This window comes from Rutidosis leptorrhynchoides, chromosome 1 (assembly GCF_046630445.1).
Source record: "Rutidosis leptorrhynchoides isolate AG116_Rl617_1_P2 chromosome 1, CSIRO_AGI_Rlap_v1, whole genome shotgun sequence".
NCBI classification, from domain to species: domain Eukaryota; kingdom Viridiplantae; phylum Streptophyta; class Magnoliopsida; order Asterales; family Asteraceae; genus Rutidosis; species Rutidosis leptorrhynchoides.
Window position 1 is genome coordinate 91472402 of NC_092333.1, and position 72089 is coordinate 91544490.

General features: G+C 33.5%; 3 protein-coding genes across 3 annotated transcripts; 2 read left to right on the forward strand and 1 right to left on the reverse strand.

The window, feature by feature from the left end:
• Nucleotides 1-28510: 28510 nt before the first annotated feature.
• On the forward strand, nt 28511-33950 carry LOC139886709 (protein TPX2). Its single transcript, XM_071870619.1, has 16 exons — nt 28511-28691; nt 30709-30858; nt 31015-31237; nt 31406-31487; nt 31754-31804; nt 31887-31984; nt 32109-32184; nt 32268-32327; nt 32446-32523; nt 32656-32722; nt 32764-32858; nt 32972-33037; nt 33109-33171; nt 33268-33339; nt 33452-33579; nt 33643-33950. The coding sequence occupies exons 1-16, from the start codon at nt 28511-28513 to the stop codon at nt 33659-33661; spliced, it is 1509 nt and encodes a 502-aa protein (XP_071726720.1). The 3' UTR covers nt 33662-33950.
• A 1090-nt stretch (nt 33951-35040) lies between these two features.
• On the forward strand, nt 35041-37969 carry LOC139862886 (protein STAY-GREEN 1, chloroplastic-like). Its single transcript, XM_071851519.1, has 4 exons — nt 35041-35285; nt 35398-35571; nt 37094-37261; nt 37361-37969. Exons 1-4 carry the CDS (start codon nt 35166-35168, stop codon nt 37667-37669), a joined length of 771 nt encoding a protein of 256 aa, XP_071707620.1. The 5' UTR covers nt 35041-35165; the 3' UTR covers nt 37670-37969.
• A 651-nt stretch (nt 37970-38620) lies between these two features.
• LOC139862896 (expansin-A18-like) lies at nt 38621-40533 on the reverse strand. The gene is made up of 3 exons (XM_071851527.1): nt 40338-40533; nt 39901-40210; nt 38621-38955 (listed from the first exon to the last, which is right to left on the reverse strand). The coding sequence occupies exons 1-3, from the start codon at nt 40507-40509 to the stop codon at nt 38643-38645; spliced, it is 795 nt and encodes a 264-aa protein (XP_071707628.1). The 5' UTR covers nt 40510-40533; the 3' UTR covers nt 38621-38642.
• Nucleotides 40534-72089: the final 31556 nt, after the last annotated feature.

Consider the following 72089-nt stretch of genomic DNA (forward strand, 5'->3'; position numbering starts at 1 on the left):
TTACGGTAGGAAAGTCATTTTACTGTAGCAAATAGTGTTTTACGGTAGGAAAGTCGTTTTTACTTGTACATATATATATATATATATATACATACATATAATTGTTCATGAATCGTCGAGAGCAGTCAAATGTAATTTAATACATGAAACAGTTCTAAAATTTTAAGATTCAACTTCATAGACTTTGCTTATCGTGTCGGAAACATTAAATCACTTAAAGATAAAGTTTAAATTTGGTCAGAAATTTCCGGGTCATCACACATTTCTTTTACACTTGTTGCAAAATTTGGTGCAGAACCCCGAGTGATACTTTTCACACCTTTGGCATAGCTGCTTCTGATTGTTGTTGTTGTTGCGGTTGTTATTGTAGTTGGGATGATTGTTGTAGTTGCTGTTGTTGTTGTTGTTGTTGTTGGGCCGTTTGTTGTAGTTGCGATTGATGTTGCGATTGTTGGGATAATTGTTGCGATTATTATTGTAATTGCTGTTGTTGTTATATTGGTGATTCTTATCACCGTTTTCCTCCCACTTTCTTTTGACTTGCTTCACATTGGCCTCTTCAGCCGTCTGTTCTTTAATTCTTTCCTCAATCTGGTTCACTAGTTTGTGAGCCATTCTACATGCCTGTTGTATGGAGGCGGGCTCGTGTGAACTTATATCTTCTTGGATTCTTTCCAATAATCCTTTCACAAACGCGTCGATCTTCTCTTGCTCATCTTCGAACGCTCCCGGACACAATAGGCACAATTCTGTGAATCGTCTTTCGTACGTGGTAATATCAAATCCTTGGGTTCGTAACCCTCTAAGTTCTGTCTTGAGCTTATTGACCTCGGTTCTGGGACGGTACTTCTCGTTCATCAAGTGCTTGAATGCTGACCACGGTAGTGCGTACTCATCATCTTGTCCCACTTGCTCTAGATAGGTATTCCACCATGTTAACGCAGAACCTGTGAAGGTATGCGTAGCGTACTTCACTTTGTCCTCTTCAGTACACTTACTTATGACAAACACCGATTCGACCTTCTCGGTCCACCGTTTCAATCCGATCGGTCCTTCAGTTCCATCAAATTCCAAAGGTTTGCAGGCAGTGAATTCTTTGTAGGTGCATCCTACACGATTTCCTGTACTGCTAGATCCAAGGTTATTGTTGGTATGTAGCACAGCCTGTACTGCGGCTATGTTTGAAGCTAGAAAAGTACGGAATTCCTCTTCATTCATATTCACGGTGTGTCGAGTAGTCGGTGCCATTTCCTTCAAAATAGTCAAATGGAACAAGTTAATCATACAGAATATTAAGAGTAGTTAATAGTATTTCGTAGCATAATATGAACTCATTTATAAAAGCTTTTTCTTCATATTAGCGTTTTATAAGTTTAAATTCGGGTAGTACCTACCCGTTAAGTTCATAATTAGTAGCTAATATACAATTCAACTACTACAATTCTATATGAAAAACTGATTATAATAATATTTCGCGTTCAAACTTTTATACAATATTTTACAAACTTATAATACCGCTTATTTTACATAAAGCATGAAATATAGCACACAATAACTTTGATACAAGATAGTTGTGAAGATAATTCTAGCTACTACACAAGTCGTTCAGCAAAGGCAATAAAGACACGTAATTCATACGTCCAAAAACAAGTCATGCATTCTGGTTTTACTAGGACTACTTCCCATCCTTGGTCTTGTGGAACATAACCGTTATGGCCGTTGATAAGACAGCGTGTTGTAACGTCGTCAAAGGGACGAGGGTTACGTAATAACCAACAGTCTCGTAATAACCTAAAAACCTCATTTCTTACCCCAATTACCGACTCCGTCACTTGTGGGAACGTTTTGTTTAATAGTTGTAGCCCGATGTTCTTTTTCTCACTTTGGTGAGAAGCGAACATTACTAACCCGTAAGCATAGCATGATTCTTTATGTTGCATGTTAGCCGCTTTTTCTAAATCATGAAGTCCTATATTCGGATACATTGAGTCAAAATAATTTCTTAACCCGTTGCGTAAAATAGCATTTGGGTTCCCCGCAATATATTCGTCAAAGTAAACACATCGTAACTTATGGGTTTCCCAATGTGATATCCCCCATCTTTCAAACGAAAGTCTCTTATAAACCAAGACATTCTTGGAACGTTCTTCGAATGTCTTACAAACTGATTTTGTAGCGACCCCGACAAATCGTCAAGTGACGGCGTCGGCTACGTGGGTCCCATTACCTGATTATAAGTCTTTAAGATAACGTTTGACCAAAATATGTCGCCTTCATTTCAAAATAAAGATTGTTTCAAAGTTTACAAGAATTGTTCAACCAAAAGTTAAGTTACAACGTTATAGATACGATTGAAATCTAGGCGACACGGTTTAAAGTAAAGTCAAAAGACGCTCCATGAAATGCATGTATACTCGACATCGGATGCAAGTATCAAATAGTAAGCGGAAGCATGTTTCACATATCGTGCAAGACCTGAGAAAAACATAGAAATCTGTCAACGAAAACGTTGGTGAAATCATAGGTTTAAGTAAGTAAGTACAAGTGAACCACAAGATTTGCATCAATGAAATAATAGTAATACATTCCAAAAGTTTGTTTCACGAGCACCCAATTATCAATGCTTAACATTTCCTTCCATTGAACCCCATCACTTAGTGCTAGAACATACACTGTTTCTCGAAAATATATTTCATTCGTAAACGGTAGCGAACCGTTTGAATGAGGGTTTGTCAAACCCATATGGATCCATACAACATAAGTTCTCGCTTACACCCGGCAAGTGTAACTAATGATAATCGAATTGAGGATTTTGTTCTAAACTCGTATGTAGAATGTTTGTTTTCCTGTACTTGTGTTCACTTAGTAAAGAAATGTTTATGTTTTCTCATCCCAAATGTAAGTTCAAAAAGAGTAAAAGTGGGACTATGATCTCACCTTTGATTGCAAGTGTAAATAGGTACTTCAACAAGTAATGTGCGCAAAGGACAACGCTAGTCTCGACCTAAACAAAGGTTGTATCAATAACGATAGTCACGAAGGGTCAAAGTTGTTCAATTAGTCATATGGCTCGACACGACTCGATTATGTAGCATGTGAAGCAAATTGTCAAGTTTCATGCAAGATACAAGTATAAAAGCATGTTAGGAAGATTGCATAAAAGTTTGGTTAAGTTTGACTAAAAGTCAAACTTGGTCAAAGTCAACGAAAAAGTCAACACGTTCGGGTCGGGTCTCGGACAAATTTTCTATGCTAGTTATTCATATATAAGCATGTTAAAACAAGTTGCATGTGAATTGGAGGTCTAGAACATGGCAAACATTTTTGATAAAATGGAAAAGTTGGACAGAATCTGGACAAGGCAAATGTCGCGCCGCGGCAAGGGGTGTCGCGCCGCGACATAACACATGGTCTGGTGTCAGGTCGTTTTCAAGGTTCAAGTCTTGGTCAAAACTTCAAACAAACGCAAAACGCAAACCGCAAACAATTAGAAGACGTATCTTATACCGTTGGAAAGCTCTTTTGACAAGGATCACAACTAAACACAAATCCTCAAACAAAAACATCATTTACAACAATCGAATTCTCGTCATGTGATCAATAAACGTTCATTTCAAAGCCTCAAGTTCATCAATATGCATTTTAAGTTCCGGGAATCCAATTTACACATATGATATGCCGTTTTGAAGGTAATGAAGCATACATTACAACTAATCACTAACAATTAACATTCCATGGCATTCAAGCATCCAAAAATTCATTTCAAGAACTAGCAAACCCTAGTCAAGCAACACCAAAATCAATAATCACGTTTTTGAAGTTTCTTTGATCAATCTATATATCAACATGAAGCTAATGATGCTAGTAACACTTTTAAAACATGAACTTTAACAATCTAACAACCTTTAATCATCCAAATCAAAGATTAAGCATACAATTTTCATTTTCAAGCTAGTTACACTAAAATCAACAAATCAAGCAAACAAATCATATATTCATGTTATACACGAGCCATAGTCACTAACTAACAACATTTCAAGTAATTAAAACGAATTTAGAGAAATTTAGTGTTTTAGAAATGTTACCCAAAATCAATGAGGTTGGTATCAAATCGAAGAGGATGAAACGAGGATTCCAAAAGTACAATTTATTTTGATGTTTGATTCCTTGCTTGAATTTGGATGATGATTGAAGATGATGAAGAATTTAAGGTTTGAGTTTTTGGTTGAGAGAAAAGAAGAAAGAAAAGAAATTAAAAATGTGGGGAATGGTGGAGAAGTAGTTGACTTAGTCAACTACTAGTGATTAGTTTGGCCATATGGCAAAAATGGTCCCTCGAGTTTGTAGTCGGGTGCGGGAATTAACCAAACGAATATTTTAAAAACGCTCGAGTAAACGGGTGACGTTATATTTAAATAACGAGGATATTATGAACGTTAGTTAATGAAGATACAATTTAAATCGCGAAAGATATTATTTAAAAAAAAAGACGGTGTTAAAATAAATTTAACGGAAAAACGCTGGATGTTACATTATCCACACCTCAAAAGAAATTTCGTCCCGAAATTTAGTTGGAAGTAGTATTTGTTGAATCTTCCTCCAGATCTCGTGTTGCCAATTCTACGAATAAGTGAAGGTACGTCCTTGGACATTTCAGCGAACTTGACGGTCGGGATCATATGTTGTTTTAAGGTTTGGTTTCACGATCCCTGGTTTTAACTGGTTTTCCCATGAAGAGAAGTTTGTCATCAATAGTTGGTGTATCTGGCAGGATTGCACGTTCCTGTTCCGCAGGACACGTTTCCAAATTTGTTACACGAAATGTAGGGTAAACGGAAACTTAATTTAGTCGAAAGTTCTAAGCGGTAGGAAGCGGTCCCAATACGCCCCAAGGTTTCAAAAGGTTCGATATTGCGGCTAGCCTTTCTCGATTTCCCCAAAATGGATTACACCTTTCCAAGGTGCGGTTTCTCAACATTATGCGGCTACACACTGGGATTTGTGAGGTTTTCATCTAAGTTTGGTATAACTCTTCTGGCGACCATGGGTTGTCTCGAGCCCTTCTCGGACTTGAAAGATCTCAATTGTTGTTTCTTGATGGAGTTCAGATTCGGTGATTTGCTTTGATTGAATGAACAGGGGTATGACGTTAGCAGTCATATGGGGTTTCGGAAAGTGCGTGCGAACACACGAGTGGTAACTACTGTTGTAAGAGTGATCTACTAAAGGTGACAATACGAGTTCGTGACATGTCTTTTCAAGACGTAAATCGTTCGTTTGCTTGGTTCATCGGTTTGTGGGTGGTACGCGGTACTCATGTCTAAGCGGGTCTCCAAGGTTTCTTGTAAAACTAGAAGTGAAACGAGTATTTCGATACGGGATAATTGACAAGGATACACCGTGTTGGAATAGAATCTCTTAAGATATGTTTGAACAAGTCAGTTAGGGTTCGAAAAATGTTCGTTAGGACTATTCACCCTCGTGGCGAATACTAATGTAATATGAGGAGTTTCTCTATCCATAGAGAAATGTTACAAGGAGTTTCCTTAAACGGAAATGTGAGCGATAAAGATAGGAGTGAAATGAGGACTTAGAATAGGATGAGCTTACATCTCGAGGTTGCCATATCGTGCCTCTAGTTGTCAAAAGTTGAAGTCTGAAAGAGAAACGAGATCGTACACGTAGTTGTATAGTTCGGGGTTGAATAATAGTTGGCCGATTATCAGGAACACAATGACATTAAGTCAAAGAAGAGTGAAGTATCGTTGGATTGTGTGTTATCTTAATTTCCAGTAATATCAGACGGTAACTATAACGACCCGTTCCTAATCCATCCGGACAACGTCCATATCGATTACAAACGAATTATAATAGTTGATAACATCGCGAGGTATTTGACCTCTATATGATACATTTTACAAACGTTGCATTTATTCTTAAAAAGGCAAACTATCATTACATCAAAATTGATATGCTCGTCTAACATTTTTCAATATCCAAATGGCTTAATATTAGCCCTTAATGATCTTCAATGACTCGAATGCAACGTTCGTGTATCATGGCTTAAATGGTCCCAACTAGTATCCTTTATATGAGCTAATGCACAGCGGAAGACTTAATTCGTACCTGAGAATAAACATGCTTAAAAGTGTCAACCAAAAGGTTGGTGAGTTCATAAGTTTATCGTATCAACAGTTATCAAAAGTTTCAATAGACCACAAGATTTCATAGTTATAAATATCTGTACACTCGCAAGTGTATAAAAGCATTCTAAGTGGTTGAGCACTTGGTAACCATACTTAACATTTAATCACGTCGCATATTCCCTTTAATATGAAATCTTACTACACCGTACCAAGGTGTAGTCGCAAAACGAAGTACTGTGCAACCGTTGAATACTGGTCGTCCAGTCCGGTTGGGGTTGTCAGGCCCGATAGATCTATCAACAAGATTCGCGTTTACAATACCGCTGTAAATATTAGTTACCAAGCTACAGGGAAGTATGCCAGTGGTACAACTCAACGTAGAATGTGTTTTTAGTACTTGTGTCTATTTCGTAAACATTTATAAAAGCTTCGCATGTATTCTCAGTCCCAAAAATATATATATATTGCAAAAGCAATTAAAAAGGGAGCAAATGAAACTCACCAATTGTATTTTGTAGTAAAAATACATATAACATCATTGATAACTTATAAGGTTGGCCTTCGATTCACGAACCTAATTAATTATATAATTATATATCGATTAATATCTAAATAACAATTTAAGTCAATTTATAGTGTACCAACCCTAATGCTCGAGACTAATATGTAAAAGTTAACAGAAATTTGTTTGACTCAAAAAGATTTCCAAAAAATACAGTTATATATCACTGTTTTATATTCTCAAATATTTTGACAATACTTATTAAAGTAAATAATAATGTAATTCTTTTATGATATCTTAAAATTATACTAACTTTTGATATAAAGATACTTTTCACTTTTAGATAATATTTTTAAATAATAATTTTAATATTAATAATATTGATAATTGAAATTTTTATAGTTTTAACATAATTAATATTTTTAATTACAACAAAAATAATAAGTTTATAGTTTTGATAAAAATATTAGTTTCTTTAAAATATTAATAACAACAAACATAATAATCGTAAAAATAATATTTTTAGTAAAATGATATTTAGTAGTTTTAATAATAACAACTAAAATAAAAATTTTATAGTTGTTAATAAAATTATTAGTTTTCCCATAAAATTATAATATCAATAATAATAGAAATTTATAACAACAACGTAATGTTAAAATATTCATTTTTGGTAATTTGTACAAAGTTCAATTGATTATAACTTCAAATTCATCCGCCGAATCCATTCGACATCTAAATGAAAAGTTTATAGTTTTTCGCCACCTTTCCAAAAACATATTATTCATATACCTTATCTTAACCGCAGAGGTAACTAATTCAGATTCTATTCTAAAATATAATTTGTTAAAAATAAATAAAATAACAGGTACGATCCTAATTTCTCGAGCACTAGTCAGGGATACACTAAAAGTAAATAAAAGTTAAGTTTAGAGTGCTCACGTATCAATATTGAGATTCAATATTGCAGGATAATATTTAGACGCAACGGAGATGACAAACACTAGTTTGTCTCATAAGCAAAACCCCCGATCCATACCCATAACCTCCATAGCTATAACCCATAATCTAGCTCAATCACTCCCACTCATGAAACCATTTTTGGAAACATTTGGGCAGAACCTTGTCGTAGTATTTTATGTATAAGCTGATAATATCACTCCTAATACTACTAATAATACTTGTTTATGCTACTAATAATAATACTTGAATTAATAATATTAGTAGATAAGTAAATAAATAAAATAAATAAATAAATCTTACGGAGTAATATAGAGAGAAAGAGAAGTTTAGAAAAAAAATAAGTGTAAATGACCAAATCCAGCGAATTTATGGTGTCCACTTTTTTTATGTCGGCAAACATTACACGATTCGTGTAGATGGGTACACGATTCGTGTAAGGTGTCTTCACGAAAGTTGTAGATTTTTGAGTTACGGTCGTCTGGACACCAAGATCACCCTTTTTCGAGTCCGAATGAATTAGTTATGATTTTTCTCGTGCAAGTGCGCAGGTTTAGTGATTTCCAAAGTTTTAACTTAAAATCATGTGATGAAATGTTGTAGTCTTTTGGTGCTTATTAAAAATCTTTATTTTATTAAAATGACTCGTTAATAATTTGACCAAGACAGTTTCAGATATTTATAAAATTTATATTATCTTTTACACTTGTCGATAATTATAGTAATCTTATATCGAAACCAAATATTACATATCTAATACCTTGTTAACGTTATCAATTAATAAATATATATCATATATACACATAAAAGTTCGTAAATCGTTAGGCTTGGTCAATGGGTAACTAATCATTCAAATATAGATTTCAGACTTTCTAGACTCAACATTAAGGTTTTTGCTTATCGTGTCGGAAATATATAGAGTTTAAGGTTTAAATTTGGTCGGAAATTTCCGGGTCGTTACAGTACCCACCCGTTAAAGAAATTTCGTCCCCGAAATTTGGTAGAGGTTGTCATAATAACATATAGGAATGTTTTCATGACGAATATGTAGTGATAACAAAGTTTTATCATTATTAGATATAGATAAAACATTTCGATTATGTGAAGCGTACTAGCGAAGCTAAAAGGGAGTGAAATGAGTAAATATAGAATTGTTGTAACCGATGACATGATTATGATTGATTTCCGGAATTTAAGGGTTTCGAGAAAAATCTTATGTAATAAGATTTGGCTTTGCGGCGATCAGGATCTTCTTTGATTTAACGCAGCAATCTGTTTTGATTTCTTTGTCGAACATCTCACTATAAATTTACCTCCTTCTTTTCCTTACTGCCCACACCTTCTATTCTTTCTCTTTAGTTTCTACTTTAAGACATTCACTAAAAATGCTCCATCCCATTCTAATCCTTGTTATATTTCTAACTTTCATATCTTTCATTCTTCTTTTTCATCTATCACTAGAAGAATCTATTTTCTTTTATCCTTTCCTTGGAATTATAATGTCTTTAATTCTCCCGTGCCTTTACGTTGCCATACGTATTGATATGCACGGTTTGTAGTTTCAAGGTTGTGGTTAGGTTTTATATCTTCCCGTCCTCGAACCAAGCGAATAATGATCCGAATTTCGTAGGTATGAGATTCAGAATGAACATAGATATTGCTCTTAGAAAGAAATGGTAATGGTATGATTTTGATTAGTAAAAATTACCAGAATATTTTGGGAAATTAGAACTATCAGGGTGATACGTTCTAATATGTTTGAAGATTGTATAGAATGTAAGAGCCGCGTAACATGGCACATGAGGATGGTACTGTGAATCATCACATTTCATTAAAAACTTATCATAACTTAATGTAATATAATGAAGTTGATCAAGTTTCATTATATTATACTAATTTATGCATCAGTTCTCAACACTGCTTCAGAACATTCTTATTTTAACCTGAAGGTTTCAGAATTTAGAAACTAACACAGTTTCTTTTACGTTGTAACGTAGATATTACGGAGGAATGAATGATTTCAAATAAGGATAGCTTCGAAAACATCTTCAGAAATATTGAGGATATTTATAATGAATGATATGATAATGTTTTAGAATTTCTAATGTCGAAGGATGATGATGAAGATTGACCCGTAAGGGTTTAGATTCGGAAGCAAGGTGTTTGCTATGGAATTGTCATGATTCTTTTATGTACAAGTTTAGTCCTTGTAATTTGTTCAGAGTCTCCTTCACGATTTGCTCAATCCGGTTTTCAGTACCAAATTTTCTATCGAGCATTCCTAACACTTCCTCTTTTTATCATCAAGTTTTGGTCATTATGACTGTCTTACAACATGTTGCTTCGTCGGTATTTCAAGAACTACTTCATAGTTCAAGACGTTCTTCAGAAACTTCACATTCGGGGTATGAAGTTCTTAGAGATAATATCATAAGTATAGATGAAGAAATTCTGCAAGATTTTCAAAATACGACTTGCGGATTCCGTCCTAGGAATGTCAAGCTGCTGGTACATCTGCTGATAACGTTGTGAATTATAAAAGATTCTTCGGTGGTAACGGCGAAAGAACAAGGTATAGATTTCGAGATTATAGTAGGAGTAGTCTTACTGAGAAGCCGAAGTGGAGCTGTGACAAAATTAGCTTCTTGAAAAGGAATTGTAGGGTTGTTTTGCTAATGAATGACGGAGGATTCAACACAGTATGTGTTAAACTTATGAATTTGGTTTCGAGAGTTTTCCGGCGTATAAATCTTTGCTTCGGTAGACGAGGCGCGGCGGTTTCGACTTCTCGATCGAAATGTTTTCAAGAATCATGAAAGGATTTGAATACGAATTGTAATCGTCAAGATACGAATGAGGTTTGAGATAAAATCAAGTGGCGAACTTGAAGAATTGTTTAGTTTCATATGTTATATTCTATATTTTAATTCATTTTACTTGTCCATAGTTAGCAGTCTGTTAGTTCGATTGTCCAATAATACAATAGTTAAATAATATATATATATTATAATATTCGAATTAAATAATACATATCGTGACCCGTGTACCGGTCTCGGTATTGATCACAACTCAAACTATATATATAGATGGGTCGATATGATAAATCGAAACCTTGTATACGTGTCCCGTTATATAAAGTGCGTAAAATAAATAAATGTATATCATGACCCATGCACCGGTGTTGTCTCAGAATTAATCCGACGTGTTGCGTACATGTGTCCCGACAGTAGTACAGTGCGGAAATTAAATTTGCGGGAATGTAAATTGCGGAAATGTAAATTGCGAGAATGTAAATTGCGAGAATATAAATTGCGATAAATTAAATGTTAATCAGTTAGCTGGGAACAGTTAGCCGGAACAGTTAGCGTGAAATCCTTAATAGATTTTCAATTAGTTAAATCGTGTGTTTCTAACAATTTTAATATATCCAATGTTTTCTTCATTATGCCACTTGTTGGATTCTGATAAGTCAAAATCCGAATATGAAATGAGAATGGTTATTCTGGGATGAGCGGATACGAATACCGGTGGTTGCGAGTAAAATAATAGATGACCGTTGAATCAGATTCAAAGAATGTACAGTGTACTTATTAATGTGAATTCTAAATATTCCTCGGGTGCTACCCACCCGTTAAAATATTTTCATCATTAACAGTTTGTACGAAAGAAATTTTTAATTACAATCTTTATGAAAATATACTTGCATATATATTTTCATCGGATGTAATTATGGATTTAATGAGTAAAGAAAATATTATACTCATTTGATTTACTGTTGGCACTTGATTTCATGATCTCTGAACATTAGAGATTACGTAGTTGTCATGTTAAACGGAAGTAAATGAGGTAGGACGTAAGGCGAAGGTAATCGATGTCGAACGAAAATTTAGTAGATGGAACGATACGTAGAACGGTGACTATACTCATGGTATAGTTTATGACGTTGAGGTTTATGACGCGACTGTGGCTGCTGCTGGTGTTTGTAACCGTAACACCATATTTTCCATTGCTGTCACACAAACGCGAAGTTTATTAACTTATACTTGTACACCGGATTGATTGGCGATTGAAGCGAGCGGATGTATAAAATTCGGAATATGAGATGGTATATAATTATGATGAGATATCCGTAAAAAGGAGAAAAGAAATGGTTTCTCGAACAGGTTCGTCGGTAAGTGTTTCAGGTTTATCGCCAAAAGAGTAATTTAGTGGATGGAAAGGTTCTTCAATGTGAAATGATTTCCGGATGTCGTATGATATTCTAACTATATAGAATATCTATATATATTACCAAAGATTTCGTAGTCTTCAAAGAAATTTACGGCGTGTATCAGGCAAATCTAGGATGCGCTAAGATATGAATTTCGTCTATACACTATCGATGCACTAAATGCAGTAAGACGTGTCTAGGCTTAAGAATGCTAAGCAGGCAATTCCCTAAAGATGATAAGCAGATGATTTCCGACTAATGTGATAAGCAAAACTTTTTGACAAGCAGACACGGTCAAAGTCCAGTCTCACTAATGTATCCTAACAACCACCAGTTAGACACACTAATGGGTGACCTGGTTCGCTAAGACCAACGCTCTGATACCACCTATAACGACCCGTTCCTAATCCATCCGGACAACGTCCATATCGATTACAAACGAATTATAATAGTTGATAACATCGCGAGGTATTTGACCTCTATATGATACATTTTACAAACGTTGCATTTATTCTTAAAAAGGCAAACTATCATTACATCAAAATTGATATGCTCGTCTAACATTTTTCAATATCCAAATGGCTTAATATTAGCCCTTAATGATCTTCAATGACTCGAATGCAACGTTCGTGTATCATGGCTTAAATGGTCCCAACTAGTATCCTTTATATGAGCTAATGCACAGCGGAAGACTTAATTCGTACCTGAGAATAAACATGCTTAAAAGTGTCAACCAAAAGGTTGGTGAGTTCATAAGTTTATCGTATCAACAGTTATCAAAAGTTTCAATAGACCACAAGATTTCATAGTTATAAATATCTGTACACTCGCAAGTGTATAAAAGCATTCTAAGTGGTTGAGCACTTGGTAACCATACTTAACATTTAATCACGTCGCATATTCCCTTTAATATGAAATCTTACTACACCGTACCAAGGTGTAGTCGCAAAACGAAGTACTGTGCAACCGTTGAATACTGGTCGTCCAGTCCGGTTGGGGTTGTCAGGCCCGATAGATCTATCAACAAGATTCGCGTTTACAATACCGCTGTAAATATTAGTTACCAAGCTACAGGGAAGTATGCCAGTGGTACAACTCAACGTAGAATGTGTTTTTAGTACTTGTGTCTATTTCGTAAACATTTATAAAAGCTTCGCATGTATTCTCAGTCCCAAAAATATATATATATTGCAAAAGCAATTAAAAAGGGAGCAAATGAAACTCACCAATTGTATTTTGTAGTAAAAATACATATAACATCATTGATAACTTATAAGGTTGGCCTTCGATTCACGAACCTAATTAATTATATAATTATATATCGATTAATATCTAAATAACAATTTAAGTCAATTTATAGTGTACCAACCCTAATGCTCGAGACTAATATGTAAAAGTTAACAGAAATTTGTTTGACTCAAAAAGATTTCCAAAAAATACAGTTATATATCACTGTTTTATATTCTCAAATATTTTGACAATACTTATTAAAGTAAATAATAATGTAATTCTTTTATGATATCTTAAAATTATACTAACTTTTGATATAAAGATACTTTTCCCTTTTAGATAATATTTTTAAATAATAATTTTAATATTAATAATATTGATAATTGAAATTTTTATAGTTTTAACATAATTAATATTTTTAATTACAACAAAAATAATAAGTTTATAGTTTTGATAAAAATATTAGTTTCTTTGAAATATTAATAACAACAAACATAATAATCGTAAAAATAATATTTTTAGTAAAATGATATTTAGTAGTTTTAATAATAACAACTAAAATAAAAATTTTATAGTTGTTAATAAAATTATTAGTTTTCCCATAAAATTATAATATCAATAATAATAGAAATTTATAACAACAACGTAATGTTAAAATATTCATTTTTGGTAATTTGTACAAAGTTCAATTGATTATAACTTCAAATTCATCCGCCGAATCCATTCGACATCTAAATGAAAAGTTTATAGTTTTTCGCCACCTTTCCAAAAACATATTATTCATATACCTTATCTTAACCGCAGAGGTAACTAATTCAGATTCTATTCTAAAATATAATTTGTTAAAAATAAATAAAATAACAGGTACGATCCTAATTTCTCGAGCACTAGTCAGGGATACACTAAAAGTAAATAAAAGTTAAGTTTAGAGTGCTCACGTATCAATATTGAGATTCAATATTGCAGGATAATATTTAGACGCAACGGAGATGACAAACACTAGTTTGTCTCATAAGCAAAACCCCCGATCCATACCCATAACCTCCATAGCTATAACCCATAATCTAGCTCAATCACTCCCACTCATGAAACCATTTTTGGAAACATTTGGGCAGAACCTTGTCGTAGTATTTTATGTATAAGCTGATAATATCACTCCTAATACTACTAATAATACTTGTTTATGCTACTAATAATAATACTTGAATTAATAATATTAGTAGATAAGTAAATAAATAAAATAAATAAATAAATCTTACGGAGTAATATAGAGAGAAAGAGAAGTTTAGAAAAAAAATAAGTGTAAATGACCAAATCCAGCGAATTTATGGTGTCCACTTTTTTTATGTCGGCAAACATTACACGATTCGTGTAGATGGGTACACGATTCGTGTAAGGTGTCTTCACGAAAGTTGTAGATTTTTGAGTTACGGTCGTCTGGACACCAAGATCACCCTTTTTCGAGTCCGAATGAATTAGTTATGATTTTTCTCGTGCAAGTGCGCAGGTTTAGTGATTTCCAAAGTTTTAACTTAAAATCATGTGATGAAATGTTGTAGTCTTTTGGTGCTTATTAAAAATCTTTATTTTATTAAAATGACTCGTTAATAATTTGACCAAGACAGTTTCAGATATTTATAAAATTTATATTATCTTTTACACTTGTCGATAATTATAGTAATCTTATATCGAAACCAAATATTACATATCTAATACCTTGTTAACGTTATCAATTAATAAATATATATCATATATACACATAAAAGTTCGTAAATCGTTAGGCTTGGTCAATGGGTAACTAATCATTCAAATATAGATTTCAGACTTTCTAGACTCAACATTAAGGTTTTTGCTTATCGTGTCGGAAATATATAGAGTTTAAGGTTTAAATTTGGTCGGAAATTTCCGGGTCGTTACAGTAACGGTGAAATAACAGAGGTATGTAGTGTGGTACGTGATGACAAGAATATTGATCGGATCCACAATTTAGTATTCGAATTCTTCGTGCAAAATAACGAATTTCCGTCCTGTTGATTTCGAGTCGAGGGAGTATGCCTTTCGGCGTCCAAGTAGAAATATTTCCATATTTGAGTCCCATCTGGTGTTGTAAGAATTTAGCTAGAAATGTTGGTGTGAAGAATCACGCTCAAGGTTCGATCGCGGAGAGATTAAAGTCGTGTAATACGAGAAAAGTCAGAAATGAATCTTTGGTAACAACCGGTGAGATCTAAGATTTTTACGAATACAAGTCTGAGTTGGGAGAGTTTCCTGATTACATGTGGCTTGATTTCGAGATTGATTGTAACGCTTTGACCATTAACTTCATGGTCTAGAAAATTGGACTTCGTTCAACAGAAATTCTCACTCGGAGAATTTGGTATAAAGTTGCTCTTTTCTCAAAAGTTCGAGCGTAAGATGGTGATGTTGTTCGTTTTCCTTCTTTACTTGAATAAGTTAAGATGTCATCTATAAATGTGATAACAGATTTGTCTAGATAAGTTGCATACGTGGTTTAGGAGGTTCATGAATACGGACGAGCCTTGGATAAATCGAATGGTACTAAGAGGGATTTACAACTAACGTTGCGAGTTCGGAAAAGACTCAGGAGACATCGTCTCACTTAACCCCCAATTGATGATAACCGGAACGGAGGTCGATTTGGAACATACGGGATTCGTGCAAATAATCATGAGGTCATGGATGCGAGGGAGAGGGTATCGGTTTCCAACCGAAAATTACTCAGTTCACGATAATCTATACAAGATGATGGGGAAACTTTTTTTTTTTTTTTTTTTTTTTTAACGAAAAGGTTCCGAGCTCCCTAGTTCTATAGGTGTCAAGTCAAAAGTCTTAACGTATATCCTCCAATAAAATTTATCGATACGCAATGGTTTTCCGTTGGTCACTTGAATGGCGTAAGTAATATCTAGGGGGAGGGGTGGAGTGCAAGGAGTAGGCTCCAAAGCCTTGGATACAAAACATTTATCGATACCCGAATCGGATAAACATGAAACATAAGAGTCGTTGAGAAGAAACGTACCCGTAACTAATTGTCGTTCCGGGAATCCTATGTGTTAAGGTTGAAAGCTCATTCGCGTACATTAGGGTGGGCGTTCTTCTTGGGACATGCATTCTTAAAATGACCCAGTTGTCCACATTCAAAACAAGCACCCCTTCTGCGTGCACTGGGCACCTTTTTAGCGACGGGGGCGACACCCTTACAACTATGGGCCACATGGCCACTTCTTTGACACTTGATGCAAAATGGTCCGCCACATTTTCCATAATGATGTTTGTGGCACGTGTTGCAAAAAGGTCGTGTTCCAGCATAATTTTTCCTGCCGCCGGGGGTGAAAGGCTTCTTGGTGGAGTCGTTGTGGTTGTGGTTGCTTGATGAAGAGGCTTCCTGTTTTCTTTTGTTGTTAACTGGTTGGGCCTCGGCCGTTGGTGCCAGCGCTTCAATTTCATCCACCGTTTTTATAAATCGGCGGGCTATCATCACAGCCTCTTGTAGGTCGGCGGGTCTTAATGGCATTACCCCGTGTGGAATGCTCTTAGGGAGGCCATCCATGTAAAACTCAACTCCTTGGGGCCCGGGAGCCCGGAGGTTTGGACAAATTGAGGTTAGTTCGGCAAACCGTTGATTATAAGCTTCGAGGTCATCTCGGGCTATTTTTAAATTTCTTGGCCCCTGTTCGAGCCTTCGAGTCTCTTCGCGCGGGAAGTATTCGGTGGTCATTCTTTCTCTTAATTCGGTCCAAGAGAGTGTAAGGGCTTCATCGATACCCACCGATTGTACATACGTGTTCCACCATGAGAGAGCAATACCGGTGAGAGTGGGGGTGGAAAACTTGACCTTATCTTGGTCCCGACAACCGCTTATGCTAAAAACGGCTTCTGTTTGTTCGAACCATCGGGTGAGAGCAACCGGTCCTTCGGTTCCATTGAAAGTGGGAGGATTGTACTTCATGAAGTTCTTGTAGGAGCAACCTTCGCTTGAATTACCGGCTCCATGATTGTTGTTGTTAGAAAAGTGATCGGCCACGGCCGTACCCACGGCGGTGGTTATCATTCGTTGAAGAGCTTGTTCAAGAGTTTCGAGAGGAGTGTTGTGTTGACCTTGGTGAGCCATTGTTCCTTCATGACACAAGAATATCATTGGTTAGTATTTTCAACAATACTAACCACAGTATGGAATAAGGATAGAGAGAAAATTTTTCCTTGACTCGCCTTAAATTCTTTACGTCATAATGTCGGAACGTCCATGTGAATCACCGTAATATAATCCCGGAAATTATATTACCCTGATTCTCATGTGCATTTAACATTACTTCATAAAGTCAAGGTGGCGCATCAACAAAATTTATCAACGTAAGATCAAGATCGAATACGAGTTAGATATGATAGAAGAGTTCGAGTATAAATGCACAATTTGTCAAATAATTCCTACTTCAGTCTATATGCCGGTTGTAGTCTAGATTCACCTATGTACCCTATGACTCGGGGTGGACACAAATGAACTCTAAATCCCTACAACCAAGGCTCTGATACCAACTGTAGCGACCCCGACAAATCGTCAAGTGACGGCGTCGGCTACGTGGGTCCCATTACCTGATTATAAGTCTTTAAGATAACGTTTGACCAAAATATGTCGCCTTCATTTCAAAATAAAGATTGTTTCAAAGTTTACAAGAATTGTTCAACCAAAAGTTAAGTTACAACGTTATAGATACGATTGAAATCTAGGCGACACGGTTTAAAGTAAAGTCAAAAGACGCTCCATGAAATGCATGTATACTCGACATCGGATGCAAGTATCAAATAGTAAGCGGAAGCATGTTTCACATATCGTGCAAGACCTGAGAAAAACATAGAAATCTGTCAACGAAAACGTTGGTGAAATCATAGGTTTAAGTAAGTAAGTACAAGTGAACCACAAGATTTGCATCAATGAAATAATAGTAATACATTCCAAAAGTTTGTTTCACGAGCACCCAATTATCAATGCTTAACATTTCCTTCCATTGAACCCCATCACTTAGTGCTAGAACATACACTGTTTCTCGAAAATATATTTCATTCGTAAACGGTAGCGAACCGTTTGAATGAGGGTTTGTCAAACCCATATGGATCCATACAACATAAGTTCTCGCTTACACCCGGCAAGTGTAACTAATGATAATCGAATTGAGGATTTTGTTCTAAACTCGTATGTAGAATGTTTGTTTTCCTGTACTTGTGTTCACTTAGTAAAGAAATGTTTATGTTTTCTCATCCCAAATGTAAGTTCAAAAAGAGTAAAAGTGGGACTATGATCTCACCTTTGATTGCAAGTGTAAATAGGTACTTCAACAAGTAATGTGCGCAAAGGACAACGCTAGTCTCGACCTAAACAAAGGTTGTATCAATAACGATAGTCACGAAGGGTCAAAGTTGTTCAATTAGTCATATGGCTCGACACGACTCGATTATGTAGCATGTGAAGCAAATTGTCAAGTTTCATGCAAGATACAAGTATAAAAGCATGTTAGGAAGATTGCATAAAAGTTTGGTTAAGTTTGACTAAAAGTCAAACTTGGTCAAAGTCAACGAAAAAGTCAACACGTTCGGGTCGGGTCTCGGACAAATTTTCTATGCTAGTTATTCATATATAAGCATGTTAAAACAAGTTGCATGTGAATTGGAGGTCTAGAACATGGCAAACATTTTTGATAAAATGGAAAAGTTGGACAGAATCTGGACAAGGCAAATGTCGCGCCGCGGCAAGGGGTGTCGCGCCGCGACATAACACATGGTCTGGTGTCAGGTCGTTTTCAAGGTTCAAGTCTTGGTCAAAACTTCAAACAAACGCAAAACGCAAACCGCAAACAATTAGAAGACGTATCTTATACCGTTGGAAAGCTCTTTTGACAAGGATCACAACTAAACACAAATCCTCAAACAAAAACATCATTTACAACAATCGAATTCTCGTCATGTGATCAATAAACGTTCATTTCAAAGCCTCAAGTTCATCAATATGCATTTTAAGTTCCGGGAATCCAATTTACACATATGATATGCCGTTTTGAAGGTAATGAAGCATACATTACAACTAATCACTAACAATTAACATTCCATGGCATTCAAGCATCCAAAAATTCATTTCAAGAACTAGCAAACCCTAGTCAAGCAACACCAAAATCAATAATCACGTTTTTGAAGTTTCTTTGATCAATCTATATATCAACATGAAGCTAATGATGCTAGTAACACTTTTAAAACATGAACTTTAACAATCTAACAACCTTTAATCATCCAAATCAAAGATTAAGCATACAATTTTCATTTTCAAGCTAGTTACACTAAAATCAACAAATCAAGCAAACAAATCATATATTCATGTTATACACGAGCCATAGTCACTAACTAACAACATTTCAAGTAATTAAAACGAATTTAGAGAAATTTAGTGTTTTAGAAATGTTACCCAAAATCAATGAGGTTGGTATCAAATCGAAGAGGATGAAACGAGGATTCCAAAAGTACAATTTATTTTGATGTTTGATTCCTTGCTTGAATTTGGATGATGATTGAAGATGATGAAGAATTTAAGGTTTGAGTTTTTGGTTGAGAGAAAAGAAGAAAGAAAAGAAATTAAAAATGTGGGGAATGGTGGAGAAGTAGTTGACTTAGTCAACTACTAGTGATTAGTTTGGCCATATGGCAAAAATGGTCCCTCGAGTTTGTAGTCGGGTGCGGGAATTAACCAAACGAATATTTTAAAAACGCTCGAGTAAACGGGTGACGTTATATTTAAATAACGAGGATATTATGAACGTTAGTTAATGAAGATACAATTTAAATCGCGAAAGATATTATTTAAAAAAAAAGACGGTGTTAAAATAAATTTAACGGAAAAACGCGGGATGTTACAGATTTCGCCGTAAATAGTTGTGTCGAAGAATTCTGACCGACTCTAGACAAGATTTCATCAATCATGTCTTCGGGTAGGTCTCTTAAAATATTAGGTTGTCTATCCATTTTGTGTTTTTATACTGTAAAATAGACAAGAGTTAGATTCATAAAAAAAATACTTATTAATACAAGCAATTTTTACATATATCATAAAGCATAAGCACACTATATTACATATATTACACCACACGAATACAACTATCTTATTCTGACTCGCTCGTTTCTTCTTCTTCGGTTTTGGTTCGTTTTGCCAAGTTTCTAGGGATATATGATGTTCCCCTAATACGAGCTGTCGTTTTCCACAACGGTTTAGAAAAACCTGGTGGTTTAGAGGTTCCCGGGTCATTGTTACAACTTAAGGGCTTCGGGGGTTGACGATACATATAAAGTTCATCGGGGTTGGAATTAGATTTCTCTATTTTTATGCCCTTTCTCTTATTATTTTCTTTTACCTTTTTAAATTCAGTTGGGGTAATTTCTATAACATCATCGGAATTCTCGTCGGAATCCGATTCATCGGAGAATTGGTAATCCTCCCAATATTTTGCTTCCTTGGCGGAAACACCATTGACCATAATTAACCTTGGTCGGTTGGTTGAGGATTTTCTTTTACTTAACCGTTTTATTATTTCCCCCACCGGTTCTATTTCCTCCTCCGGTTCCTCCTCTTCCGGTTCTGATTCTTTTTCTGGTTCTGATTCTTCTTCCGGTTCTTCTTCAGGAACTTGTGAATCAGTCCAATATATATTCGACTCTTCGTTATTATTAGGTGAGTCAATGGGATTTGTGCTAGAGGTAGACATCTATCACACAATATCAAACATGTTAAGAGATTAATATATCACATAATATATACATGTTAATAATATATAGTTTCCAACAAAAATGTTAAGCAATCATTTTTAAAGAAAACACGGTCGAAGTCCAGACTCACTAATGCATCCTAACAAACTCGATAAGACACACTAATGCAAATTTTCTGGTTCTCTAAGACCAACGCTCGGATGCCAACTGTAATGTCCCGTTCTTATTGATTAAAAACGTTCCATATTAATTGATTTCGTTGCGAGGTTTTGACCTCTATATGAGACATTTTTCAAAGACTGCATTCATTTTTAAAACAAACCATAACCTTTATTTCATAAATAAAGGTTTAAAAAGCTTTACGTAGATTATCAAATAATGATAATCTAAAATATCCTGTTTACACACGACCATTACATAATGGTTTACAATACAAATATGTTACATCGAAATCAGTTTCTTGAATGCAGTTTTTACACAATATCATACAAACATGGACTCCAAATCTTGTCCTTATTTTAGTATGCAACAGCGGAAGCTCTTAGTATTCACCTGAGAATAAACATGCTTTAAACGTCAACAAAAATGTTGGTGAGTTATAGGTTTAACCTATATATATCAAATCGTAACAATAGACCACAAGATTTCATATTTCAATACACATCCCATACATAGAGATAAAAATCATTCATATGGTGAACACCTGGTAACCGACATTAACAAGATGCATATATAAGAATATCCCCATCATTCCGGGACACCCTTCGGATATGATATAAATTTCGAAGTACTAAAGCATCCGGTACTTTGGATGGGGTTTGTTAGGCCCAATAGATCTATCTTTAGGATTCGCGTCAATTAGGGTGTCTGTTCCCTAATTCTTAGATTACCAGACTTAATAAAAAGGGGCATATTCGATTTCGATAATTCAACCATAGAATGTAGTTTCACGTACTTGTGTCTATTTTGTAAATCATTTATAAAACCTGCATGTATTCTCATCCCAAAAATATTAGATTTTAAAAGTGGGACTATAACTCACTTTCACAGATTTTTACTTCGTCGGGAAGTAAGACTTGGCCACTGGTTGATTCACGAACCTATAACAATATATACATATATATCAAAGTATGTTCAAAATATATTTACAACACTTTTAATATATTTTGATGTTTTAAGTTTATTAAGTCAGCTGTCCTCGTTAGTAACCTAAAACTAGTTGTCCACAGTTAGATGTACAGAAATAAATCGATAAATATTATCTTGAATCAATCCACGACCCAGTGTATACGTATCTCAGTATTGATCACAACTCAAACTATATATATTTTGGAATCAACCTCAACCCTGTATAGCTAACTCCAACATTCACATATAGAGTGTCTATGGTTGTTCTGAAATATATATAGATGTGTCGACATGATAGGTCGAAACATTGTATACGTGTCTATGGTATCTCAAGATTACATAATATACAATACAAGTTGATTAAGTTATGGTTGGAATAGATTTGTTACCAATTTTCACGTAGCTAAAATGAGAAAAATTATCCAATCTTGTTTTACCCATAACTTCTTCATTTTAAATCCGTTTTGAGTGAATCAAATTGCTATGGTTTCATATTGAACTCTATTTTATGAATCTAAACAGAAAAAGTATAGGTTTATAGTCGGAAAAATAAGTTACAAGTCATTTTTGTAAAGGTAGTCATTTCAGTCGAAAGAACGACGTCTAGATGACCATTTTAGAAAACATACTTTAACTTTGAGTTTAACCATAATTTTTGGATATAGTTTCATGTTCATAATAAAAATCATTTTCCCAGAATAACAACTTTTAAATCAAAATTTATCATAGTTTTTAATTAACTAACCCAAAACAGCCCGCGGTGTTACTACGACGGCGTAAATCCGGTTTTACGGTGTTTTTCGTGTTTCCAGGTTTTAAATCATTAAGTTAGCATATCATATAGATATAGAACATGTGTTTAGTTAATTTTAAAAGTCAAGTTAGAAGGATTAACTTTTGTTTGCGAACAAGTTTAGAATTAACTAAACTATGTTCTAGTGATTTCAAGTTTAAACCTTCGAATAAGGTAGTTTTATATATATGAATTGAATGATGTTATGAACATTATTACTACCTCAGGTTTTGTGGATAAACCTACTGGAAATAAGAAAAATGAATCTAGCTTTAAAGGATCCTTGGATGGCTTGAAAGTTCTTGAAGCAGAATCATGACACGAAAACAATTTCAAGTAAGATTTCCACTCGAAATAAGATTGTTATAGTTATAGAAATTGAATTAAAGTTTGAATATGATTATTACCTTGTATTAGAAAGATAACCTACTGTAAGTAACAAAGATTTCTTGATCTTGGATGATTACTTGGAATGGATTTAGAAAACTTGGAAGTAAACTTGCAATCTTGGAAGTATTCTTGATTTTATGAAACTAGAACTTTTGGAATTTATGAAGAACACTTGGAACTTGAAGATAGAACTTGAGAGAGATCAATTAGATAAAGAAAATTGAAGAATGAAAGTGTTTGTAGGTGTTTTTGGTCGTTGGTGTATGGATTAGATATAAAGGATATGTAATTTTATTTTCATGTAAATAAGTCATGAATGATTACTCATATTTTTGTAATTTTATGAGATATTTCATGCTAGTTGCCAAATGATGGTTCTCACATGTGTTAGGTGACTCACATGGGCTGCTAAGAGCTGATCATTGAAGTGTATATACCAATAGTACATACATCTAAAAGCTGTGTATTGTACGAGTACGAATACGGGTGCATACGAGTAGAATTGTTGATGAAACTGAACGAGGATGTAATTGTAAGCATTTTTGTTAAGTAGAAGTATTTTGATAAGTGTCTTGAAGTCTTTCAAAAGTGTATGAATACATATTAAAACACTACATGTATATACATTTTAACTGAGTCGTTAAGTCATCGTTAGTCGTTACATGTAAATGTTGTTTTGAAACCTTTAGGTTAACGATCTTGTTGAATGTTGTTAACCCATTGTTTATTATAACAAATGAGATATTAAATTGTTATATTATCATGATATTATGATATATAATATATCTTAGTATGATATATATACAGTTAAATGTCGTTACAACGATAGTCGTTACATATATGTCTCGTTTCGAAATCATTAAGTTAGTAGTCTTATTTTTACATATGTATTTCATTGTTAATACACTTAATAATATATTTACTTATCATTTAACATAATTAACCAAGTGTATCAATATCTTAATATGATTCATATGTACATAGTAAGACGTTGTTATAACGATAATCGTTATATATATCGTTTTCGAGTTTCTTAAATTAATAGTCTCATTTTTATGTATATAAATCATTGTTAAAATACCTAAAGAGATACATACTTATAATAAAATCATGTTAACTATATATATAACCATATATATGTCATCGTATAGTTTTTACAAGTTTTAACATTCGTGAATCACCGGTCAACTTGGGTGGTCAATTGTCTAATCAAGTCTTAACAAGTTTGATTGCTTAACATGTTGGAAACACTTAATCATGTAAATAACAATTTCATTTAATATATATATAAACATGAAAAAGTTCGGGTCACTACAGAAAATATGTTCCATGACCCTTGTTACAAAACGCATCCAATTAACCGACTAAATAACTAATAAAATTCAATAAAAAATATTCGTTATTTCTACGAAATTATAAAAATAGGGGCACAAAAGTAAACTTACATATAAGCTCCGGAAGAGGATGCTACACTTCTCACTCAAGAACTTTCTCTCACAAGAACTTGGTGTGCTTGGTGAAGAATGAATCTGGAAATGAAGTCTCCAGATATAATTTGGGCCTAAAAACCCGCCTATGTAATATTTACAATTTAACCCCACGAGTTGCAAAAGTTACAAAACTGCACAATCTGTTAAGCACCTTATGTGTGACGCCCAGAATCTCAGCGTGGCGGGCCGTATAACTGAATTTGAAACCAGTGGGTGTTACAACTCTCCCTCACTTGGATAAGATTGCGTCTCCGCAGTCCAAGCCACATAACAAGACGGAAGATATACTTCTGCACAAATTCCTCTGATTCCCAAGTAAACTCTGACCCTTTTCGATGCCGCCATTGCACCTTAAAGGTATTTATTTGCTTATTCCTATTTTCTTTCACCTTCTCGTCCAAAATCATAATCGGTTCTTCAACATACTCTAACTTATCACTGAGAGCAATTTACCCACATCGAGTCATCCACAAGACACTTGTGGAGATGAGAAACATGAAAATGTGTTATGAATCCCTACAAGCTCTTGGGGTAACTCTAAATGATACGCAACTTCGCCAACTCGAGTCAAAATCTTAAATGGCCCAATGAACCGAGGACCAAGCTTACCTCGTTTCCGGAACCGTGTCACACCCTTCCATGGTGAGACTTTAAGCATCACCATATCACCTTCTTGGAATTTAATCGGTCGTCTTCGCTTGTCCGCCTACGACTTTTGTCTATCTTGCGCCGCCTTAAGTCATGCACGGATCATTTCAATCTTTTGATTAGTTTCCAAAACCAGATCGGTGCTCCCAATTTTCTTGTGCCCGACTTCACCCCAACAAATCGGAGTTTGACACTGTCTTCCATAAACCATCTCATACGATGGCATTCCAATACTAGCATGGTAACTATTATTGTACAATAATTTTACAAATGGTAGATGTTCATCCCAATTATGTCAAAATCAATTGCGCACACACGCAACATATCCTCCAAAGTTTGAATGATCCGTTCGCTTTGACCATCCGTTTAAAAATGATAAGCGGTGCTCAACTTCAATTGAGTTCCCATCTGTGTGGGCTAAAGATTAGAAAGCCCTAGTGGATTTACTAATCAGTATTGAGCTATATCTTGTCGTGTATCTGATACATCGTGAGATATAGTTATTGGAAATACACGATGAGAGGTAGCATCGATTGGGGTTTCCATTCATTCATAATATGATTTCAATTTCTCTCAATAATATTGATATCCCCTTTTGTATTCTGAGGATTAATACTTTTAATCTCTTATTGATTACTTTCTTTTGTAACGTTGATTAAATAAAAGAAAGATGTTGTTTACTTGTTTGATCGCAATATTCAGTCTTTATTATATATATTTCTTCACATATGCATATTCATGTTATTTGAAATCTACTCATACTATTAAGCTACTCATTAAAGTTTGAAAATAAGTTTTTGTCTTTGAGATTTTTTAAATTATATTTTTAGGATCCAGGAGAAATAGTGGTCTTGAAACAATTATGTTATTAAACTCGTGCTACTGTCGTTCCATACACTTCCCAATATATTAAATACGGTAAACATTGTTGTTCTAAGACCAATGCTACTAAAAAAAAGACTAAAGTGCATATTTTGTCTTTGTGCTTCTATGATCATATATTTTTTCCCGATACTTATGTAAAGAGCGCATAATAAATTTAGTTAAGAATATCTTTATAACAACGTAAATTGCCCAAATAATTCATAATCACTCGTTATGCTTAGACTTTGTTCCACAATTTTATTTTGCAAGAGAAAAAAGATAGCCGGAAAAAATGAAGTTATTTTAGTGTTCTTAAGTTTTAGTAGGAAAAAATGAAAGAGAGTGATTTGATAATTTAAGTCTACTTTTTCTTCAAATTTTTTCTTTCAATTAAAATATCTCACTTCATTCATTTTCAATCCTTTTACATTTTATTTCTTTTCTTTAATAAATAAACTAAGAACAAAGCCTTATTACGAGCATATCAGTATAGAGTAATGTGACAACATTTTTATTTTAAGAACAATAAAAAAAAATATGTTTTCACATTATCACTCATTTATTACATTATATACAACAATAAAAATAAAAATAGTACTGTATATTAAAAGATTTTAATTATTTCAACAGATATTAGTATTCCAGTGTTTTAAAATAGTAAAATATGTCAAAAAATATAATAGCAGTGGGTGACGGTTAATTATTAGTATGAAATATATAATATTATTTTGGCAGATGTCGTAATTTATAACAAATTATTTTTAAACAACATTATTTCGATAGAGTAGTAGGATCAATAGGGAAGTAACCATTCATGGGGAAGCGGGGGGAAGCAAAAACTCTTTTTTTTTTTTTTTTTCGTTTTTTGAAAAAACTTTGTTCACGAACATTATAGATGAGATGAAAATATGAACATTTAGTAGAGACACTTTGTGATAAATGTTTTTATTTTGGCGGGAAAACGCTCGAAGAAGTAATATATAACAATTATCGTGTTTTTCGAGCGTATTTTGAGGTTTTAGCTATTGGGGTTTAGATATTAGGGTTTAGATATTAGGGTTTAGATATTAGGGTTTATAGGGTTTAGATATTAGGGTTTAGAAATTTAGGGTTTAGGGTTTAGATTTAGGGTTTAGATTTAGGATTTAGATTGAGTTTTTAACACGAACGGTTTAGAGTTTAGGTCCATAAACCCAAAGCACCAAACCCTAAACCCTAAACCCTAAACTCTAAATCGGGCTAAATTTTACTTCACAAGACATGAAAAAAAAAAACGTTCATATTCTTCACGAACAATATTATCTTGAATGTTATTTTTGTCGATCGTTTTCCCGCCTAAATAATAACATTCATCACGAAGTATCTCTTTTAAATGTTCATATTTTCGTGTGAGCTTGATGCCGGAAAAAAAAATTCAAAAAAAAAAAACGGAAAAAAAAAGTTTTGCTTCCCCCGTTTCCCCCCGATTGGTTACTTCCCTATTGATCATGCCCCTTTCGATAGATTTCACTATTTTTATGTTTTCGGATATATATATGAATTCATAGACATTTCTAAATATGAATTTAATCTATCTTCGTTGTATGGGGCATAGCCCCTTTTTCGATTGATTCTCAATAAAAATTTAGCTGCTATAAAAATTTAGTTGATGTTCGAAAAGAAAAAAAAATGATGTTATTCTAACTTCATTATTAAAACTCCAAATTTTACGGGTCTTAAACTAATTAGTATATATATATATATATATATATATATATATATATATATATATATATATATATATATATATATATATATTAAAAAGTAAAAATGATATTTCTTATTTATTCAAATAGTAATAAATTGTAAATATACCTTTTATCTATTTAATTCACAATTAAAATTTTGTTGCATATTTAAAAATTGAAATTGAATAATGTGTAAATTATTATTATTTCAAATTTTGTTAAAATTCTCGTCACTCACATTTCAAGAACTAGACACATTTCTCAAAATTTGTTTATAAAACCCAAATCATCAAAAATAAAAAAAACAAACCCTTTCAAACAAACGAACAAAACCAAATAAGGAGGGGCAAATTCGTCATATTAAAAAATTATAACGTTATCTTCCTTTTAGAACCCCACATGTATTCAAATTCCAAATCACTTTTCAATACCCTTCTTGTCTCTTGCTACAGTCCCCCAATTTATACATACACAATTCTGTATCTATTTATGTTCCTATACATACACCTACACTAATTTCTATACCTACAGTAATCTGTATCAATACTGTACAGTTTTCTTCACTTCAACACATTCCCCAAAATACTCAGCTTTTTACGAAACCTAACGTCAAACTCGCAGGTTTTGTTGATAAAGAATTTTGAAAAAAATGGAGGTTGAAATGGAGGATGATAATAGTAGCGGTAACACCGCCGTTGAGTTTATGTTTACGGCGGTGGAAATTGATCTCGATTACGAGTTTGATACGCCTAGGTTTTTCGATTTTACGCGTGAAGAATCGGTTGATGAAGCTCGTGAAGCTGAAATGTGGTTTGATTCTGCTCAAAGCTGTCCGCCTTCTCGTAAGTTGTTGAAGTTTGTATGCATTATTGATTTAAGTTATTTTAGTTGATTTCCGTACTGATTGAGGTTATTATTTGCTGGATATTGTTTATGAAATGAAATAGGGGAAATTAGCGATGCAATTAGGTTTAATTTGATTTTATTTAGCTTTTGTAGTTTAAAATGTACTGTATATGATATATAATTTTGACTTTTGAGGTCAAACATCGATTTTTAGACTGGAAATTTATAAGTTTCTAGGATAATATCAGTGACTGATGCAATTCGGTTGAGTTACTTCTTATACATTAAAATTTATTATTTTTTATATAGTTTTATTTTGAAATTTATTTGATGTATAATTTTGACCTTTTAGGTCAAACATAGATGTTAGGAAAAGAATATATAAATTTCAAGAACGATATTGGTCGATAAATGCAAGGTATACATACACAAAATCTGGACTTTTAAGTGTATGAATGTTAGATGTACTCGCAGAAACTATTAAGGCCCCGTTTGGCTCACAGAATCTAATGGGATTCCGGCGGAATTTGAATTGAATTTAGACACGACGCATGTCTAAATTCAATTCCAATTCTGCCGAAATCCCATTGGATTCCGTGAGCCAAACTGAGCATAATAGAGGATAAATATAGTAGAACATTCATCAATTTTTGAATTTGAAATTCTAGGTTTGACTTTTAATGTATATGAATGTATTCAGTTTTTTCTGCACGTAAGTGGAGTTATGGTAGTACTTAGAACTGTTAGGTAATGATAGTTTTAAAGTGATATTACACGGTTATTGAATATATCTTGTGGATTTTTACGTTCTAATAATAGAAAATAGAAATCTATATGCTTATGTTAGGTGTGGGGTAAACTCTGGTTGCAGTTCAGGCTTATGCAGCTTAATGTTGATATATGTCTTACATATACGTGGTCCATGTCATGTTATGATTGTAGAAAATTTATATAATATCCATATTTACCAAGTGGTCCTGCTCATCAGTCATTATTTAGGTAGTCCATCATATATGAAATTACCATCCCGTAGCCAGTGGTGGAAGTAGGATTTTTTTTTCACCGGGGGAGAATTTTTTTTTAAAAGCGTAGCAACTTTTTTTGTGCAAAATTTGGAGGTCATGGGGCAATTTTTGGAGGTTTTGGGGCAAAATATGGAGGTTTTGGGGAAAAAAAATCCACTTGGGGCAAAATCGAAAAATCCAAAATTTTTGCACTAAAAATTGCAAATCCGGGCGGCTGCCACCCCTGCCCCTATATTATTTTCGCCCCTGCCCGTAGCGGTTTTGAGGTCTTTCCTGCTGCGGTTATTTCTTTGTTGTACTTACCATATGGTTTGCTATTTTGACCGCACCATTTTAGATTGTATTGTATTCATGCTAATAACAATTTGATTTGGGTATGGTTTAATAGTAAAGGACCGAATGTGTTTGGCATCATTTTGTTTGATTAGGTGATAAAGATTTGAAGCATATTTGCTAGCATTTATATCACATCTGTTAGATATTGGACAACCTGACGAATTTGGTAGTGATGTTATTTCGTGTATTATAAGACGTTATATTAAAAGTCCATGTACATACAATCTAATACCTCATGATGATAATGTGACTACTATCAATGAACATGGTACAGTGTCAGATTTTGATGACACTAAGAGTTTTTATAACTCAAACTTCCGTTTTCTGCTTTCTATTTTAGGAAAGGCAACCCTACAAGTTAACCTACCTCACATAATACATCACATGAGTAGATACATACATACCACGAATTTTAAACTGAAACCTCTTGGTTGAAGGGTTCCCCAAATAGTATTCAAATGCCCATAACTTAATCGAAAATTCAATTTTACTCGAGTTTTGAATAAAATATAAGTAGCATTTATAAAAGACCATTTTTTTTTTTCTGCTATTTGTACTTTATTTTTTATTTTTATTTGTATAAATAAAAGCTTATGCAAGTATACATTAAATGCATCTGTGTTGCTCACCTATGGATGATATTCAATTTCAGCGTTTGCAGTCAGATTACTCTCACGAGAACAAAACGAAAGTACCAACCCTTCTACCTCATCGGAAGGTTTTGGTAACTGTAATATGTTGGAAAGTGTCTCCAATGCCGTACAAGCTACAGAAGATTTCACAATGGATTTGAGCAAAACAGGCATCAATTAGACTGCTGATTTCATCTCTATATCCAATGTTATACTTGTTCACTAAAAACATAATGCAAATTATACAGGGATTATAATTTGTGTTGGATTAATGTAACCTTTATATATGTGTGATTAGCTAACTATCAGCATTAAATCTTTTTTAGATGCTGATGGGACAAATAGGGGAGTTCCGTTAGATGTGATGGGTTATCTGCATGCATTCCAGAAGCAAAATCCTACTAGTAGTATACAGAAAGATAGCACAAGAAATGGCATTTATAAATCTAAAACAAGAAAACCATCATGCCCTAGGGCTTCAACTTTGATGAAACCCACAGCAAGTCAATTGGCTAAACAAAATCCGGAACGTTTAATGGATAATTTCAGGTACTTACTGCTAACTTGTGTATTCTCAACACTACACGATATTATATCATTGTGCCCTTTTCTAGTACATTGGTATTGCTTAACTAGTTTAAGAAATTATGATAATACATACTTCGCTTGTCATCTCCTGTGCTTATTTTGAAAAGAACTGATATCATTGTGTGGTAGGCTCCAAAAAGTGGGGAACAATTCCGGTGTTGAAAGTCAAGCTGCTAAAAGACAAAAGCTTGAGGGAGGTCATTTGTGTAAGGTTAGAAATAAAAGATGATATTTTTAGTCCTCTGAGTTGATAATCTTGTTATGTCTCTGTATTGTTGTTCTCTTGGTTTTCGTTAGTCCCCTAAGTTGATAATCTTGTTATTGCACTGTATTGTTTTTGTTCTCTTGGCCATCGTACATAGGTTATGTAGGATTCTTTGTTTCGGGTCGTAGGTTTTTTTTAAATTTTTTTTTTTTTTTTTCATCGCTCTTTCTTTTTCTTTATGAATTATGAACATCTGAAATGTTACTTGACAGGTCACAGACACGAAGCAACAAGCTAGTTATGTTCACAAGGCACCAAAAAGGGTACATTGCATTCGGTACTATTAAGTGGTTCACTAAATCTTCTGAAACTTACGTTAGAATTTTGTTTTTTAATGGTTTATAGGAAGGCCGTGTCGAAGGTAGTTTAGGTCATGGCAGGCTGCGAATAACTGTTCCTATACCACCTGATCTTGCAACAGCTCAAAGGGCACAAAGAATAAGGTCGGATGAACACATTACTATATTACTATATGTTTCATAATTTATATCATCTGTATGATATGCACATCAAGTATGTTTCATAATTTATATCAACAGTTGGCTTAGTGTAATGTTTTGGTTTCAGGAAAAAAGATGAAAGCGGAAACGAACATGTGGTATCAAGAGCTCCTGGGTTTCGAGCTCGTCTACTCAACAGAAAAGTTTGTACTTAAATAAGTATCTTAAGTTATATTCCATCACTTTTTATTATTTGTTATCTATAGATCTTGTTTGTCCCATACAGATATTTGAAGCACCTTCATTGTTGCATCAAAAGAGCATTCCCCAGTTACCAGAGTTTCAGGTAAGCTGTTGCTTCATATTTTTTTCTTTTAATTTTTTGTGGCAATGACCAATCCTAAAACAAAAAATAAAAATAATAACAAGATTAAAAAATTAAAAATATTGATATTTCTTACCAGGAATTTCACTTGAAGACAACAGAGAGAGCTCTACAAAACACTACTGCAGTTCCCTCAACTTCACGACATTCCAGTAAGGTTAGAAATCAAATCCAAGAAACGTACCAAATTTGAAACTTTTAAATTGTGAATTATGAATATGAGTATGAATTATGATGTCCAAAAGATAATGATGATAATGTGATCTAAATGTAGTGTTTTCTTATACAGGTGCCACATAAGCCGAATTTTGCATTTTCCGCAGAAAGTAGCAGTAGAGAATCCAGAGGGTATATTTGTAACTTTACTACTTAGTTTGTGTATCTATGTGTCAATGATTTAACATTCTCTCTCTATCTCTCAGACCACATGTTCCAGATGCTGCAAAGCAAGAAACAGTTCACAAATTCAAAGCTCTACCATTGAACAAGAAGGTAATGGTTTAGCAGTGGTGTAAATATCACCTTAAATCAATCAATTTATAATTTATAACATGTTATAATATGAATAACTAAAGAACTCAAAAATGTGTTTTTACTAAATGCAGATATTTTCAAGCAAAGGAGATCTAGGAGTTTTTAGAAGTAGCAAGAGAGAGACTACAGTAACTACGGTATGTAACTACCCTTTTTGCTTCATTATTCCATGATGTCATAGATTTAATAATCTTCTGATTTTCTTAAGGCATTTAATTTTCAAACCGAGAAGCGAGGTCAGCATGTGCCGCCAGTTGATCTATTTAACAAGGTAAAATTTATCAATATTTTTGCAGTTCTCCTATCGGTCTGTTATACATTTATATCTAAAATGTCTATAATCCTTACTTTCTCTTTGTGATTTTAGCTCTCATTGGCATCAGAATCTGGTTCGCAGTTACATAGGCCTACGTCTAGACCACCTTCTATATTTACGAAGGTTATCCCTATTTCTTTTCATGGCGATAATTAATCTAGATTCTTGTTAGTAACATATTAATGATTGCATTTTTTTTAGCTTTTACTGAGTTGTCTGTTTATTTTGGTATAAGGGTTTAAAAGAAAACAGAGTATGCTCCGTTATACAACAAAGTGAGGTAAGCACACCAAAATTTGGATCAAAACAGTTTAACAACAATAAGGTGATCTCTGAAGGCCCTCCTTTGTCAACAATCAACAGGTAAACACTCTTCCAGTCCTTATTAAATTCTCATGTGCGTTTTCTCATTTATCTTTGCTACAGAAACTTGGGACTCCATTAACGCGATGAAAACGGTTTGATTTGGAGGGATTGATGGAGGAGTAAAGCAAGACGCCTAATACATTGGCATCCATGCGTTACGTCAAGATATTGATATCCAGTGATGCTGCCAGCTAGAACAAACAATCTTTTTTAACCAACATCATACGGATAAATGCTAAACTTGTTAACAAAGATGCTATAAAAACTAAAGTTTTACAGCTCCCAGTGGTTTGTTTCTACTCTCTTTTACGGTGTTTAGGAGCATTAGTATGTTCAGAAAGAGAGAAAAAAGTTTCAAGTCTAGTGACTTCACTGGTAATTGAATATAGTCTGTTAGCAATTTTTTTTTATGAAAAAGTTGATGCTAGTTGATGTTAGATGCATTTATAGTATATAAGGTAAAACTAACATATGTTGGACCTATCGTACATCTAACAAAAATTCATAAGAGAAATTTATTTCGGGACGAATATAGTACGGAGTAATACATTTGGGAGAGCAAGGGATGAATAGAGTAAAATACAATATTTTTACCAGTCATAAAGTGCAATTTTTTTTGAGGTGTTTTGTGGATCATGATTCATGAGTCGCTTCAAGTAGAGATATATTCGTCTAAATGTTGTGACCCGTTGGATCATTTGTTGGGTCTAAATGTCCACTTTTCTGATAAACATATGATAAACGAGTAGAATCTAGTTCAAAATCCACGTGATATGACACACACATGTTGGTGTAGGGACATTAAAGAACCTGCTGGTCGCTATTTCTCATGATTTGTGAGCTTATTGGTTTTTTTTTTTTTTTTTTTTTTTTTTTTTTTTTTTTTTTAATGAAGTCACCCAACTGGTTATAAAGTTTTCGTTTTGTCAGAAAAAAGAAAAATTAAGCAATGGTGATAAATTCAACAAATTTTTTGATAAATCTACTCATTTTATGGACAGACAGATTGTACTACAAACAACCGATGCATCATGTGAGTGGATTTATCAAAAAATCATTACCCAAATCATAAACTATTGTTGGCGAAATTGAACCGACAATTTCACATCATAGCCAAAAGAATAGGGACTCATAACGAAAAAAAAAAAAAAAAGGTGCTAAAATTGGAGAACACTTTGTTTCTAGCCGGCCAATAGGGTCCCATACTCTCGCGAACATGAAATATTCAACTTGAAACTTCTAATAAACTTCAATATCATTAATCAGCATTTTTCATTATGTGTTGTTTGGTGTTATATGCTAATTATATTAATATACTACGTACAAACAAAAAAATATATTGAAACGTGTTAGGCTTCACCTATAAGTTTGGACTTTAAAGCAACATCTTTTAAGTCCAACACGCCACTCCCTTTTACTTTCAAGATTCAATTTCATAACTTATAACTTATATTTGTAATACTTAGTCTTTCTCACTGTGTGTTCTTGGTGTTGTGTGTGAGATTAGACCATCTAACTTTCTATTATAGTCTCTATACTACTATATATAGAAAGTTCTTGAAACCAAACAGAAAAAATATCAAATGGCTTATTTGATCATCCCCTCAAAACTAAACAGTTCTTCATCTTCAATTCTTGATCAGAATCAGAGCTCCTTGTTCATTTTCAAGAACTCAAAAAAGATCAAGAAGACTCATTCCCCTGTAAATAAAAATCTAGCCTTTTTCTAATTTATTTTATTATTACTATTAATATATTTTGTCAAAAAGTTTGAATTTTTTTTAATGGGTATTTATATTCTTGTAAAATAATCAGGTTGCAAGATTATTTGGGCCATCTATATTTGAAGCATCAAAGTTGAAGGTGTTGTTTTTGGGAGTTGATGAAAAGAAGCATCCTGGGAATCTTCCAAGAACATACACACTTACACACAGTGATATTACTTCTAAGTTGACCCTTGCAATCTCTCAAAACATCAATAATTCTCAGGTATTTTGAATTTTTTTGTTTTTTTTGTGTGTGTGTGTGTGCATAGGTTGAGTTTTGATTTGATTAATATGAATCATGGGAGGGGATAGGTCAATTTGATCAACTAATCATATTAGTTTTATTATTAATAACTAGTTAATTATATTAATGTATTTAATTAGAATTAGAATAATCTATCTAATTTGTTCTCAAGGCATGTGTTAGGCCGCGTAAGTCAATTATATATCACAATCATAAATTTATAGTTAATAGACATCTATCATTCACAAATGAATTCAGAGAGTTCATTAAATCCATACTATACTAACTGTCAGGAATTTAGGACCAAACCAAGACATCACGAACCCACGAATGACAAACGAATTATAAACAATAAATAAAGCATAACGACACGGGTATTTAATGTGGTTATATCCCAACTCCAAACACGGAGAAGGGTTTACTCCACGGACGCAAACCAGAGAATTTTCTTTATTATTTTCGTGCACACCATACAATGAGATCATGGTTACAATATATAGGCAAAACAGAAAAAAGAAACAAATCAGCTCGACTTGCTGGCCAAGGTAGGGGTCGCGCTTCGCGAGGTCTTCCAAACACGAGAATCATCTCTCAAACGCGAAATTTCCAGCAGCACTTGATTCTTGTTTCTTTTTCATTCGTTACTTGTTCAATGTCTACATACTCAACACTAACTACTAATATTATTTAACTGGAAAGATGTACTCTATTTAATTAAGATTTCTAACTATACAAATGAAACAAACCTAACAGAGCTTTTAATAATGTTAAATTTTATTTATGTCCCATATTGCAGCATTCCTGTTTTGACAGTTTTATTTTGATACTACATACAGAGTATTTGTATACTAACTCATCTTACTTTGTATGTGATTAATATACTATAAATACATATAGAAGATTTAAATCGCACAAATTACAGTACAATACAAATTAAGGATCATAAAGATACCTATATATCATTGGTTCAAGCAAACTTGTTTGGTACTTGATTAGCATCAGTTAGAGACTCTTGATCAGATTAAACAGGTCAGGTCTGGATCAGATAATACGGGTCATGTTGAGGATAAACAGTTCCATATAACCTGATGGATCATGGGTTAAAACAGACCCAGATATAACCTGATGGGTCGGGTTCATAACAGACCCAAACCTGACCTGCTTCTTCCTTATGTTCATTTAGTTCCAACACCAAATACCTCACTTTAAAGCACAGTAGCTCATTCACGTACTACATAATTTTGGACACTATACCGTTACGAATCCCTTGTTAAAAGCCACATAAGCATATGAAATTTCACTTATAAATAACATTATATACATATAAATATACATATTTAGGTCAATTCCATATGTATTTAGTGTAATCTAACTTTTTGAACCGTTCTTGCTATAAATGAACAAATATATTCTCCTTACTCTACAACACCATTTTTCACATTCTCATTCGTGTTGCAACTTATGGACTGAAGTGTAACCGTGGTTAGTTGGGTAACTGCAGTTGCAAGGGTGGTCTAACAAAATATACAGAGACGAAGTGGTTGCAGAATGGAAAAAAGTGAAAGAAAACATGTCTCTTCATGTTCATTGTCACATAAGCGGCGGTCATTTTTTTCTCGACTTATTCGCTCGCCTCAGATTCTTCATTTTCACCAAAGAGCTACCCCTGGTACGTATGTACAACAATCAATGCATAAGTGTTTAATTTACATACCCTTTTCGTACAACGATCAATGCATAAAGGGGTTCAATACTTAAACTTGAACAGGTGTTGAAGGCATTTGCACATGGAGATGGTAATTTGTTAAGAAATTATCCAGATTTACAAGAAGCTTTGGTTTGGGTTTATTTTCACTCCAACATTCCAGAGTTTAATAGGGTGGAATGTTGGGGCCCACTTCAAGAAGCTGGTGGGTCCTCGTCTAGACGTGGACCCACCACGCCACTCGATCAAATTCCAAAACCATGCAAAGAGGTTTGCGCGTGTTGTTTCCCACCAATGACATCGATCCAGTGGTCTGAAGATCCGGCTAACGATCAACTAGGTGATGATCGAGGCTTAAATCAGCAAATTTGATAAGCTGATAGTGGTCCCTGATATGACATTTTTTGGGTCTTAAGATGATAAATTAGACCCAAACAAAAGATGAAATGAAATTATAAGGGATGGTGAAGTTGAAGCTAGGTGTTCATGATGTATTTGATATATTCATTGTAGCATGATTCAGTGTCCTCTATTTGAATTGTAGATAGATGTAGATATAATTGATTTGTATTACTTTTACCTTTTTTTTTTTTTTTTTAATGTGTTATAATTACTGTACAGTTAATTTATCTTTGGTCTGATTTCTGTATAGGACACCACACTTTATTTGCATTTCACATAAGACAAAAATATCACGGATGGTCCCTGTGGTTTGTATTAGAAATCATTGGTGGTCCACGTGCTTTTCTTTCGTCATGGATGGTCCCTCTAGTTTGCATTTTGAATCACCGATGGTCCCTGTGGTGCATATCGTCAGGGACCATCCTTGACGAAAAATGCAAACCACAAGGACCATCGGTGATCCAAATGCAAATCATAGGGACTGTCCTTGACGGGAAACAATACATAGATATGATTTCTGATACAAACCACATAGATCATTCGTGATTTTTTGTCTTCGGAGAAAGACTCCAAATTAATGAAGTCTTCGTTTTAAATTATTTTTCAACATAAACAGTTCTCAGATTTTGAAAAAAAGAAATGAACTTGGTCAAGGTTATCGAGACATCAAGTGTTAGAATAACCGGAATAGAGTACCTTGAATTCAGATTTTTGAAGGCTTTGAGATTCTTTTAGATTATTTGAAACTTATTTTCCCTTTTGTAGGTGAAAATTCCATAGATTTGATGTTATGTATCAGGTTTAAAATGAAATTCGGCTTAGAGTAACAAATAAAACCAATTAAATCAAATATGAAAATAAAAAACAGCTCGAAATAAAGGATCAAACTTATATCTTAACAAGCTGAAAAATTTGGTGCGTGTCAATGAAAAAACTAAGTACATTAATGAAAGTTAACATTTGCTTGATATGTCAATCCTAAGTTCCAATTAGCCGGAGCGACATTGTTAGCCACGATGGTCTGTTTGGTTGTGTAGGAGGTTATCCTGAACGAAAGTGCTTGACCTTTAAGAGTCGCAAATGCTTGGTACGAGGCTCCCCAATTGTGGCTCATTTTGATCCACGCGGTTTTGGTTCCTTTGACCCACATTTGGCTAATGTCACCAGCACCACCAACATTCATTACATACACCAGCAGCCAGTATCCATTTCCCTGAAAAGAGAACCTGATCCCACCTTTCCTAACACAAGATACCCTATATGAAAGCAACAATATCAAATCAACAAAGCTTCATTAATATTGTACTTTGTGCATAAATACTTGTATGACAAAAGGGCCTTTCGCCTAGCTAACAGTACGTGGGGAACTCATCAGCCAGAAGGTTGTGGGTTCAAGTCTTGTTAGAGATAATGTGGATATATGTGTGATTGTACATAATTTTTGAATTACAATATAAAATTCTATGTATTATACATGACAATTGAAACTCATACTTTCAAATTTGTGCCAATTGAGTCAAACTTTTGGATCAAGTGGGTCTTGAAAATATAAGAGGGGGTCAATATAGACCCATCTTAAGCCCATTAATATATTGCAGGGTCTATTTAAACCCATTAAAACCCATTTCAAACCCATTCCAATATTGACCAAATTTGCATTTTTGTCAGTTTTTATAGTTTCGTATTTCAGTTTAGCATTTCAGTTTCACGTTTAAGTTTAAATTTCGTGTCTGAGTTTCAATTTCGTGTTTAAGTTTCTATCTTGCGTTTCGCGTTTTGCATTTCACTTTCCAATTTTCATTTTCTTGTTTGTCAAAATAGTTTTCAGATTTCGCATACCAAAAAATTCATTTTTCAGTTTCGCGTTTCAATCCTGACCAGTTTGAATCATAAAAGAATCCAAAAAGTCCGAATAAAACTGAAAATACGTTTCACGTTTTAATTTCGCGTTTCAATGTGAATACTGAAAATTCCGAAAAAAAATCTGAACCATTTCACCCATATCCATTTCGACCCAAACTCATTCGGGTCTCGACCCAACCCATTTAGATTCGACCCGTTTGACTCATCTGTTAATCTGACCCATGACCCATTTTGACCCAAACTCGTTTGGGTCTCCTCAAGACCCGACCCGTTCGTTTGTATGTAAAAAAAGGGAAAAAGTTTTCTGTGGCTTGTAACGGGTATATATGGAAATCTACCTGCGGTACATGACAGGTACAATACCCGCCTTCCATTGCGCGATTTGTTCGAAGGCGGGTTTAGCCATGTCAAAATGGGTTCGTGGAGGATTGCACCATCCACCGTTATTTGAGTTTTGAGACCAATTAGGTGGGCAGAGGTTTGTAGCTGTGATGGTGGCTATACTTTTAGAACACCATGGTGATTGGACACACCGAATTTGAAAACATTGACCACATGCGAATCCATTGTTATAGATCGCCGAACTCAATGCTGCTGTATTCGTTCCATACCCGTTTGTCACCACGTTACCATATCCACAAGAGCCCCCTGCATAAAGCTTTAAAATAATTAATTACGGAGTACAATAATATACTCACCATTAACAAAGAAATTGCATGAGTCTAGCTTAATTCGGTTATTATAAAAGATAACACAATTGTATGTAACTATGTACCCATGGTTGAAGCGGCTGACTCGTCTCCATAAAATGTGGCATGGGCTAGAGTCCAAGGACTCGGCCGATAAACAGCTGGTGCGCGATATGCAACCGCTGTTACACAACCCAAATGAGAAATTGTCATTGTAATGAGTACACAGAGTCCCAATAAAGGATGAAATTGAGCCATTGTGTATCCTTAAGTTGGGCTGAAATTAATTTAATTATTAATAGCTTGTGTACAACTTAAGTAACTCACCGTTGTTGCATAGTGAAATTTGATTTTAATAGCAGGTTGCATTCTTTTATATATATATATATATATATATATATATATATATATATATATATATATATATATATATGGGTGTATGGGATAACAATAGGAATATAAAATGACAAGTCCTCACGAAGAGTTTTCAAATTTGCCTAGTTTTTCAATGTCAAATATGAAATAGGATATGATATTTGTGCCATGAAATAACTTGGAACGTGCAAGCAGGTTTTATCTCATTTAAATAATATTATTATTATTCACATTATCTTCAATTCAGTTAACGTTTTAGTTGAGCCTAAAACACACTGACACACATCATATCAAAAATTCAATGAGAACTAAGATTAATAGTAGAACATTCGAAATTTAAGTTCTAACTTCATATTGAAATGATCTAACTTCATATATTGTTTTTGGCGAAAAAGCAGAAATTTGAATTAATTTGATACGAAAATTTGAAAGAGATCTAACTAATAAGTGTCTAGTAAATCTGAGATCGTACGATTTATTTGAACTATGTAATATCGTAGATCAATAATTATTTACAATTAACAGTTTTGAAATCATCTTTAAGTTATCTTTAAATTCTTTTCAGATATCTTTTAGCCTTTTAGATATCTCAAATTTTCTTTTCCTATTTTAGTTAAGGAAATAATAACATCTCTAATCACATCAAGAACTTGTAAAAAGTAGGATAGAATTGAAGGATAAATTAAGAAGCCCGTTAGAAATAAACTAAATCGTTAGCTATGGCGCCTTTAGTGCAAAGTGACGATCTTGGTAGCGATTGCAATCCTTCTGACCTTGATCTTCCTGATTTGGGCTTGAAAACTAACCCAGTTGACTTTGTTTCAACCCATAAGGGGCCGGATTTGGGATGTTCAATTGATGGGCCTGTTGAGTTGATTGATTTGGGCTCAAAGCCCATATGGATGCTACTGCTTCAGGAGGTGGTTCCAGGAGTTCCCGGTCTTGATTCTCGGCAATCGTTAGCTAGTTGCGATACCCCTTCTTCTTCGACGATTTTACCTGTTGACGATTGTTGTGCTTCTTGGTCGACCAAATGTGCTAGTTTTTTCGAGGAGGCTACGAAAGAATTCAAAGATTGTTGGGTAGAGGAAAAGTGCTTAGCTCGATGGCGACCCCGAAGCAGAAGCAAAAACAAAAGAGAATTCCAAAGCCAAAAAAGGTTCATGATGAGGAATTGAGAAATTTCAATGTCGAGGGGATGTGAAGTTCGTGCTTTGCTCGTGTGGTTCTCTCATCGTTTGGCTTACTTCCATTTTCGTATTAGTGTTGTTAGAGTTTAGTTGTGTTAGCGACGTGAATGTTTCAAATCACCAAAGCTTCAACAATAATGTACTTTGTGCATAAATACTTGTATGACAAAATGACCTTTAGCCTAGCTAGCGGTACGTAGGGAATCCATTGGCTCAGTGGCGGTACCAGGAATTTTTTTCACCGGGGGCAAAAAAAAAATTCAAAACCGTAGCAAATTTTTTGGGCCAAAAATGGAGGTCTTGGGGCAAATAATGGAGGTTTTTAGCTAAATTATGGAGGTTTGGGGCAAAATTTGAAGGTTTTGGGGCAAAATATGTAGGTTTTGGGGCAAAAAAAAATCCACCAAGGGCAAAGTCGAAAAATTCAAAATTTTTACACTATCAATTGCAAATCCACTGGGGGCGGACGCCCCCGCTTGTCCCTTCATAAAATCGCCCCTGCATTGGCTTGTGGTTCAAGTCTTGTTAAAGATAATGTAAATATGTGTGATTTTACATACTTTTGAATTACAATATAGAACTGTATTATACATGACAATTTGTAAGTAACTAGAAAAAGGAGAGAGAGGGGGGGGGGGGGGGGGGGTTTGAATAGTTACTTAATACAATTTTTGAAACTTTTTTCGATGATCAATAAGATTTGAACAATACTTGATCACCTTAATCAACTCAAACAAATGTGTGGTGTGTTTATGTTTGTAATAGTGCGGAATATAAAGTAAAGAACATAAACATAAGGATTTATAGTGGTTCGGGTGGATGTTAACTAATCTACCTTAATCCACTTCCCGATTCACTATGTAACATCCCGTTTTTCCTCGATTATGACTTAAGGTGCGTATTTAACCTCGTGTACGATTAATATTGCATCTATGGTCGTTTGTTTATAGTTTAAATCTTGAAAATGCGGAAAAAATGGTTGAGCAGGCTCATCATCGCGTTTTGGTATGTCTCATCGCGTCCTGGCTCGTCGCGAAACGCGACAGAGCTGGCTGGGACGCGACAGCTTCTGAAAACCCAGTTCTGTACACCTTGTCGCGTTATGGTGGGTTTTGTCGCGTTTTGGGTGTCGCGTAACGCGACAGGTTGTCGCGAAACGCGACAGATGTCGCTGTTTTACATTTTTGTCCATTTTAAATGGAATCTTTTGGGGGTATTGTTGTCTTTTCACCTAGGGCCGGTTTTGGGAGACTAAAATCTGGTTCAAGCTTATCCTCTCCTCATTTATTTCATTTGCATTTAATTAAATCAAAGTTTAGAGAGAGAGTGAGATTGTAAGAGTGAGAAAGCCCATTTTGGTGAAGAAGAAGGTTGAATCTTGCCCAAACCCAAGTGTTAAAGTTGTTCCTTGCGCCTCTAGCTACACTTTGATAGTTGGTATGTCTTAACTCTATGATTTGAGTTTTATTTAGTTTAAGCTAGGGTTTGGTTCATGTGGAGCATTGTGTGACCCATTTGAGGGTTAAATGGGTGGGTTTTGGGTTATATTGATGAAAGAAAACCCTAATGACCATAATCTAGAGTTTTGGTCAAATGAAATGAGATTTGTAAGTGTAAATTGTGTTGTTAAGCATTAAAACACTTGATTAATGTTGAAGGAATTGTAAATGGGTCATGTTTGACTAAGTTTGAATGTGTAAATGTTAAAATGGGTCAAAAGAGTAATGTTGATCTAGTTTGGGTGAATTGGGTATGAAATTACCCTAAGTTACGTTAGTTGAGGTTAGTAGACTTTAATTCACTAGCTTTAGTGATTAAAGTTGAGTCTTGGCCAATTATGGACGGTTTTGTGGTAGTTGAGTCATTTAATGCAAATTGGGTCATTAAATGCTCAAGTAAGTGTAATGTGGTTAATTCCACTAGTTGGTGTATTGAATGTGTACTTAATGAATTAGGTACATTGCCTTGAAGTTCGGACGTGCATAATCATCATCCTTGTGTCAAGGTGAGTGGAATAAGTATACTTGCATGTATATGATGTGCTTATTTGTACGTAAGGATATGCGTTGTCCTAGTTAGCGATATATGTGTTGTACACTAACGAACTATGAACGGATATGTGTTGTCTAATTTAGCGATATATGTGTTGTACGCTAACGGTTTATTAAATGGATATGTGTTGTCCAAGTTGGTGTTATATGTGTTGTACACTAATGGTCTTATGAACGGATATGTGTTGTCCAAGGGTTGGTGATATATGTGTTGTGCACTAACGGTTGTTATGAACACCGATGGGAATTTTGAGTACCATTCCTTTTTGCTATTAGTTAACCATGGTTGTGTGAATGTGTATTTAGCATATTAAATTATGAACTATATGCTATTGTCGGTTGCTAGCTCCTTGTGAATTGTGGATTGTAGTTTATGCATGATGTTTGCATGTTTGTCGAATAGCTAGCTTGTATGCGGTATTGTGTAAGTGTTTGCAAGTAGATATATTATATATGTGTATGTATAATTATTGCATTCACTAAGCATTAGCTTACCCCTTTCGTTGTTTATCTTTTTAGATGAAGGTGTGGACAAGGGCAAGGGGGTTATTGGGCACTAGGTGTCCTTGTTGATGTTATGATGAAGCTTTGGAAGTTGACCTACGTTTTGGGTAGTTTAGTCCCAAACCATGCTCAAGGGGTCGTTTGGATTATAAACTATCATTTGTAGTTGGTCAAACTTGTATCACATTTGTTAATGGCCTTTGTGCCTTTTTGTAAACATTAAACTCGTTGTATGTTTTTAATGAAGCGTGTGGAATGGTTTACATATTTAATTGGCGCGTAAATGTGTATCATTTAAAAAAAAAAATATTTATCGTACGGAGTACGAGTTGGGTTGTTTCACACTAATCGGGATTTTTTGCTTCACTAAGCACATTTCTTCAAATCCGGTGGAGATCCGATTTACAAGCCTTGTACTTCTCCTTAGACAACAAATCTAATCCTTCTACCCCTTTGAAAGATTACCGCCAACTTAGATCAACTTGTCTTCAATTTGGACAAGTATTAATCTCTAATGAGATTAATCAACTCCCTAGTTCTCTATTGGTTGGTAAACATGTCATTGATGACACAAACCCACTTTAATCATGTAGTGACCCGAACTTTTCTATGTTTATATATATTAAATGAAATTGTTATTTACATGATTAAGTGTTTCCAACATGTTAAACAATCAAACTTGTTAAGACTCGATTAATTGAAATAGGTTTCATATAGACAATTGACCACCCAAGTTGACCGGTGATTCACGAACGTTAAAACTTGTAAAAACTATATGATGTCATATATATATATATATATATATATATATATATATATATATATATATATATATATATATATATATATATATATATATATATATATATATATATATATATATATATATATATATATATATATATATATATATATATATATATATATATATATTTAACATGGCATTATGATAAGTAAACATATCATTAAGTATATTAACAATGAACTACATATGTAAAAACAAGACTACTAACTTAAGGATTTCGAAACGAGGCATATATGTAACTACATTTAATTGTATATATATCATATTAAGATATATTAATACATCATAATATCATGATAATGTAATAATTTAACATCCCTTTAGATATAATAAACAATGGGTTAACAACATTTAACAAGATCGTTAACCTAAAGGTTTCAAAACAACACTTACATGTAACGACTAACGATGACTTAACGACTCAGTTAAAATGTATATACATGTAGTGTTTTAATATGTATTCATACACTTTTGAAAGACTTCAAGACACTTATCAAAGTACTTCTACTTAACAAAAATGCTTACAATTACATCCTCATTCATTTTCATCAACAATTCTACTCGTATGCACTCTTATTCGTACTCGTACAATACCCATCTTCTAAATGTATTTACTATTGGTATATACACTCCAATGATCAGCTCTTAGCAGCCCTTGTGAGTCACCTAACACATGTGGGAACCATAATTTGGCAACTAGTATGAAATATCTCATAAAATTACAAAAATATTAGTAATCATTCATGACTTATTTACAAGTAAACAAAATTACACATCCTTTATATCTAATCCATATACCAACGACCAAAAATACCTACAAATACTTTCATTCTTCAATTTTCTTCATCTAATTGATCTCTCTCAAGTTCTATCTTCAAGTTCTAAGTGTTCTTCATAAATTCTATAAGTTCTAGTTTCATAAAATCAAGAATACTTCCAAGTTTGCTAGCTTACTTCCAATCTTGTAAAGTGATCATCCAACCTCAAGAAATCTTTCTTATTTACATTAAGGTATCTTTCTAATACAAGGTAATACTCATATTCAAACTTTGATTCAATTTCTATAACTATAACAATCTTATTTCGAGTGGAAATCTTACTTGAACTTGTTTTCGTGTCATGATTCTGCTTCAAGAACTTTCAAGCCATCCAAGGATCCTTTGAAGCTAGATCTATTTTTCTTATTTCCAGTATGTTTACCTACTAAAATTAAGGTAGTAATGATGTTCATAACATCATTCGATTCATACATATAAAACTATCTTATTCGAATATTTAAACTTGTAATCACTAGAACATAGTTTAGTTAATTCTAAACTTGTTCGCAAATAAAGTTAATCCTTCTAACTTGACTTTTAAAATCAACTAAACACATGTTCTATATCTATACGATATGTTAACTTAATGATTTAAAACCTGGAAACACGAAAAACACTGTAAAACCGGATATACGCCGTCGTAGTAACACCGTGGGCTGTTTTGGGTTAGTTAATTAAAAACTATGATAAACTTTGATTTAAAAGTTGTTCTTCTGGGAAATTGATTTTTCTTATTAACATGAAACTATATCCAAAAATCATGATTAAACTCAAAGTGGAAGTATGTTTTCCAAAATGGTCATCTAGACGTCGTTCTTTCGACTGAAATGACTACCTTTACAAAAACGACTTGTAACCTGTATTTATGACTATAGAATTATACTTTTTCTGTTTAGATTCATAAATTTAAGTTCAATATGAAACCATAGCAACTTGAAACACTCAAAACGGATTTAAAACGAAGAAGTTATGGGTAAAACAAGATTGGATAATTTTTCTTGTTGTAGCTACGTGAAAATTGGTAACAAATCTATATTAATCATATCCTAGCTAACTCATATTGTATTATACATGTATTCTAATATATTATGTAATCTTGAGATACCATAGACACGAATACAATGTTTTGACATATCATATCGACCCATATATATATATATATATATATATATATATATATATATATATATATATATATATATATATATATATATATATTTCGGAACAACCATAGACACTCTATATGCAGTAATGTTGGAGTTAGCTATACAGGGTTGAGGTTGATTCCAAAATATTATATATACTTTGAGTTGTGATCTAGCCTGAGGCTTGTATACACGAGGTCGTGGATTGATTCAAGATAATATATATTGCTTTATTTTCTGTACATCTAACTGTGGACAACTAGTTGTAGGTTACTAACGAGGACATCTGACTTAATAAACTTAAAACAGCAAAACGTATTAAAAATGTTGTAAATATATTTTTAACATACTTTGATATATATGTACATATTTGTTATAGGTTCGTGAATCGACCAGTGGCCAAGTCTTACTTCCCGACGAAGTAAAAATCTGTGAAAGTGAGTTATAGTCTCACTTTTAAAATCTAATATTTTGGGATGAGAATACATGCAATTTTATAAATGTTTTACAAAATAGACACAAGTAAATGAAACTACATTCTATGGCTGGATAATTAAACCGAATATGCCCCTTTTTAGTCTGGTAATCTAAGAATTAGGGAACAGACACCCTAATTGACGCGAATCCTAAAGATAGATCTATTGGGCCCAACGAGCCCCATCCAAAGTACCGGATGCTTTAGTACTTCGAATTCATCATGTCCGAAGGGAGTCCGAAATGATAGGGGATATTCTATATGCATCTTGTTAAGGTCGGTTACCAGGTGTTCACCATATGAATGATTTTTATCTCTATGTATGGGATGTATATTGAAATATGAAATCTTGTGGTCTATTATTACGATTTGATAAATATAGGTTAAACCTATAACTCACCAACATTTTTTGTTGACGTTTAAAGCATGTTTATTCTCAGGTGATTATTAAGAGCTTCCGCTGTTGCATGCTATTTATATGGACAAGATTTAGTGTCAGCATGCTTGTATAATATTGTTTAAAACTGCATTCGAGATTTATTTTGTTGTAACATATTAATATTTGTAAACCAATATGTATTGGTAGTGTGTAAGTGTCTTGTTAATCTAAGTGGTGTCTAAGTGGTGTCTTGTTAACCTTGTCGATAAAATAAAGGTTATGGTTTGTTTAAAAAAAACGAATGCAGTCTTTGAAAAACGTCTCATATAGAGGTCAAAACCTCGCAACGAAATCAATTAATATGGAACATTTATAATCAATATGAACGGGACATTTCAAATCACAAAGCTAGCTAGTATTCAAATTTAAACTTGTTTGTAATTAAGTAGGTGTGATAATAATGTCTTGACAAATTAAGCAAGTAATAACAATTAAGCATGTTGCAAGACATCAAGTTAATCAAGTTTAAACTTATTCATAGACTTAATTTTAGACTTGAGCAAACCTATGTGTGTTAATGTTTTATTGTCTTTTAAGTTTAACAGATTATGACATTCCAAATATTATCCAAGTAACACGAGCATATAATGAAGTAGTCCAAATGCTAGTTGGTGGAATCCATCTTGTAACATATAGCAAGATATGGTTCATACATACATATATTAAATAACTACTTATCATTTAACACTTAACACATAGTCAAATAATACACAAGTAATAATAGAAAGTAGTCAAGTAATATTCATGTAATGACTAGCAAGAGATCACTAAGTAATCTTGGAATTAAGCATATAGTGATAACATAGTATTAAACTAAGGCTATGTAAGTTTTACTTGCAAAGTTGCATTTGTAAGATTAATGTATAACCTTACATTAATGTCCAACACATGTACATGAAAAGAGCAACTCTTGGTTGGGAGTTGGTGACCATCCTAAGAATGTCTAGATACATTTTAGATGTACATGTTTTCCTAAAACACTTATGTGTTTTCTTTAATCGAGGCTCAATCGTCATTAAGGTGTCATTAGGCGTGATTAACCAAGATTAGTGTTCTAGTGACCAAAACTCCTTTGGGAATGAAGAAGGCAACTATTCTAAGCATGTTTGAACATGTTTCATGATTTATAGATGCCCCGAAATGGTCGAACCAAAATTGATGGATTTTGGGACAGAAGCTTTTACGGTCAATCCACGGTCAACCATGAAGTCGACCGTGCAATGCAGATTTCACAAATCTGGGTGCAGGTCTCCACGGTCTGACCTGCACTTGACCGTGGTCCTAACCGTGTAGTTTACATTTTTCGTTTTAAGCTTTCTTTGGTTTTGGTCTTTTGCTAGATCAAGTATGGATTAGTGAACTTGTTTATTTATGCCAAGATGTCTACCATCACCTTTAGCTATGTGCATATGTCATCATCAAAACACTTATTGTTATGGGTTAAGATTAGTATAGTCATTAAGCATAATGCCATGTTAACCCACATTCTCCCCCAACACAATTGAAATTCATACTCTTAAATTTGAACCAATTGCGTCAAATTTTTGGGTCAAGTGGGTCTTGAGAAAACATAAGGAGGAGGTCCAATATATGACCATTTTAAGCCATTTAATATATTGCAGGGTCTATTTAAACCCGTTGAAACTCATTTCAAACCCATTGACCAATTTTGCATTTTGTTTCCGAATTCATATTTTAGTTCTTAATTTCGTTTTTAGTTTAGTGTTTAGTTTTGCATTTCAGTTTTCAGTTTTCAGTTTTCAGTTTTCAGTTTCGTGTTTAAGTTTAAATTTCACGTTTAAGTTTCTAATTCGCGTTTGAGTTTCTATTTTGCATTTCGCGTTTTGCATTTCACTTTCCACTTTTCATTTTCCTGTTTGTCAATTTAGTCTTCAATTCTGCGTATCAAAATTCATTTTTCAGTTATACGTTTCAATTCTGACCGGTTTGAACCATAAAAAAAATCCAGAAAGTCCAGATAAAACTAAAAATACATTTCACGTTTTAATTTCGCATTTCAATTTGAACACCGGAAAATCCGAAAAAAAGACAAAACCGTTTCACCCATTATCCATTTCGACCCGAACTCGTTCGGGTCTTGACCCACCCATTTAGATACGACCCGTTTGACCCGTCTAAAAATCTGACCCATGACCTAAAATGTCCCGTTCATATTGATTATAAACGTTCCATATTAATTGATTTCGTTGCGAGGTTTTGACCTCTATATGAGACGTTTTTCAAAGACTGCATTCGATTTTAAAACAAAGCATAACCTTTAATTTATTGTTAAAGGTTTAAAAATGATAATCAAAAGTATAGCATATTCACACGACCATTACATAATGGTTTACAATAATATTACACAACAACATATGTCTTCGAATGCAGTTTTCAAACAATATTATACAAGCATGGACTCCAAATCTTGTCCTTAATTTAGTATGCAATAGCGGAAGCTCTAAACAATTACCTGAGAATAAACATGCTTAAAACTTCAACAAAAATGTTGGTGAGTTATAGGTTTAGCCTATATATTTATCAATTCGTATTAATAGACCACAAGATTTCATATTTCCATTTCTTGTAAACAGCATGCATGCATAAAAATCATTCATATGGTGAACACCTGGCAACCGACATTAACAAGATGCATATAAGAATATCCCCTATCATTCTAGGACATCCATCGGACATGATAAAACAACATCGAAGTACTAAAGCATCCGCAACCATGGATGGGGTTCGTTAGGCCCAATAGATCTATCTTTAGGATTTGTGTCAATTAGTAGATCGGTTTACTAATTCTTAGGTTACCAAGCAAAAAGGGGCATATTCGGCTTCGATCATTCACCCATATAATGTAGTTTTATTTACTTGTGTCTATTTCATAAAACCATTTATAAAACTGCATGTATTCTCATCCCAAAATATTAGATTTTAAAAGTGGGACTATAACTCACTTTCACAGATTTTTACTTCGTCGGGAAGTAAGGCTTGGCCACTGGTTTATTCATGAACCTATAACAAATATGTACATATATATCAAAGTATGTTCAAAATATATTTACAACATTTTTAATACGTTTTATTGTTTTAAGTTTATTAAGTCAGCTGTCCTCGTTAGTAACCTACAGCTAGTTGTCCACAGTTAGATGTACAGAAATAAATTGATATATATTATCTTGAATCAATCCACGACCCAGTGTATATACGTCTCAGGCTAGATCACAACTCAAAGTATATATATTTTTGGAATCAACCTCAACCCTGTATAGCTAACTCCAACATTACTGCATATAGAGTGTCTATGGTTGTTCCAAATAATATATATACATGGGTCGATATGATATGTCAAAACATTTGCATACGTGTCTATGGTATCCCAAGATTACATAATATATTAGAATACATGTATAATACAATATGAGTTAGCTAGGATATGATTAATATAGATTTGTTACCAATTTTCACGTAGTTACAACAAACAAAAATATCCAATCTTGTTTTACCCATAACTTCTTCGTTTTAAATCCGTTTTGAGTGATTCAAGTTGCTATGGTTTCATATTGAACTTAAGTTTATGAATCTAAACAGAAAAGTATAAGTTTATAGTCGGAAATATAGGTTACAAGTCGTTTTTGTAAATGTAGTCATTTCAGTCGAAAGAACGACGTCTAGATGACCATTTTGGAAAACATACTTCCACTTTGAGTTTAACCATGATTTTTGGATATAGTTTTCTTGTTCATAAGAAAAATCATTTTTCCAGAAGAACAACTTTTAAATCAAAGTTTATCATAGTTTTTAATTAACTAACCCAAAACAGCCCGCGGTGTTACTACGACGGCGTATATCCGGTTTTACGGTGTTTTTCGTGTTTTCAGGTTTTAAATCATTAAGTTAGCATATCATATAGATATAGAAAATATGTTTAGTTGATTTTAAAAGTCAAGTTAGAAGGATTAACTTTTGTTTGCGAACAAGTTTAGAATTAACTAAACTATGTTCTAGTGATTACAAGTTTAAACCTTCGAATAAGGTAGTTTTATATATATGAATCGAATGATGTTATGAACATCATTACTACCTTAGGTTTTGTGGATAAACCTACTGGAAATGAGAAAAATATATTTAACTTCAAAGGATCCTTGGATGGCTTGAAAGTTCTTAAAGCAAAATCATGACACGAAAACAAGTTCAAGTAAGATTTCCACTCGAAATAAGATTGTTAAAGTTATAGCAATTGAATCAAAGTTTGAATATTTGTATTACCTTATATTAGAAAGATACCTTACTGTAAATAAGAAAGATTTCTTGAGGTTGGATGATCACTCAAAGGGATTTGCAAGATTGGAAGTAAGCTAGCAAACTTGGAAGTGTTGTTGGTGTGTTCTTGAGTAGTTGTTTTATAACTTGGTTTATGTATGGATTTATGAACTAGATTGAGCTAGATTTTGTTGAAGATGATGAAGAACACTTAGAACAAAGGAAGAACACTTGAGAGAGAGTAATTTGATTCAAGAAAATTGAAGTGAAAATGTGTTTTGTGAGTACTCTAATTCACGTGAATTAGGGGTTCCATATAGGCTCCATTAGTTTGTAATTTTGTGAGATATTTCATGCTAGATGTTAAATGATGGTTCCCACATGGTTAGGTAACTCACATGGGCTGCTAAGAGCTGATCATTGAAGTGTATATACCAATAGTAAATACATTTAGAAGCTGGGTATTGTACGAGTACGAATACGGGTGCATACGAGTAGAATTGTTGATCAAAATGAATGAGGATGTAATTGTAAGCATTTTTGTTAAGTAGAAGTACTTTGATAAGTGTCTTGAAGTCTTTCAAAAGTGTATGAATACATATTAAAACACTACATGTGTAGTGACCCGTCCTTATCCACCTGGACGATGTCATCAACATTTGGTCCCATTGCGATGATCGACTCCAATTAATGTCCTTAAAATGAGCTAATGCACAGCGGAAGACTTAATTCGTACCTGAGAATAAACATTCTTAAAAGTGTCAACCAAAAGGTTGGTGAGTTCATAGGTTTATCATAACAATCATTTCAATATATTAATAGATCACAAGATTTCCGTTTATAAATATATGTACACTCTCAAGTGTATAAAGTATTCTATAAGTTGTAGGCACCCGGTAACAAGCCTTAACGTTCATGTTTTACCCTCTGAAGTACACCAGATCAGGTGTGTTTAAAATAACCTCGAAGTACTAAAGCATCCCATAGTCAGGATGGGGTTTGTCAGACCCAATAGATCTATCTTTAGGATTCGCGCCTACCGTACATAGACAAGTAGTTTAATGTTACCAAGCTAAGGGTATATTTCTGGTTTAAACCCACGTAGAATTAGTTTTAGTACTTGTGCCTATTTCGTAAAACATTTATAAAACAGCGCATGTATTCTCAGCCCAAAATATATTTTGCAAAAGCAATTAAAAAGGGAGCAAATGAAACTCACCATACTGTATTTTGTAGTAAAAATACATATGACGATAATGAATATGTGTAAGGTTGGCCTCGGATTCACGAACCTATATCATTTTTATATATATTAAAATATATAATCGTAATCAAACAAATTTATTCTTAATTTATATATCTTATATAGCTACTTTGTAATAAATGTATTTTTTATATACTTTAAATAGATAATTAATATTTATCACAAAAATATTAATATAATTATGTTTTATGTCATAAATATATTTTGATATAGAAAATCTTTATTTAATATATTAATACTAATAATAATAATAATGATAAAAGTAATATAAATTTTAATAAAAATGATAAATTTAGAAATAATGATACTTTTAGTAATGATAATAATAATAATACTACTAATATTTAATGATAATACTACTGATAGTAACAATAATGATAATACTAATATTTCTAAAAATTATAAGATGATACTAATAATAATAATAATAATAATAATAATAATAATAATAATAATAATAATAATATCAAATAATACCTTAGAAGCATTAAAAAGAAATAAAATGCCCGGGACGGGACTCGAACCCGCGACCTCCCGCTCACTCTCATACACTCTGAACCATTCGTCTGTTACGCAATATCTGAATTATACCCCAAAAATATATTATATAACATATGAACTCGTCAGTTCCCTCTTACTCCTCCTCTAAAATTCGGCCCAAAATATACCACGGCCCAACAGCAAAATTTCAACAACCCATCTACACATTGTAGTCCAATAAATTCTCATGGATTGTTTGGTTTCCATAACTGTTCGACCGAAGTAAAATAAGAACACAGCAGCCCTACATAAACTATATTTGATGACCAAAACTTTTTGTATCAAGTCATCCTTATTTCCTTTTCTTCTTCTTAATCTCATCATCATGTAATACTATTATTATCATCTTAATTCTAATATCATCATCGAAATCATTTATATCATATCTATCATGATCATAATTATAATTACATCATCTTTGCTGCGGCTTCCTCCCATCTCAATTGTTAACACCACAACTTACTCTCAAAACAGTTTTTACGGCTCACTTACTAAAATGTATCTCGGTCCAGTAAAGAAATCTCTTCCCAACTAGTATAAACAACTTCAGCCCAAATAGAAAACTGAATCATGTGGCCCAACATCATACAAGGGTTTTTCGGTGCTCTTATTTTTAATTTGAATAGAAACAGACAATCATTAGAACCGAATTATTATAGTAACAAATTGATGAGGTGGTACTATCCGAAATGTAACAGAGAAAGAATATAAAAAAAAATCAAAAGCAACCTTTTGTTCATCAATTAGCCGTCCCCATGTGTATCTACTACTTGGATTCCTTTTTCATTAAACTATTATTTAGAACAACACATGCCACCCATGTCATAGTGTCGGCCATGAAATTCCATGCTTGACCCACATGTATGAAAATGCTTCAATTTTTTATAATGCCTTTTATTAAAGAGACTTTAATATATTACTTGATATTTATAATTTATAAGTTGTAAACATATCCAATTCAGTTTGTCACCTTAAATGGTTTGGACCGAAACAGTGAAACAGAAATAAAATCGTATGTCTCATGGTTTAAAAGGTGGCTTGAAGACAAGGTGGTGTATGTTGATGAAGAAGAAGGTGTGGCTGTAAACAGAAACTAGTAACATAGCAACTGCAGTACATCGGATAGAAATAAGTAGATTATATGGTGGTTTGGTGCCTGGTTAAAGATGAAGAAGATACAACATGATAGTGGTGTCTTATGAGAATGGAAGGTGGTACAATGGTTCAAGGTTAGAATACGGTTGGGATGGATGTTTGAGTCGACAGAATGAAACAAAAGTAGATGTGCAGGTGGTGGGTTTGTGATGATAGTTAGTGATGGGGTGGTAGCTTGTTGGTTCATGGTGGTTTTGTTGATGAATGCTTAAATAGAAAACAAAATGAGCAAGGTTAACGATGATATATGGTGGTGTTAAAATGGGTTTAAGGTGATGTTTGAATAGAAAAACATAAACAGAAGTGGATTTGATGAGTTGAGGAATTGGAACTACTCCATTGTAATATGAATTTATTGTTTATTATATGAGTATTCATTCAACAAAATTTTTAAAACAGACAAAAATAAAATAGAAAAAGATTAAAAAGGTGAGATAGATTGATAACTGAATTTGGATTATGTTAGTCACTGATTTCCTGGTTCGTACAAGATTAGGAATTGAAGAATCAATTAAGTACAGTTGAAAACTATTGATAATTGATTTGGTTTCCTCAATCATACGTATATGATCTTATATATTTATTATTATTAATTAATACTTATAATTATAATAATCTAAATACAACTAATAATAATAATAATATTGATAATAATAATAAGAGTTATAATAATAATAATAATAATAATAATACTGATATTAATATTAATATTATTAATAATAATGAAACTAATAATAATAATATTAGTATAGCATTTTATATTTTACTTATATAATAACATATATTGCATATTTAATATTTATACATATATATATTCAAACTAATATATATATAGTTATGTTTTAAATATCAAGTTTTATTACTTAGATAAATGTATTAATTATATATATATATATCAAATCAATTAAACTCAAGGTATAACATCATATATTTAATACTTTGTTATCGTTGAAAATTCATGTTCGAAATCATTTTTTGAAAATAACAAGTTTAGGTTAAGTTACTAAATCACATAATAGACTATTAATATATTTAATTTATAATACGTAATTATTTATATATACATATACATTTAAATTTAAAATCAAAAGTTCGTGAATCGATGAAATTAGTCGATGGTCAGATGATTTCATATGATAGTTTAAACATTTTTAGACTTGATTTAATAGGCTTTGCTTATCATGTCGAATTCATATTAAAATTAAGATTAAATTTAGTCGAAAATTTCCGGGTCGTCACAGTACCTACCCGTTAAAGAAATTTCATCCCGAAATTTGAGTGAGGTCATCATGGTTAACCATAAAAATGTTTTCATGACAATTATGAGTTAGTTAATTAGAGTTTTATCACTATTGATAAATATAGATAAAACAATTCGATTATAGGATGCGTACGAGTGAAGCTATCACAAAAGATTGAGATAGAGATTTAACTTTTAATGTAGTCACGGTGGATTTCCGGAAGTCAAGGGGTTTAAAAGAAAATCTTAGAAATATATAAGATTTGATTCTTCGGGATTTATGGCATTTAAGATCTCTTTAATTAAATGCGACCATCTGTCTCGATTGTTTTGTCTGGTGTTTTCATTATAAATGAACTTCTTCCGTTCCATTATTCTCCCCATTCCTATAATTTTTTTCTTATATTATACATCCAAAAGATTATGAAAATGTTTAATCCAGTTCTAATCCTTGATATTTTCCTAATTATCATTTTTTTTCATCCTTCTTTTCAATCTTCCATCAGAAAAATCTGTTTACTTCTACTATTGCCTTGGGGTGATACTATTCCTAATTATACCGTGTCTTTATATTCCTATTCGTATTAATATCCACGGTTTGTAACTTCCGTGTTGTTATTGGACTTTATATTTTCTCTTATATTTTGGAGCTCTTTGCCTTTTGATTATCCTCTCGTCCTCTAGTAGAGCAAGTAACGGCCCAGAACTCGTAAGTATGGAATTTTGGATAAACATCATGTTCTAAATAAGAAGGAATGTATTAGCACTATTTGATTTGTCAAATTACCAGATTCACTAAGGATAGAACTATCAAGAACATAATTTCTTGATATGTTCTGAGGTTGAACAGAATGAAAGAGTTATGTAACATGGCACATGACGAGGGTATGATCTACTGTGAACCATCATCACGTTTCATTAGAAACTCAGCATGACTTACTGTAATATAATCACGTTGGCCAAGTGTCATTATATTATACTAACTCATGCTTCAATTCCCAACACTACTTCAGAAACATTCATAATTCATACTTAGGTTTTACAGAAATTTCCGATATAATGAAATACGGATAGCACGAAGAGGTATATAATTTCGGGCGAAAGGTTGAAGTTGACTTGTTGTAGCTGTGACAAATTTTGCCATTTTGAAAGGGATTACCAAATTACTTTGGGTAATAATAACACTAAAGGAATTAGCACAGCTACGTGTTAAACGTTTACTCAGGTTCTGAGTGTTTTCAAGTGCATAGCTATATGCAGAAATCTTTTCTTCCGTAGACGAAGTGCGGTTGGTTCATCCTCTCAACTGAGGTGTTTTCAAGAATCATGAAAGGTTTGAATGCAGATTGTAATCTTCAAGATACAAATGAGGTTTGAGATGAAAACTGTAGTGACCCGAACTTTTCCATGTTTATATATATTAATTGAGATTGATATTTACATGATTAAATGTTTCCAACATGTTAAGCAATCAAACTTGTTAAGACTTGATTAATTGAAATATGTTTCATATAGACAATTGACCACCCAAGTTGACCGGCGATTCACGAACGTTAAAACTTGTAAAAACGACTTGACGATATATATATGGATATACATATGGTTAACATGAGATTATGATAAGTAAGTATCTCCATAAGTATATTAACAATGAGTTATATACATATAAACAAGACTACTAACTTAAGGATTTCGAAACGAGACATATATGTAACGATTATCGTTGTAACGACATTTAAATGTATATATATCATATTAAGATATATTAATATATCATAATATCATGATAATATAATAATTTAACATCTCATTAGATATAATAAACAATGGGTTAACAAATTAATTGAGATCGTTAACTTAAAGGTTTCAAAACAACACTTACATGTAACGACTAACGATGACTTAACGACTCCGTTAAAATGTATATACATGTAGTGTATTTAGATGTATTAAAATACTTTTGGAAGACTTCAAGACATATATCAAAACACTCATACTTAACGAAAATGGTTACAGTTACTTTCCCATTCTTTTCTTTCATCAAGAATTCTAGTCGTATTCTTACCCGTATTATACACAGCTTCAAAACGTACTTACTATGGGTATATACCAATAGGAACTAGCATGGGATTCCACTCTTGATTATGTCATGTATGACTAATCAATTTTAACTTCTACCATGAGCTAGTCAACTAACTAGAACTCCTTTTAACCCCACTCACCACTCACCAATTAACACTCATCATTCACTCCATTTCACTTCCAAATCTCTTTCTAATTCTCTCTCAACACACCCACACTATTATGAACGTATTTTTCCAGTAGTTAATCATCATCTTCATCAAAAATCACTTCAAGAATCAAGCTATAATCATCATAGGAAGAACACTTCAAGAATACTTCAAAAATCCCTTCAAGTTTACTAATTTACTTCCAAGCTTTCTAATCCATTCCAAGTAATCATCTAAGATCAAGAAACCTTTGTTATATACAGTAGGTTATCTTTCTTATTCAAGGTAATATTCATATTCAAACTTTGATTCAATTTCTATAACTATAAACTATCTTAATTCGAGCAAAAATCTTACTTGAACTTGTTTTTGTGTCATGATCCTACTTCAAGAACTTTCAAGCCATCCAAGATCCTTTGAAGCTAGATCATTTCTTGTCACTTCCAGTAGGTTTACCTACTAAACTTGAGGTAGCAATGATGTTCATAACATCATTCGATTCATATATATAAAACTATCTTATTCGAAGGTTTAAACTCGTAATCACTAGAACATAGTTTAGTTAATTCTAAACTTGTTCGCAAACAAAAGTTAATCCTTCTAACTTGACTTTTAAAATTAACTAAACACATGTTCTATATCTATATGATATGCTAACTTAATGATTTAAAACCTGAAAACACGAAAAACACCGTAAAACCGGATTTACGCCGTCGTAGTAACACCGCGGGCTGTTTTGGGTTAGTTAATTAAAAACTATGATAAACTTTGATTTAAAAGTTGTTATTCTGAGAAAATGATTTTTATTATGAACATGAAACTATATCCAAAAATTATGGTTAAACTCAAAGTGGAAGTATGTTTTCTAAAATGGTCATCTAGACGTCGTTCTTTCGACTGAAATGACTACCTTTACAAGAACGACTTGTAACTTATTTTTCCGACTATAAACCTATACTTTTTCTGTTTAGATTCATAAAATACAGTTCAATATGAAACCATAGCAATTTGATTCATTCAAAACGGATTTAAAATGAAGAAGTTATGGGTAAAACAAGATTGGATAATTTTTCTCATTTTAGCTACGTGAAAATTGGTAACAAATCTATTCCAACCATAACTTAATCAACTTGTATTGTATATTATGTAATCTTGAGATACCATAGACACGTATACAATGTTTCGACCTATCATGTCGACACATCTATATATATTTCGGAACAACCATAGACACTCTATATGTGAATGTTGGAGTTAGCTATACAGGGTTGAGGTTGATTCCAAAATATATATAGTTTGAGTTGTGATCAATACTGAGATACGTATACACTGGGTCGTGGATTGATTCAAGATAATATTTATTGATTTATTTCTGTACATCTAACTGTGGACAACTAGTTGTAGGTTACTAACGAGGACAGCTGACTTAATAAACTTAAAACATCAAAATATATTAAAAGTGTTGTAAATATATTTTGAACATACTTTAATATATATGTATATATTGTTATAGGTTCGTGAATCAACAGTGGCCAAGTCTTACTTCTCGACGAAGTAAAAATCTGTGAAAGTGAGTTATAGTCCCACTTTTAAAATCTAATATTTTTGGGATGAGAATACATGCAGGTTTTATAAATGATTTACAAAATAGACACAAGTACGTGAAACTACATTCTATGGTTGAATTATCGAAATCGAATATGCCCCTTTTTATTAAGTCTGGTAATCTAAGAATTAGGGAACAGACACCCTAATTGACGCGAATCCTAAAGATAGATCTATTGGGCTTAACAAACCCCATCCAAAGTACCGGATGCTTTAGTACTTCGAAATTTATATCATATCCGAAGGGTGTCCCGGAATGATGGGGATATTCTTATATATGCATCTTGTTAATGTCGGTTACCAGGTGTTCACCATATGAATGATTTTTATCTCTATGTATGGGATATGTATTGAAATATGAAATCTTGTGGTCTATTATTATGATTTGATATATATAGGTTAAACCTATAACTCACCAACATTTTTGTTGACGTTTTAAAGCATGTTTATTCTCAGGTGATTATTAAGAGCTTCCGCTATCGTATACTTAAATAAGGACGAGATTTGGAGTCCATGCTTGTATGATATTGTGTAAAAACTGCATTCAAGAAACTTATTTTGTTGTAACATATTTGTATTGTAAACCATTATGTAATGGTCGTGTGTAAACAGGATATTTTAGATTATCATTATTTGATAATCTACGTAAAACTTTTAAACCTTTATTGATGAAATAAAGGTTATGGTTTGTTTTAAAATGAATGCAGTCTTTGAAAAACGTCTCATATAGAGGTCAAAACCTCGCAACGAAATCAATTAATATGGAACGTTTTTAATCAATAAGAACGGGACATTTCAGTTGGTATCAGAGCGTTGGTCTTAGAGAACCAGAATTTTGCATTAGTGTGTCTTATGTAGTTTGTTAGGATGCATTAGTGAGTCTGGACTTCGACCGTGTTTACTTGAAAAATGATTGCTTAACAAATTTTGTTGGAAACTATATATTTTTAACATGTGAATATTATGTGATATATTAATCTCTTAACGCGTTTGATATTATGTGATAGATGTCTACCTCTAGAACAAGTCCCATTGACTCACCTAATAATAATGAAGAGTCAAATGTAAATTGGAATGATTCGTGGACTGATTCACAAGTTCCCGAAGAGGAACCGGAAGAAGAGTCGGAACCAGAAGAAGAATCGGAATCGGAAGAAGAGTCGGAACCGGATGAAGAAATAGAACCGGTGGGGGAAATAATAAAACGGTTAAGTAAAAGAAAATCCTCAACCAACCGACCAAGGTTAATTATGGTCAATGGTGTTTCCGCTAAGGAAGCAAAATATTGGGAGGATTACCAATTCTCCGATGAATCGGATTCCGACGAGAATTCCGATGATGTTATAGAAATTACCCCAACTGAATTTAAAAAGGCAAAAGAAAATAATAAGGGAAAGGGCATAAAAATAGAGAAATCTAATTCCAACCCCGATGAACTTTATATGTATCGTCAACCCCCGAAGTCCTTAAGTTGTAACAATGACCCGGGAACCTCTAAACCACCAGGTTTTTCTAAACCAATGTGGAAAATAACGGCTCGTATTAGGGGAACATCATATATCCCTAGAAACTTGGGAAAACGAACCAAAACCAAAGAAGAAGAAACAAGCGAGTCGGAATAAGATAGTTGTATTCGTGTGGTGTAATATATGTAATATAGTGTGCTTATGCTTTATGATATATGTAAAAATTGCTTGTATTAATAAGTATTTTTTTTATGAATCTAACTCTTGTCTATTTTACAGTATAAAAATACAAAATGGATAGACAACCCAATATTTTAAGAGACCTACCCGGAGACATGATTGATGAAATCTTGTCTAGAGTCGGTCAGAATTCCTCGGCACAACTATTTAAGGCGAGATCAGTTTGTAAGACATTCGAAGAACGTTCCAAGAATGATTTGGTTTATAAAAGGCTTTCGTTCGGAAGATGGGGGATATCACATTGGGAAATCCATAAGTTACGATGTGTTTACTTTGACGCATATATTGCGGGGAACCCAAATGCTATTTTACGCAACGGGTTAAGAAATTATTTTGACTCAGTATATCCAAATATAGGACTTCGTGATTTAGAAAAAGCGGCTAACATGCAACATAAAGAAGCATGTTATGCTTACGGGTTAGTAATATTCGCTTCTCACCAAAGTGAGAACAAGAACATCGGGCTACAACTATTAAACAAAACGTTCCCTCAAGTGACGGAGTCGGTAATTGGGGTAAGAAATGAGGTTTTTAGGTTATTACGAGACTGTTGGTCATTACGTAACCCTCGTCCCTTTGACGACGTTACAACACGCTGTCTTATCAACGGCCATAACGGTTATGTTCCACAAGACCAAGGATGGGAAGTAATCCTAGTAAAACCAGAATGCATGACTTGTTTCTGGACGTATGAATTACGTGTCTTTATTGCCTTTGCTGAACGACTTGTGTACTAGCTAGAATTATCTTCACAACCATCTTGTATCAAATTTATTGTGTGCTATATTTCATGCTATATGTAAAATAAGCGGTATTGTAAGTTTGTAAAATATTGTGTAAAAGTTTGAACGCGAAATATTATTACAATCAGTTTTTCATATAGAATTGTAGTAGTTGAATTGTATATTAGCTACTAAGTATGAACTTAACGGGTAGGTACTACCCGAATTTAAACTTATAAAACGCTAATATGAAGAAAAAGCTTTTATAAATGAGTTCATATTATGCTACGAAATACTATTAACTACTCTTAATATTCTGTATGATTAACTTGTTCCATTTAACTATTTTGAAGGAAATGGCACCAACTACTCGACACACCGTGAATATGAATGAAGAGGAATTCCGTACTTTTCTAGCTTCAAACATAGCCGCAGTACAGGCTGCGCTATATACCAACAATAACCTTGGATCTGGCAGTACAGGAAATCGTGTAGGATGCACCTACAAAGAATTCACTGCCTGCAAACCTTTGGAATTTGATGGAACCGAAGGACCGATCGGATTGAAACGGTGGACCGAGAAGGTCGAATCGGTGTTTGCCATAAGTAAGTGTACTGAAGAGGACAAAGTGAAGTACGCTACGCATACCTTTACAGGTTCTGCGTTAACATGGTGGAATACCTATCTAGAGCAAGTGGGACAAGATGATGCGTACGCACTACCGTGGTCAGCATTCAAGCACTTGATGAACGAGAAGTACCGTCCCAGAACCGAGGTCAATAAGCTCAAGACAGAACTTAGAGGGTTACGAACTCAAGGATTTGATATTACCACGTATGAAAGACGATTCACAGAATTGTGCCTATTGTGTCCTGGAGCATTCGAAGATGAGGAAGAGAAGATCGACGCGTTTGTGAAAGGATTACCAGAAAGAATCCAAGAAGATATAAGTTCACACGAGCCCGCCTCCATACAACAGGCATGTAGAATGGCTCACAAACTAGTGAACCAGATTGAAGAAAGAATTAAAGAACAGACTGCTGAAGAGGCCAATGTGAAGCAAGTCAAAAGAAAGTGGGAGGAAAACGGTGATAAGAATCACCAATACAATAACAACAGCAATTATAACAATAATCGCAACAACTATCCTAACAATCGCAACATCAATCGCAACTACAACAAACGGCCCAACAACAACAACAACAACAACAACAGCAACCACAACAATCATCTTAACAACAATAATAACCGCAACAACAACAACAATCAGAAGCAGCTATGCCAAAGGTGTGAAAAGTATCACTCGGGGTTCTGCACCAAATTTTGCAACAAGTGTAAAAGAAATGGTCATAGCGCGGCGAAGTGTGATGTCTACGGACCAGGGGTTAACAGAACGAAAGGAACAAATGGTGTCGGAACAAGTAATGGCGGAGCAAGTAGTGTCGGAGCAAGTTATGCCAATGTAGTTTGTTATAAATGTGGAAAACCGGGCCACATTATTAGAAATTGCCCGAACCAGGAGAACACGAATGGACAAGGCCGCGGAAGAGTTTTCAATATTAATGCGGCAGAGGCACAGGAAGACCCGGAGCTTGTTACGGGTACGTTTCTTATTGACAATAAATCTGCTTACGTTTTATTTGATTCGGGTGCGGATAGAAGCTATATGAGTAGAGATTTTTGTGCTAAATTAAGTTGTCCATTGACGCCTTTGGATAGTAAATTTTTACTCGAATTAGCAAATGGTAAATTAATTTCAGCAGATAATATATGTCGGAATCGAGAAATTAAACTGGTTAGCGAAACATTTAAGATTGATTTGATACCAGTAGAGTTAGGGAGTTTTGATGTGATAATCGGTATGGACTGGTTGAAAGAAGTGAAAGCAGAGATCGTTTGTTACAAAAATGCAATTCGCATTATACGAGAAAAAGGAAAACCCTTAATGGTGTACGGAGAAGAGGGCAACACGAAGCTACATCTTATTAGTAATTTGAAGGCACAAAAACTAATAAGAAAAGGTTGCTATGCTGTTCTAGCACACGTCGAGAAAGTACAAACTGAAGAAAAGAGCATCAATGATGTTCCCATTGCAAAAGAATTTCCCGATGTATTTCCGAAAGAATTACCGGGATTACCCCCACAGCGATCCGTTGAATTTCAAATAGATCTTGTACCAGGAGCTGCACCAATAGCTCGTGCTCCTTACAGACTCGCACCCAGCGAGATGAAAGAACTGCAAAGCCAATTACAAGAACTTTTAGAGCGTGGTTTCATTCGACCAAGCACATCACCGTGGGGAGCTCCTGTTTTGTTTGTCAAGAAGAAAGATGGTACATTCAGGTTGTGTATCGACTACCGAGAGTTGAACAAACTTACCATCAAGAACCGCTACCCACTACCGAGAATCGACGACTTATTTGATCAACTACAAGGCTCGTCTGTTTATTCAAAGATTGACTTACGTTCCGGGTATCATCAAATGCGGGTGAAAGAAGATGATATTCCAAAGACTGCTTTCAGAACACGTTACGGTCATTACGAGTTTATGGTCATGCCGTTTGGTTTAACTAATGCACCAGCTGTGTTCATGGACCTTATGAACCGAGTGTGTGGACCATACCTTGACAAGTTTGTCATTGTTTTCATTGATGACATACTTATTTACTCAAAGAATGACCAAGAACACGGTGAACATTTGAGAAAGGTGTTAGAAGTATTGAGGAAGGAAGAATTGTACACTAAGTTTTCAAAGTGTGCATTTTGGTTGGAAGAAGTTCAATTCCTCGGTCACATAGTGAACAAAGAAGGTATTAAGGTGGATCCGGCAAAGATAGAAACTGTTGAAAAGTGGGAAACCCCGAAAACTCCGAAACACATACGCCAGTTTTTAGGACTAGCTGGTTACTACAGAAGGTTCATCCAAGACTTTTCCAGAATAGCAAAACCCTTGACTGCATTAACGCATAAAGGGAAGAAATTTGAATGGAATGATGAACAAGAGAAAGCGTTTCAGTTATTGAAGAAAAAGCTAACTACGGCACCTATATTGTCATTGCCTGAAGGGAATGATGATTTTGTGATTTATTGTGACGCATCAAAGCAAGGTCTCGGTTGTGTATTAATGCAACGAACGAAGGTGATTGCTTATGCGTCTAGACAATTGAAGATTCACGAACAAAATTATACGACGCATGATTTGGAATTAGGCGCGGTTGTTTTTGCATTAAAGACTTGGAGGCACTACTTATATGGGGTCAAAAGTATTATATATACCGACCACAAAAGTCTTCAACACATATTTAATCAGAAACAACTGAATATGAGGCAGCGTAGGTGGATTGAATTATTGAATGATTACGACTTTGAGATTCGTTATCACCCGGGAAAGGCAAATGTGGTAGCCGATGCCTTGAGCAGGAAGGACAGAGAACCCATTCGAGTAAAATCTATGAATATAATGATTCATAATAACCTTACTACTCAAATAAAGGAGGCGCAACAAGGAGTTTTAAAAGAAGGAAATTTAAAGGATGAAATACCCAAAGGATCGGAGAAGCATCTTAATATTCGGGAAGACGGAACCCGGTATAGGGCTGCAAGGATTTGGGTACCAAGATTTGGAGATATGAGAGAAATGGTACTTAGAGAAGCTCATAAAACCAGATACTCAATACATCCTGGAACGGGGAAGATGTACAAGGATCTCAAGAAACATTTTTGGTGGCCGGGTATGAAAGCCGATGTTGCTAAATATGTAGGAGAATGTTTGACGTGTTCTAAGGTCAAAGCTGAGCATCAGAAACCATCAGGTCTACTTCAACAACCCGAAATCCCAGAATGGAAATGGGAAAACATTACCATGGATTTCATCACTAAATTGCCAAGGACTGCAAGTGGTTTTGATACTATTTGGGTAATAGTTGATCGTCTCACCAAATCAGCACACTTTCTGCCAATAAGAGAAGATGACAAGATGGAGAAGTTAGCACGACTGTATTTGAAGGAAGTCGTCTCCAGACATGGAATACCAATCTCTATTATCTCTGATAGGGATGGCAGATTTATTTCAAGATTCTGGCAGACATTACAGCAAGCATTAGGAACTCGTCTAGACATGAGTACTGCCTATCATCCACAAACTGATGGGCAGAGCGAAAGGACGATACAAACGCTTGAAGACATGCTACGAGCATGTGTTATTGATTTCGGAAACAGTTGGGATCGACATCTACCGTTAGCAGAATTTTCCTACAACAACAGCTACCATTCAAGCATTGAGATGGCGCCGTTTGAAGCACTTTATGGTAGAAAGTGCAGGTCTCCGATTTGTTGGAGTGAAGTGGGGGATAGACAGATTACGGGTCCGGAGATTATACAAGAAACTACCAAGAAGATCATCCAAATTCAACAACGGTTGAAAACCGCCCAAAGTCGACAAAAGAGCTACGCTGACATTAAAAGAAAAGATATAGAATTTGAAATTGGAGAGATGGTCATGCTTAAAGTTGCACCTTGGAAAGGCGTTGTTCGATTTGGTAAACGAGGGAAATTAAATCCAAGGTATATTGGACCATTCAAGATTATTGATCGTGTCGGACCAGTAGCTTACCGACTTGAGTTACCTCAACAACTCGCGGCTGTACATAACACTTTCCACGTCTCGAATTTGAAGAAATGTTTTGCTAAAGAAGATCTCACTATTCCGTTAGATGAAATCCAAATCAATGAAAAACTCCAATTCATCGAAGAACCCGTCGAAATAATGGATCGTGAGGTTAAAAGACTTAAGCAAAACAAGATACCAATTGTTAAGGTTCGATGGAATGCTCGTAGAGGACCCGAGTTCACCTGGGAGCGTGAAGATCAGATGAAGAAGAAATACCCGCATCTATTTCCAGAAGATTCGTCAACACCTTCAACAGCTTAAAATTTCGGGACGAAATTTATTTAACGGGTAGGTACTGTAGTGACCCGAACTTTTCCATGTTTATATATATTAATTGAGATTGATATTTACATGATTAAATGTTTCCAACATGTTAAGCAATCAAACTTGTTAAGACTTGATTAATTGAAATATGTTTCATATAGACAATTGACCACCCAAGTTGACCGGCGATTCACGAACGTTAAAACTTGTAAAAACGACTTGACGATATATATATGGATATACATATGGTTAACATGAGATTATGATAAGTAAGTATCTCCATAAGTATATTAACAATGAGTTATATACATATAAACAAGACTACTAACTTAAGGATTTCGAAACGAGACATATATGTAACGATTATCGTTGTAACGACATTTAAATGTATATATATCATATTAAGATATATTAATATATCATAATATCATGATAATATAATAATTTAACATCTCATTAGATATAATAAACAATGGGTTAACAAATTAATTGAGATCGTTAACTTAAAGGTTTCAAAACAACACTTACATGTAACGACTAACGATGACTTAACGACTCCGTTAAAATGTATATACATGTAGTGTATTTAGATGTATTAAAATACTTTTGGAAGACTTCAAGACATATATCAAAACACTCATACTTAACGAAAATGGTTACAGTTACTTTCCCATTCTTTTCTTTCATCAAGAATTCTAGTCGTATTCTTACCCGTATTATACACAGCTTCAAAACGTACTTACTATGGGTATATACCAATAGGAACTAGCATGGGATTCCACTCTTGATTATGTCATGTATGACTAATCAATTGTAACTTCTACCATGAGCTAGTCAACTAACTAGAACTCCTTTTAACCCCACTCACCACTCACCAATTAACACTCATCATTCACTCCATTTCACTTCCAAATCTCTTTCTAATTCTCTCTCAACACACCCACACTATTATGAACGTATTTTTCCAGTAGTTAATCATCATCTTCATCAAAAATCACTTCAAGAATCAAGCTATAATCATCATAGGAAGAACACTTCAAGAATACTTCAAAAATCCCTTCAAGTTTACTAATTTACTTCCAAGCTTTCTAATCCATTCCAAGTAATCATCTAAGATCAAGAAACCTTTGTTATATACAGTAGGTTATCTTTCTTATTCAAGGTAATATTCATATTCAAACTTTGATTCAATTTCTATAACTATAAACTATCTTAATTCGAGCAAAAATCTTACTTGAACTTGTTTTTGTGTCATGATCCTACTTCAAGAACTTTCAAGCCATCCAAGATCCTTTGAAGCTAGATCATTTCTTGTCACTTCCAGTAGGTTTACCTACTAAACTTGAGGTAGTAATGATGTTCATAACATCATTCGATTCATATATATAAAACTATCTTATTCGAAGGTTTAAACTCGTAATCACTAGAACATAGTTTAGTTAATTCTAAACTTGTTCGCAAACAAAAGTTAATCCTTCTAACTTGACTTTTAAAATTAACTAAACACATGTTCTATATCTATATGATATGCTAACTTAATGATTTAAAACCTGAAAACACGAAAAACACCGTAAAACCGGATTTACGCCGTCGTAGTAACACCGCGGGCTGTTTTGGGTTAGTTAATTAAAAACTATGATAAACTTTGATTTAAAAGTTGTTATTCTGAGAAAATGATTTTTATTATGAACATGAAACTATATCCAAAAATTATGGTTAAACTCAAAGTGGAAGTATGTTTTCTAAAATGGTCATCTAGACGTCGTTCTTTCGACTGAAATGACTACCTTTACAAGAACGACTTGTAACTTATTTTTCCGACTATAAACCTATACTTTTTCTATTTAGATTCATAAAATACAGTTCAATATGAAACCATAGCAATTTGATTCATTCAAAACGGATTTAAAATGAAGAAGTTATGGGTAAAACAAGATTGGATAATTTTTCTCATTTTAGCTACGTGAAAATTGGTAACAAATCTATTCCAACCATAACTTAATCAACTTGTATTGTATATTATGTAATCTTGAGATACCATAGACACGTATACAATGTTTCGACCTATCATGTCGACACATCTATATATATTTCGGAACAACCATAGACACTCTATATGTGAATGTTGGAGTTAGCTATACAGGGTTGAGGTTGATTCCAAAATATATATAGTTTGAGTTGTGATCAATACTGAGATACGTATACACTGGGTCGTGGATTGATTCAAGATAATATTTATTGATTTATTTCTGTACATCTAACTGTGGACAACTAGTTGTAGGTTACTAACGAGGACAGCTGACTTAATAAACTTAAAACATCAAAATATATTAAAAGTGTTGTAAATATATTTTGAACATACTTTAATATATATGTATATATTGTTATAGGTTCGTGAATCAACAGTGGCCAAGTCTTACTTCTCGACGAAGTAAAAATCTGTGAAAGTGAGTTATAGTCCCACTTTTAAAATCTAATATTTTTGGGATGAGAATACATGCAGGTTTTATAAATGATTTACAAAATAGACACAAGTACGTGAAACTACATTCTATGGTTGAATTATCGAAATCGAATATGCCCCTTTTTATTAAGTCTGGTAATCTAAGAATTAGGGAACAGACACCCTAATTGACGCGAATCCTAAAGATAGATCTATTGGGCTTAACAAACCCCATCCAAAGTACCGGATGCTTTAGTACTTCGAAATTTATATCATATCCGAAGGGTGTCCCGGAATGATGGGGATATTCTTATATATGCATCTTGTTAATGTCGGTTACCAGGTGTTCACCATATGAATGATTTTTATCTCTATGTATGGGATATGTATTGAAATATGAAATCTTGTGGTCTATTATTATGATTTGATATATATAGGTTAAACCTATAACTCACCAACATTTTTGTTGACGTTTTAAAGCATGTTTATTCTCAGGTGATTATTAAGAGCTTCCGCTATCGTATACTTAAATAAGGACGAGATTTGGAGTCCATGCTTGTATGATATTGTGTAAAAACTGCATTCAAGAAACTTATTTTGTTGTAACATATTTGTATTGTAAACCATTATGTAATGGTCGTGTGTAAACAGGATATTTTAGATTATCATTATTTGATAATCTACGTAAAACTTTTAAACCTTTATTGATGAAATAAAGGTTATGGTTTGTTTTAAAATGAATGCAGTCTTTGAAAAACGTCTCATATAGAGGTCAAAACCTCGCAACGAAATCAATTAATATGGAACGTTTTTAATCAATAAGAACGGGACATTTCAAAATCAAGTGGCAAACTTGAAGAATTATTTAATTTCATATTTTATAAATAATATTTTAGTTCATTTTAATTGTCTAATGTTGGTAGTCCTTAGTTGATAGTCCACAGTTAGCAATTCAATAATTCATATATAGTTTAATATATAATATTCGAATTAATTAATACATATTGTGACCCGTGTACATGTCTCAGACTCGATCACAACTCAAAATATATATATTATCATAGAATCAACTTCAACCCTGTATAGAGAACTCGATCATTACTGCATATAGAGTGTCTATGGTTATTCCAAATAATATATATATATATATACATGCGTCGATATGATATGTCAAAACCTTGTATACGTGTCCCGACATTTAAAGTGCGTAAAATAAATAACAAAAATTAAATGACAATAACTAAAATTGCGAGAATATTAATTGCGATAATTAAATGGTGATAAATAAAATGTAACCAGTTAACTAGGAACAGTTAGCTAGAAATAGTTAGCGTGGATTCTTAACAATATTTCAATTAGTTAATTCGTTTGTTTCTAACAAATTTTATTTTGTCCAATGTTTTCTTCATTCTGCCACTTGTTGAATTTTGATAGGTAAAAATTCAAATATGAAATTGTATGAAAATGGTTATTCCGTGGATGAACGAATTCGTATATCGATGAATGTAAGTAAGATAGTGAATGACTGTTGAATCAGATTCGAAGAATGTACAGTGTAACTTATTAATGTGAAATCTAAATATTCCTCGGGTATTACCTACCCGTTAAAATATTTTCACCATTAACAGTTTGTACAAAAGAATTTTTAATTACAATCTTTATGAAAACATATATACATATATATTTTCTTCAGATGTAATCATGGATTTAATGAGTTAATATGATATTAATCTCATTTGATTTACCATTAGAACTAGAATACATAATCTCTAAACATTGGAGATTACATAATCGTCATGTAGAACAAAGATAGTCGGTGTAGAACGATACGTAGGACAAAGATTATGCTCGAGGTACAGAATGAGATGTTGAGGCATGTGATGTTGAAACTTGGGTTGTTGGTGGTACTGGTGTTGATGTTGGTGGT

What these genes read in the sequence shown, in the direction of transcription:
- LOC139886709 (XM_071870619.1), top strand. Translation starts at nt 28,511, where the DNA reads ATGGAGGATGATAATAGTAGCGGTAACACCGCCGTTGAGTTTATGTTT. An exon ending in CTCGTCTACTCAACAGAAAA is followed by an intron (nt 32,185 to 32,267) that starts GTTTGTACTTAA and finishes TGTCCCATACAG; the next exon opens with ATATTTGAAGCACCTTCATT. An exon ending in AGAATCCAGAGGGTATATTT is followed by an intron (nt 32,723 to 32,763) that starts GTAACTTTACTA and finishes TGTGTCAATGAT; the next exon opens with TTAACATTCTCTCTCTATCT.
- LOC139862886 (XM_071851519.1), top strand. Translation starts at nt 35,166, where the DNA reads ATGGCTTATTTGATCATCCCCTCAAAACTAAACAGTTCTTCATCTTCA. An exon ending in AAAACATCAATAATTCTCAG is followed by an intron (nt 35,572 to 37,093) that starts GTATTTTGAATT and finishes GGGTAACTGCAG; the next exon opens with TTGCAAGGGTGGTCTAACAA. An exon ending in TCACCAAAGAGCTACCCCTG is followed by an intron (nt 37,262 to 37,360) that starts GTACGTATGTAC and finishes AAACTTGAACAG; the next exon opens with GTGTTGAAGGCATTTGCACA.
- LOC139862896 (XM_071851527.1), bottom strand. Translation starts at nt 40,509, where the DNA reads ATGGCTCAATTTCATCCTTTATTGGGACTCTGTGTACTCATTACAATG. An exon ending in GTCAGCCGCTTCAACCATGG is followed by an intron (nt 40,211 to 40,337) that starts GTACATAGTTAC and finishes AGCTTTATGCAG; the next exon opens with GGGGCTCTTGTGGATATGGT. An exon ending in GTACCTGTCATGTACCGCAG is followed by an intron (nt 38,956 to 39,900) that starts GTAGATTTCCAT and finishes GCTTTCATATAG; the next exon opens with GGTATCTTGTGTTAGGAAAG.